Source organism: Callithrix jacchus, chromosome 13 (genome assembly GCF_049354715.1).
Source record: "Callithrix jacchus isolate 240 chromosome 13, calJac240_pri, whole genome shotgun sequence".
NCBI lineage: Eukaryota > Metazoa > Chordata > Mammalia > Primates > Cebidae > Callithrix > Callithrix jacchus.
In genome coordinates, this window is record NC_133514.1 from 106,927,847 (window position 1) to 106,999,685 (window position 71,839).

The 71,839-nt window shown below is 41.6% G+C and overlaps 2 protein-coding genes across 5 annotated transcripts; both read left to right on the forward strand.

The window, feature by feature from the left end:
• Positions 1-12,755: 12,755 nt before the first annotated feature.
• On the forward strand, positions 12,756-39,485 carry LOC103787232 (serpin B6-like). Of its 3 annotated transcripts, none has more exons than XM_054244287.2 (8): positions 12,756-12,921; positions 13,492-13,642; positions 17,746-17,920; positions 19,191-19,340; positions 28,945-29,062; positions 30,169-30,311; positions 34,804-34,959; positions 36,293-39,485. In XM_054244287.2, exons 3-8 carry the CDS (start codon positions 17,756-17,758, stop codon positions 36,707-36,709), a joined length of 1,149 nt encoding a protein of 382 aa, XP_054100262.2. In that variant the 5' UTR covers positions 12,756-12,921; positions 13,492-13,642; positions 17,746-17,755; the 3' UTR covers positions 36,710-39,485. The 3 variants fall into 3 exon arrangements, with proteins under 3 accessions (XP_054100262.2, XP_017819021.3, XP_054100261.2); XM_017963532.4 differs by having other exon boundaries at positions 12,756-12,850; XM_054244286.2 differs by lacking the exon at positions 13,492-13,642 and having other exon boundaries at positions 12,756-12,850.
• An 11,774-nt stretch (positions 39,486-51,259) lies between these two features.
• On the forward strand, positions 51,260-66,041 carry LOC100387174 (serpin B8). 2 transcript variants are annotated; one of them, XM_008979945.5, is made up of 7 exons: positions 51,260-51,807; positions 56,920-57,097; positions 58,424-58,561; positions 60,421-60,538; positions 62,266-62,408; positions 63,793-63,945; positions 65,526-66,041. In XM_008979945.5, exons 2-7 carry the CDS (start codon positions 56,930-56,932, stop codon positions 65,928-65,930), a joined length of 1,125 nt encoding a protein of 374 aa, XP_008978193.1. In that variant the 5' UTR covers positions 51,260-51,807; positions 56,920-56,929; the 3' UTR covers positions 65,931-66,041. The 2 variants fall into 2 exon arrangements, with proteins under 2 accessions (XP_008978193.1, XP_008978192.1); XM_008979944.5 differs by having other exon boundaries at positions 51,260-51,317.
• The last annotated feature ends 5,798 nt before the right edge of the window (positions 66,042-71,839 follow it).

Consider the following 71,839-nt stretch of genomic DNA (forward strand, 5'->3'; position numbering starts at 1 on the left):
GAGGGAACTGAATGTGCAAAGGCCATGTGGGGAGTTGAAGGCTGAGAAGGCCACGGAGGCTGGAATGTGGTGAGGGGAAGACCGGGTGGAGGTAAGATTGCTCCATCAGGTAGGAGCTGGCAGGCCTGGAATGCACCATGAGCGTTTTGGTTTGATAGGTGGAAGAGAGCTATAAGCAAGGCTCGGTAGGATCAGATGTGATTTCTCTGAAGCTCACTCTGTCTGCTGGGAGGAACCTGGCCTAGGGGAATGTGGGAGGCCAGTCTTGGAGGCTGCTGCAGCATGCTGTCTGCCCAGGGCAGGTTCAGGGGGGAAAGGATGCATCTCCTGAGGCCAGGCCAGCAATGGCCTCATCAGAGCTGCTGCCCCTTACCCTTGGCCTCACAAACAGGCTGAGAGGCACCAGCGTGGGCAAAACCTACCCATGTTTTGAGCAGATCAGTGCAGTTTGACCTGCCTGGATGTTAGGGCTGTAGAGGGAGATTTCAGCTCCAGTTCCCAGCTATGTAACCTCAGACAGATTCACATTTCTTCTTTCTATCCATGGGTCTTCTTTTGCTGGGTAAAAATGAAGCATCAGATGGGCAGGGGGACCAACGATTTCTGAAACCTCAGGAGGGTATGCTGGTGTACCCTTCTGGGTTGTCTTGGGCACAACTTCTTCTGCCCTGGCTGGCCCTGGGCTTGGGCAGTTTCTTTCTTTCCCCCCAGGGTGGGAGCCATAGTCCATCACCCTGGGGGTGTTTGTCTTTATCAAGGTGCCCAGCTCCATGATGACAGCCCTCTGGGGCTGTGGGAATCAACTGTGACCACAGGGGCCATGACCAAGCTGAACATCTCCAGGGGAGGGGGGATAGGAGCAGGGAACCTGAAAGTCACATCCTGAGGGGCAGTTTGGCCTGACCCTGCTGTGTTCTCCACCCTCTAGCTGTAAGAATCTAAACCTTCATTCACTTGTCCTTTTATTTAGAAGATATTTATTTATCCAAGATTGCTGTAAGCCAGGTGGCATGCCAGGGCCTGGGAAGCCAAAGTGAGTGCGGACAGGGTCAGAGAGCATGTCAGAGACGATGACTTGCATGACGAGGAGGAGCCAGCCAGATGCAGATTTGAGAGGAGAGCTTTCCAAGCAGAAGGGAAGCACATCAGAGGCCATGAGCTGGGAACGAGCTTGATGGAGGAACAGACAGGAGGCCCATCAGGCTGGAGCTAAGGGAACAGGGAGATGCAGCCAGGGAGGACACAGACCAAATCATGAAGGGCCTTTGGGCCTAGTGAGGAGTTTGGGTTTATTCCACTTTGAATAGAAGACACTGGCGGTGTTCAGCAGTGGAGCAGTGTGATCTGATTTAGAGATTTAAAGCTCTCCCTGGCTGCCGGGTAGAGGGTAGACTGCAAGAGGGGACTCAGGAGGCCAGTCAGGGAGCTCCTGGGGTGACAGATGCTGGTGCATGGATTGGGGTCTGAGCAGTGACGGGATTCTGGATGCATGTTAGAGGCAGAGCCAGCAGGATTTGCTGATGGACTGGATGCGGGGTTGTGCGAGAGTGAGGAATCAGTGTGACTCCAGCATCAGAATGAATGGTGGTGAGCTCTCCGAGGTGGCAAACCCTGGGCCGGAAGAGCAAGGGGGCACAGAGTTCCATTGTGTTCATGTTTAGTTTGAGAAGCCTGTCAGCCGTCCCAGGGACACTGTCAAGTTGGCGGTTGGTGATGCGGATCTGGAGCTCAGGGCAAGGGCCCTGATGATAGAACTCTGGGCACCGTCAATGTACTGATCACATTTAAAGCCCAGGGATGGATGAGATCACCCAGGGAATGGGAGCGATGTGTGCAGCTGGAGGGGCTTTGTGACATCCTCCTCTTGCTCTGCAGAGCTCAACCGCCCTGCCTGGCAGGGCTACCCAGCACCTGGAGTGGTTTTGCTGCAGGCATAGTCTATCCTGGTGCAGGAGTCCAGCTCCATTCCTGAGCAGAGCCGAGCCTGGGCAAGGTGTCTCTGGCCTGGCAGGATGGGAGAGGGGAGGGAGGGAGACCCTGCCTTTGGTCTTCACTTCCTTTCATGTCATGGGGGCCTCCGAAAGGAGCTTGGAGCCATTCTTCTGCTTTTTCCTTATAAGTCCCCCACCTGCCTGGGAGGCAGGAGAAATGAGGGAGAGGAAAAAGATAGGAAATAGAGGAGAGAAGAAGAGACAGATAGGGCAGAGGGAGGTGAGGCCCAAGAGGGGCTGCCCAGGGGTCAGGAGGGGCCAGAAGACAGCGGGTGAGAGCCGGGACAGGGCAGAGGTAATGAGAGAGGAAGGGGGAAAGAGAAGAATTGAGAGAGGTTTTTTTTGTTTTTTGTTTTTGAGACAGAGTCTCTCTCTGTTGTCCAGGCTGGAGTGCAATGGCGTGATCTCAGCTCACTGCAACCTCTGCCTGGGTTCAAATGATTCTCCTGCCTCAGCTTCCTGAGTAGCTGGGGTTACAGGGGCACATCACCATTCCCAGTTAGTTTCTGTATTTTTACTAGAGACGGGGATTCACCATGTTGGCCAGGCTGGTCTTGAACTCCTGACCTCATGATCTTCCCACCTTGGTCTCCCAAAGTGTTGGGATTACAGGCATGAACCACCATACCCGGCCAAGAGTTTTTTTTTTTTTTTTTTTTTTTTTTAATTTAAAAAAGATGTTCTTTTCTCTCTTCTGTGCTGCTGGTGTTGACTAGTTCCCTATGGCCCCTAATCTCCTGAATAAAATGGTCTGAAGTTTTTGACAAGGTGAGCCACCCTGTGGACACCTGCTGTATACCAGGGACTTCACGTGTACTCTCTCCACTCCATACCAACCCTGCGGGTCAGTGGCTTCACCTCCATTTCCCAGATGACAGACTGGATCCTTGGGGAGGTTTATAGTTTGCCCAGGGTCATGGGTTTTAGGGTAGTGGGAGCAGGATTCAAACCCATGCCCGCCAGATGCCGAGTCCAGGCCCCTGTGCCACCCCACTTCACTTCTGGTTTGTCTCAGCAGCTGAGCCCGGATTCCTGAAAAATGTGAACTTTTGGAAAATACAGTTTCTAATGTGGTGTGAGGGGTAGGTCGTAGAGCTTGCCCTAGTTTGACAGATGAGCCCAGCTTGCTCAGAGAGGGCAACCTGCTGTCCTGCTGTCTCCCAGCCAGGTGCAGACAGTCTGGCCACTGACGTTTGCCTGTGCTCGGTGACACCTCCTGCCCCTGTGCCCCTCCCTGGTGGGGACAGCTGTTAGTAGCTGCAGTCGCCTGCCTGGAGCTGGCAAACAGCTGGCCCTAAGTTTCTGGGACAGTTCCAATTTCAAATGTTCTCTGGTTGTCAGACAAATGTACTGCTTTTTAGTTCAGAACATTTGATTGTCAAATTGGGGCACCTTATGCATACATAGCTATAAATCCTGTCAGCTTTTGTAGGTTCTATCCCAGGAGGGAGTGTCTTTGGGAGAGGTGGCATGGTAATTTTTAAAGGCTGGCTAAGAACTGGGATTGGGGTCTGAATGGACCCTGGAGGCTCCATGTGTAGAAGAAGCTGTTCGTTCCTCTGTCCAAAACTCCACGAGGCCCCCAGGAGACATGCCAGACCTGGTGAGAAAGGTCCAGTGGGACAGGACTATTGTCCCCATTTACAGGTGAGAAAAATAAGGCTCGGAGAAGTAATGCTCAGGGTCCATGGCAAGTCAGGGATGAAGATAGAACTTGTCCCCAGGTCTCCTAACTCTTGGCTTAATATTTTCTCCACTACCCTATTTCTGTTTTTGTTTTTTTATTTTGCTGACAGAGTCTCCCTCTGTTGCCCAGGCTGGAGTGCAGTGGTGCAATCTCATCTCACTGCAACCTCTGCCTCCAGGGATCAAGCAATTTTTCTGCCTCAGCCTCCTGAGTAGCTGGGTCTACAGGTACCTGCCACCACACCTGGCTAATTTTTTGTATTTTTAGTAGAGACAGGGTTTCACTATGTTAGCCAGGATGGTCTCGATCTCCTGACCTCATGATCCACCTGCCTCGGCCTCCCAAAGTGCTGGGGTTACAGGTGTGAGCCACTGTGCCCGGCAAGTATCCTGTTCTCAAGAAGAAAGACCTGTGATGTAAATCCAGAAGGCCCCTCACTGCAGCTCTCCAGGCTGTCTGCTGCACAACTCCATTCGCACAGTGGTGATTTGAAAAGTGCCAAGTGTAACAATTCTGAGTCCAGGGCAGCCTGGCCCTTCTCTGTCCATCCATTGAACTTCCACCATCAGTCCTTCCTGCCACTAATAGAAGATGGAGGAAGGGCACACCCAGCCTCCAGAAATGGGTGTGAAGGCTCCACCTCTGGTTTAGCTTTGTTCAGGTCACACTGGCCCCCACCCCACCTGGCCCCTATAGATCCAACCACCCAGCCCCCACCTAGACAACATTTTCTCATCTGCCCACTCAACACCATTTGCTTAGGGATGGAACTGGAGGGAGGGAGGTTTGGGGGGCTTGGGTGCGAGGTCAGTTCAGAGGAAGGCTACATTTAGGGGTGCTTCTTCCTCATTCTCTCTCGCCCTCCACCCACATCTCTGGAATTAAAACAATGTCACAAGCTCTTCCTGAATATGACGCATCTGCTCCTCCTGTGTCCGCGGGGAGGATTTATAGGTGAGGCCCAGCGGACTGATCTTCACTCCGCTCTGGTGGCCAGGCTGGTGCTGATTGATGCCCCGCACAGTGCACGGCCAGGACGGATCCTTTTTATAGGCTCCGCCCACCTTCCCATAACTCAGAAGAGAGGCTGTAAATCCTCAGGGTTGGCAGAACAATCCTCTATTAGGACAGCCACCTGGAGTTTCTGGCAGGCTCCTCCAGCCAGCTCAACGTCTCATTGTCAAGGCAGCTGTGAGCTGAGGGGACATGCCTGGGACGGGGAGCCAGGACAGTTAGCCAGCTCAGAAGTTGCAGGTGGGAAAGTGGCAGAGAGAGCAATCTCTTCCTCTTTTTATAAAACCACTAATCCCATTCTGAGGGACCCACCCACTTGACTTTATTTTACCCTAATTATCTCCCAAAGGCCCTTTCTCCAAATGCCATCATATTGGGGGTTAGGGCTTTCACATAATAATTTTGTGGGGACACAATTCAGTCCATAGCCTATGTCCCCTCTAAGTTCTAAGTTCTTTCATTACTACTCACCCATCCATGAGGTAGCAATTTCTTTTTACTACCTTCTATTTCTGCTCCCATTAGAGTATTTAAAAATAAAAAAACCCTATTATTAGTTAACAATTCTTTATATAAACTCTCCCTTGTTCAAATATTGATGTAGTATCTGTTTGCAGTGTGAACCCTGGCTAGGGTAAGAGAATGTGCTTCTTACACACTATCTAAGAAAGACTGCGAGAGATGCTTGAAGCATGAAGTGCAGGTCTACCAATCCCATCCTGGCGTGAGTTAATACAGATATTAGAAAAATTAATCCATGAAAAACTGAAAATTCTGAGATTAATGCTGTGCCATATAGGACACTAGGACAATTGGTATGAACTGGCACTGTCTCAGGCAAACCATCCATGGCCACTCTGCTGCTATGCCATATTCTTAGAGGATATCAGAGGTTTTATTTCCCATTCCATTTTCCCATCTGCAGTATAACCAATCATAAATCCCTGAAAGGAAAAGATGCTTTCAAATGCAAAAGAATTCCTCCCTAATTGACATCCAATTCCTTATCCTTTAATACTTTCTGATACCAGCCTTGAAATTAATGGAGAGAACGACAATGCAGTGATGAGGCACTAATGGCAGTTACCAGGCAATGTCATATCAGGAGATGTTTTTTCTCTCATAACTTCATTACAGTACAAAACCAGGCATACTGCTGATGTAATGATCTTCAAATTTAATTCTGTTGGGTTCTCCATACCCTTGGTCAGCAGATGCTCTAATAGCACCAACGCGAGTTGCCAGGCAATGCCATATCAGGAAATGTTTATCTCTCTCGTAACTTCATTAAAATACAAAACCAGGCATACCAATTAATGCAATGCCTTTCAAATTTAATTCTACTGGGTTCTTTATACCTTTGGTTAGCAGATGCTCTACAATACTTGTTTTTCATTGCTTGCCTTTGTTTTGGTAATGATCTAGACATTTTAGCATAAACATTGTCCTAGTATGTGTGTGTTGCTGTAAAGGAATACCTGAGTGTAGGTGCTTTATAAAGAAAAAATGCTTATTTGGCCTAGAGTTCTCTAGGCTGTACAAAAAGTGTGGTGCCAGCATAAGCCTGGCTTCTGTCACCACAGAAAATCAAAAGAAGGTCAAAAGGGATGTGGACCTATGCAAAGAGAAACCAAATAGGAGGATAAATCTCATTTTATAACAACCCATTCTGGGGGAAATTAATCTGTTCTGAGACAACTAATTCTTCCTCACCAGAATGAGAACTTCCTCACTACCAGAAGAAGCACATGAAGCCTTCCTTGAGGGATCCACTCCCATAACGCAAAAACATCTCCATAGGTCCAACACCAATACAGCAGGGATTAAAGTTCAACATGAGTTCTGTTGGGGACAAGCAAACCATATCCAAACCAGAGCCAGAATATTTTGGATGACTTAGCTATCCACGTTATAACTCAGTACTCTAATTGAATTTAGTATTGTGTTGGTGCTAAGCAGTACTAATTTGACTGGGGAATGTTAATGAAAAGGGACAGAAGCAGAACCTATATAATGATTCATTAACTCAAAGGGCTGGCCAAAGAATACTCAAGAAGATTTGTAATTGGTTGACTAGAGAGAAGTGATGAGAATACGGGAAAGAGAATGTATGTGTGTAAGTAAAATGTACCCAACTGGGCACGCTGGGCTCAAAAGAATTAGCATTAATGCAGTCAGAACAAACTGCAAATTAAAAATAGGAATCTACCTTCAGCAAAACAAGGAGACTCCATTTAGTCATTTAGCCCAACTTCTCCGAGAGAGTGAAAACTCTATTCCTTACATGATATCAACAATCAGATTAACTTTGTTGACATCTGTTCACTGTAATGAAACATCTCTTCCACCACTGAATATGTGGAACACTCTTCAGTTGTATTATAACAATATTATAACATCACTGCAGAGTCTGGCAGAGAAAGCAGTGTTCTGGGAGTGCAGCCATACCATCTCTGGTCTCACTCCTTCCATGAATTCTTCATGGGACTCTGGGCAAATCACACAAACTACTTCTATTTCACCATCCTCTCTGTAAACGTAGCAGCAACAATATGATTTGTTCTAATGCTTACATTTTTCTCTGTTTCTCTAGGATTGAATTATTGGAAACAAGCGTGGTTTTTTGTTTTTACCTCCCACCTTCTCAAAACCATGAAAGCTTGCTGGAAATCTCAAGAGAAAACTGAAAGGTGCAGTAGGGCATGTAAGGAGTGGCTGTTGCTGGTGAATATGGTCAGTCACTGAGTGGAAACATTTTTAAGGCCCATGAGCCTCTTTAAGGTGGAGTATTTGTTCATTTAACAATAAGAAGCACAGAGATCTCAAACCATGCTAGGAAGTTCCAACTATGTCTTCACTCTACTTCCTTCTTGACAAGCAGAAGTCTAATTTGGAGACGCTGGTAGCTCATCCTGAGACTAGCCTAAGAGTGGGCCCTTTCTGAGAGCCACAAAGTCAGGAGCTAAGGAAGTCAGCCAAAACTAGGTCAAGGTTGAGTCGGGAGTTGAGAACCAGCAGATACTCCCCTGTACTGATTGAAGAGATGAAAAGTAGGTATAGGGCAAGAAGATAGAAGATGAAGCTGAGGACAGTTTCTGAGACACTGAATGATATAGTCTGGAACCTTCTTATCAGGTACCTGACACCTTCCTAGAGGGCCAGGTGGAAGGCTTCAGGAGTGGGGAGTCTGTTCAGGTTGTCTGAAATTAGGCTGTAGTTACCTAGAAGGATGGGCCCCTCTTTAGGGCCCAATATTTAAATTGTCCATACTCAGAAAACAAATACAATTAATCCTCATGAATATGGACTTGCAGACAGATTTCACATTTAGGAAAACAGAATGGTTTCATATTTCATTGCATTATTCCAAAAATTGGTTTCATTCTTTCTTGGATTAATCTTTGATACTTCCCACTCCCTCTTCCTTTCATGGCCCAAGAAGGGATGACTACTCTATGTCCTAGAAATTCCTCCTCTCCATTTCTCTTGCCTCTGCCTCATTTCAGCTTTCCTCATCTCTCACCCATGCTATGTCCCCCTAAAACCTCACTTCATTCAATGGTAGCATTCTACAATATCCCATGATGCAGCCAGAGAGATCTTTATAAAATACAAATATGACTATGTTTCTCGAAGCTTAAAATCTTTTAGTGATTCCTCACAGTCCACAAGGGAATGAAGAAACTCCCCCAAAAGTACAAATGGCCCTTCATGATCTGGCCCTGTAGACACAACAGAGGCTTTCCTGTGGCGCCTCATTACAACTCTCTGTGCCGTTGCAGGCATGGAATAGTCACAGTTCTCCAGCATCATCATAGTGCCATCTCCTGCCTCTCTGCACTTGCAGGCACTATTTTTCCCAGCTGAGATACTTGTGTTTACAATGAAAGTCTCAGTGACCAAATTATGTCCTTGATAAACAACTTTGGAACAACTAAGCAGTGGGAATGAGGTAAAAAGTATTTATCATATTTTAACTTGTTGAGCGAGTCAGGGAGAAAAAGGGGTGGATGGATGAATTTGGTCCCAAAGTCTAGAACTGGATCTAAACAAGAAGGAGTACTTGTTACACAACAGGGAAGAAGTGACATTGACGTTTTCCAATTGTAAGAGCAGGAAAATTTGGGCACAGTTCAAATGTGAGTCTTTAGCTACTTGAGAGAGGAGGCATTTTCAAAATCATGAAGAAAAGATGGGGGTGAATCCTCCATCAAGACTACTGAGGAGATATTCTTGGGAATAGTTACTTTTAGGATTTCACACTAAAATCACCTAGAGAGCTTTATAAATTACTGATACCTGGTTCCATTCCCTAAGATTTAATTAGTTTGAAGTGTGCAGTGGGCATGGAAATTTTTAAAAACAGAATTATCAAACTGGAGAGCTCTGGGAAAGCTTCCCTCAGTGGGATTCATCCCAGGTATGCAAGAATGGTTTGGTATACATGAGTCAACAAATGCGATGTATCTCGTTAACAGAGCCAAAACCAAAAACTATGTGATTATTTCAATAGATGCTGAAAAAATACTTAATACAATTCTATATGCCTTTGTGATAGAAACTTTCAACAAACTGGGAATAGAAGAAATATACCCCCAAAATAATAAAGGTTGCAAATGACAAACACACAATTAATATCATACTAAATGGGGAAAAATTGAAAACACTTCAATAAGATCTGCAACAAGACAAAGACATCTAATTTCACCCCCGTTATTTAACGTCTTAGTGGAAGTCCTGGCCAGAACAATTAGGCAAGAGAAAGCAATAAAGGCACCCAAATTGGAAAGGAAAAATTCAAATTAGCTTTGTTTGTAGATGACGTAATCTTGTACTTAGAAAAACCTAAAGACTCCACCAAATGTCTGTTAAAACTTATCATCAGTGAAGCAGGGAAGCTGTAGCATGCAAAATTGACTTATAAAAATCAGTAAGATTTTTATACAACAGTAAAAAATCAGAAAAAGAAATCAAGACTGGAATACCACTTAGAATAGCTAAATAAAATAAAATGGGATACACTTGGTAATTAATTTAGCTAAAGAAGTAAAAGATCTCTACAAGATAAACTATAAAATATTCATGAAAAAAATTGAAGAGGACTCGAAAAAGTAGAAAGATATTCATAGTCTTCAAAGTCACGGATTGGAAGAATTAATGTTAAAATTACAATACCACCCAAAGCAATTTACTGATTCAGTGCAATGCCTATCAAAATACCAACATCATTCTTCACAGAAATAGAAAACACAATCCTACAATTTGTGTGGGACCAGAAATGACCCCAGATAGCCAAAGCAATCCTGAGCAAAGAAAACAAAGCTGGAGGCCGGGCGCAGTGGCTCATGCCTGTAATCTCAGTCTTTGGGAGGCAGAGGCAGGAGTATCATGAGGCCAGGTGTTTGAGACAAGCATGACCAACATGTTGAAACTCCATCTCTACTAAAAATACAAAAATTAGCCGGGCGTGGTGGCGCATGTCTGTAATCTGAGCTATTCAGGAAGCTGAAGCAAGTGAATCACTAGAACCTGGGAGGTGGAAGTTGCAGTGAGCCCAGATTGCAGCACTGCACTCCAGCCTAGGTGACAGTCAAAAAAAAAAAAAAAAAAAAAAGGAAAGAAAAAAGAAAAAAAGCAAAGCAGGAGGTATCACATTACCTGATTTCAATATATACTACAAAGCTATAGTAAGCTAATCAGTATAGTCTAGCATAAAAACACATAGACCAATAGAAGGCAATAGAGAACCCAGATATAAATTTACACATGTGCAGCCAACTCATTTTTGACAAAGTTGCTAAGAACATGCAATGGGGAAAAGGCTGTCTTTTCAGTAAATGGTGCTCTGAAAACTGGATAATCACTGGCAAGAGAATGAAATGAGACTTCTCTCTCTCTCTCTCTCTCCATACACACACACATGTGCACACACACACACATATATGTGTATATATGTATATATATATATATATATAAATTCATAATGAATTAAATACTTTATGACCTGATGCTATGAAACCACTAGAAGAAAACATTGAGGAAACACTATAGGATATTGGTCTGGGCAAAGATTTTTTTTTTTTTTTGCAAGACCTCAAAAGCACAGAAAACTGAAACAAAAATAGACAAATAGGATTACAACAAGCTAAAAAGCTTCTGCACAAAATAAACAATCAAAAAAAAAAAAAGAGAGAGATAACCCACAGAATGGGAGAAAGGTTTTCCAAACTATTCATCTGACAAGGGATTAATAAACAGAAAATATAAGGACCTCAAACAATTTAGCACAGCAAAAACAAACAAACAAACCAAGTAATTTGATTTTAAAAATGGGCAAAAGATCTGAACAGAGATTTCTCAAAAGACGACATACAAATACCCAACTGGTATATGAAGAAATGCTCAACGTCACTAATCATCAGAGAAATGCAGTTTAAAACCACAGTGAACCACCATCTCATTCTAGTTAAAATGGCTTGTATAAAAATGACAGAGGGGCTGGGTGCGGTGGCTCACACCTGTAATCCAGCAGTTTGGGAAGCTGAAGCAGGTGGATTACCTGAGGTCAGGAGTTACATACCAGCCTGACCAACATGGTGAAACCCCATCTCTACTAAAAATACAAAATTAGCTGGGCATGGTGGCACATGCATGTAATCCCAGCTACTTGGGAAGCTGAGGAAGGAGAATTGCTTGAACTTGGGAGGCAGTGGTTGCAGTTGGCTGAGATCGTGCCATTGCACTCCAGCCTGGGTAACAAGAGCAAAACTCTGTCTCAAAAATAAATAAATAAATAAATAAATAAATAAATAAATAAATAAAATAGAACTGACATCTTACCATCAATTCCACTGTTGGGTGTATATCCAAAAGAAAGGATATCACTATATTGAGATATATCTGCACTCCCAGGCTTCCATGTTTACTGCAGCACTATTCACAATGGAGAAAATATGGAACCAACCTACGTGCCATCAGTGGATGGATGGATAAAGAAAATATGATATATATACACAATGGAATATCATTCAGCACAGGAAATAATGAAATGAAATTGTATCATTTGCAACCACATAGATGGAACTAGGCGTCATAAGGTTAAGTGCAATAACCCAAGTACAGAAAGACAAATACTGCATGTTCTCACTTACAGGTGGAAGCTAAAAAATGTGGATCTCATGAAGAAAGAAAGTAGACTGGAGCTTTCCAGAGGTGAGGAAGGGTAGAAGGAAGGGAGTGTTGAAGAGAGATTTCTTAATGGGTACAAATACACAGTTTCATAGAAGCTAAGACCTAGTGTCTAATAGATCAGTAGGGTGAAAATAGTTTACAATAATCTATTGTATATTTCAAAATTAGGAGAGTAATTTGAGTGTTTCTGCATAAAGACAAATATTTAAGGCGTTGGAAGCCCCAACAGCACTGATTTCATATTTACAAATTATATCAATGCATTAAATGATGTACCCTAAAACTATGTTGGCTACTATCTATTAATTAAAAAATAAAAATTAAAATCTGGCTAGCACTCTCCCCACCCCCAGTCATCCGAAATCTTTGTTTCCCATGACTGCTTTAAAATGGCAAATAAGGTTTTCACATTCATTTCTCTAATTTGTGAGTGCCCCAAAGTCTAATTCTTATCCCAAGAGGCCTACATAGATGTGTTTATACACATATATTTTTATTGTACTTTAGATTCTGGAGTACATGTGAAGATCACGCAGAATTGTTGCATAGGAACATACATGGCAATGTGGTTCTGCAATGTGCAGCTGACGTCCATGTGGCAGGAATTGGCACTTTTCTGGTCCCTGAAGTTATGATTCACAGTTCACTACAAAGACACATTAGCTTGGGGTGGGGTGCAGGGTGAAGCAGCACCTCTGGATTGAAAACGTACTGACAGTGGAGAGTAGGGGCTTTTTACTGCACCCAGAGCAGCCGCTGGCTACACACCAGGAAAGCCCCGTGGCCTACGGGACCCGCCCCGCCCTCCTGCCCGCCGCCCGCTGTGCTGGGTGGTGCCTGGCCGGGTCCCGACTCCGCCCGCCTCCCCGCCCAGTAGGATCCAACATCCCGCGCAGTCCCAATACCTCTATTCCTGCCACTCCCACCGGTCTCTCCTCGCTCCTGGGCAGCGGTGCCCACAACTGGGGTACGTGTCTAGCTTTGAGAGCTGCTCCCACAAACAGGCATCGGGTTATCCACTCCCGCGCCCAGTAAACGGTAGGAGCCCGGGAAAGCGAAACCTGCAAAGCGCCCTGAGCGCCCTTCCGGGGCTCCCTCCTTCACTTGGTCGCGGGCCAGGACCTCCCCGAGGGCAGGGGTGTGGCTGCGCCTGGCTGCGACCCCTGTGGGTCCTGGTGTAGTAGGGGCGGGTGTCGGGGACGTTGGCTTGGAGCGCCTACAGGCTCAGCTCAGCTCAGCATCCAGGAGCTGAGAAGCTGGGGTGCGGACAAGGACGCCCCTGATTCTCTCTGGTGAAGTCCTCTTGGGGGTGGGAGGGTGCCGTGACGCCTCAGAACACCAGGATCCTAGGACTCCAGGACCCTGGGAGCGCGTACCTCCAAGGGTCCGGGAGCAGATGGGCCACCATGGGATGGGGGCGTTGCAGAAAGTTCCGTGCTGTAGCTCAGGGCCCCTTGGTCATAGGTGATCCAGCAGAGAGTAGTGCGTTGGAAATTTCTCAGGGGGTTGAAGACTCTTGAGAGAGACTTAGGGGTGGGTCCGGAAGTCAGCCTGGACCCTGCGCCTCCCCCAGCGCCTTTTCCAAGAATGAGCGCTTGTGTTTCACAGCCCTCTCTGGCTTCCGGAGTTTGGCCAACAAACACCACAGTACTTTTGAGAGTGTGCAGGCCTGCAAAGATCATCGTGAGGGACATTCCACGTCTTGTTTTTATGAAATTCACTGACAGGATAAAATACTTCAAAATTCATTGTCCTTAAGGTGAGATGGTGGGGCCTTTTAATCATATCTTAATTTTGTTGTATTAGATTATATTGTCACTTGTTACTACCTTTTCTCTTTCCCCCACCCCCTTTAAAACTAGGTTTGGAAAGCAGAACTTATAGAAAAATGATATTCAGATGCTGTCAGGCATACTCAGATGCTAGGGGGAAACTGGGTCAGGTGTGGGGTGTGGGTCCTCTTGCTTCTGGGGTCTGATTGTGCCTGATGACAGGAATGTGGCCCAGAGCTGTCTCCTCCCTGTTGGGGTTTATAATACTGATGTGATAAGTAATGTTCTTATTTGGTTCCAGCCAAATGATCAATAGTATCTAACAGTAGAATAAAAATATTTTCAGATATACAATAAATAAAAATTTATGTATTCTGTCTTAGAAAACTATTGCTCCATCAAAAGAAAGGAATGAGCCCCAAAGCAGAAAAAACACTGGGGTTTAAAACAAAGGACATTGGCAAAGGGCTGTCTTAGGTGAGACATGCTAAAGAAAAGTGGGTTCAGAAAGGAATAGAGTCAGAAATGGGAATCATCGAGAGCTGTGGATGCAACACATTGGAATTATGAAAGAGACAGTAGGGCAAGTGCAGCCCAGCAGACAGTCTCTGAATGAGTGCAAGAATGTTTAGAAAAGAAAGGTGGGTAAGGTAAATACCAATGTAACTTACATCATAGCATATTTAGAAACCGAAATGGAGCATCTATCTCAGTTTTGTCACTGAGATAGGTGGTCTTAGAAGAGCAGCAGTATTTTCTGTCCAGTAGCAAAACTTGTAGGCTCTCTGAGTGTTCAGAATTGTTTTTTACATCTTTCCTCCTTTGAAAGAAAACCAGGAGAGGAGCTGATTCTGTGTTTAGGGACTGGAAAAATTCAAAATGAGGAAGATATTGTTGCCAGAAAGCAAGAATGTTTGAGATAGGGAAAAAAGAAAGTAACCAACTTAAAGAGATTCTCAGTAGAAAAGCTGTGACAATTTGAGCATTGGCCTGGGAAGGGATAGCATTAGGAGAAATATCTAATGTAGATGATGGGGTGATAGGTGCCGTAAACCACCATGGCACATGTGTACCTATGTAACAAACCTGCACGCTCTGCACACATACCCCAGAGCTTAAAGTATAATTTTAAAAAAAGAACAAAACAAACATCTGTTAACTGAAACGCATTGTTACTACAAAGCCAACAGTCTGTTAATAAATTCAGAAGAAGCAAATAAGATGAGTTTAAAAGGAAGTAGGAAATAATTTCGATATTATTTACAGGAAATGCTGTGTGATGGTCCATCTGTGGCTGCTGTGTAGAAATTCTGACTCTAAGCTCACAGGTTGACAGGCACGGTGGTTACACAAACCAACCTGAAGGCTTAAACAATAAACCAAAAGACATAGAGCCAACATCTGTGATACAACTCTCTTATGCAACCTAGATAGAGGAAAACCTCAAATGAGACCACATTTCAAGGAAAGGCATTAGGCTACAAAGAAAAAAATATAATTTAATGGTAGCCTGAGTGCTTGCCAAAGTTGCAATGAAGGGCCAAACCACAAAGCTCTTCTTAAATTTGCTTGGCTTTAAAAATATGGTTTGACTATGAAAATAAAGAGCAGCATGCCTTGATGAGTAGCCAGAGAGCTCAATCAGATTCTATGTCCCAGTCACCAGTCTGACTGCCCATCCTTTTGTTTTGTGAAAAGAAGGTGGTTTGTTATTAATTTAACCCCAGAAAATTATTAACATTATTATCAATTCAGGAAATACAGAAAAATACAGCAGATGTAAAGTGAATAAAACCCATGGCATTAACAGTGTTATGCAAGAAATAAGTTTTCTAATCACAGGGGTACTGTTTTGGGTATTTTGAAAACGTATTTGAAGGTCTCGGGATAATCTAATTTGCTAGGTTTATAAATGTGTATTTAGACTGGGTGCAGTGGCTCACACCTCTAATTGCAGCACTTTTGGAGGATGAGGCAGGTGAATCACCTGAGAGGTCAGGAGTTTGAGAGCAGCCTGGCCAACATGGTGAAATGCCATCTCTACTAAAAATACAAAATTAGCCAGGCGTGGTGGCATGCACCTGTAATCACAGCTACTCAAGAGGCTGAGACAGGAGAATCACTTGAACTTGGGAGGCGGAAGTTGCAGTGAGCCAAGATCACACCATTGCATTCCAGCCTGGGCAACAAGAGAGAAACTCCATCTCAAAAAAAAAAAAAAGGGTATTTAATCAATTTATGGTAGTTCATTTGTGTATATTAATGGTATGTTTGTTAACTTTGTTAGTTTGTTCTTAAATGTGTTTAAAACTTTAAAATATCTTATATATTAGACTTCATAATTAATGCTTAAATGTTCAAAACTATTTTATTTGCTGTTAGTAGGGTGCTTTAAAGTTTAAAGAAAAAGTTTATGTTTATCAAGTTGACAAACAATAAGTCGGCCACTAACTAAAGTATAACAGTAGGGAATGTTGTTCTCTGCTTATGAAAATTCTGCATTGGAAATGAAAATTTTACAGATTAAAGAAACCTGCACTCACCAGCAGGGTGAGAGACTGTGGGAGATGAGCAATGGGACTGACAGATTATTTATATGTGGTTGAGCATTTAAAGAAACTACTGAAAAGGTTTGACTGATTAGTGAAACACTTGGGGGGAATCTGCCATATATCCAAGGAAAGCCAAAGAAGGTGGGGTGGAAGCAATATTAACGTAAGGAAAAACAGAGTTATGTGAGGACAGGAATGGATTCCTTGTTCACTACTCGGCTTAGCTATGAATACTATTTAAATGCAATAAAGCAAACATTAGACAGAGGAGGTGAAGCATAGTGACCGCAGTTAGTGATGTAATTCCCTAAATTAGGAAGGCAATATAGATAATGTCTAAAATTGTTAGATCAAAAGCAGTAGTATACACGTATTATACCTACACATAGAGGTAAATGCCAGGAGAAAGAGCAAGCTGACTTGTGATTGTTGCTTCTAGGAAGTTGGGAGAAATGGGAAGGTGCCTGGGTTGATTTGTACAATGTCTCTCCTAGAATTATTTGACTTTACAACTAAGTGCCAGTTCATTAGCAAAATGACTATACAGCACTAGAAAGAATATATGCATATTGCAGAAAATGCAAAAATACAGAAGGACATAACTAATGTCAAAATTGCCCATTGCACAGAGATATTTGATGTTCAGTGTTTCCTTCCAGTCTGTTTATTTGTGAATTATACGTATGTGGAACTTGAATTTACACTTAATATTAATCTGCATTTACATTGAATCACAGATGTGACAGAATCTAACTGGTTCTCTGTGGTAGGCCATTTCAAGTTATCTCTGTAGCACGTGAAGTGTCTCAGTTGTCATCTTTCTGCATAACATGTAGTGTCAGTACATGTGAGTTTTACTTTCAGTGAAATTCTTTGGAATGAATTTTTTTATTCTGAATGTATAACATTTTCTTGGCATTTTCTTTTTTCAACCCTTCCCCCTTCCCTCTCTTCCTTCCTTCCTTTTAAAGACATAGTTCTAAATTACACTCTGGAAATATTGGCGTCCCAATTTACATAATCAGTTGTAGAGTACAGGAAGGAATACCTATTTTACCAGTACTGGAAATTAATAGTTTTTATACTTAGGAATTTCATGTTTTAAAAAGATAGCTTTAACTTGCTGTCTGCTTTTTCTTCTTCTCTTTTTTAAGAAGAAGAAATGACCGTGGGGAGTTGACCCATGGTGACTAAGGAGTTAGGAGGAACCCTAGAGCTACAGGGTTCCTCAGCAGCCACAGACCTGGTTGCAAATCCTGCTTTGCTGTTTGTAGCTGGGTGTTCTCAGAGGCAAGATATTAACACAGTGAAGACTCCGTTTATTTGCTTGTAAAATGCAAATATTCACTGTACCTATCACATCAAGTTGTATGGATTAAATGAAATCTTGCAACAAAAGCCCCAGTTTAGCTTTTGTGTGTGTACCTATTTGTTCACCGAGGCAAAGTATCCACTATAAGTATTAATAAATAACGTGAAAATGCAATGCATAAGAAGCCCATAGTGGTGTAACATTGTTTTTGAGTCCATTGTTTCAGGTTCACTGTCATGGATGCTCTATCAGAAGCAAATGGGACCTTCGCATTACACCTTTTGAAAAAGCTAGGGGAAAACAACTCGAACAACATATTTTTTTCACCCCTGAGCATATCATCAGCCTTGGCCATGGTCTTCATGGGGGCAAAGGGAAACACCGCAGCTCAGATGTCTCAGGTACCTAAAGCCACTTCAAGACAATAATAACTGCTATTAAGTTATCAGTAGTACTGGTCTTTCATGTTCCAAATCTCAAAGAGATTCCTCTTTTAACAGTTAACTGTGCCAGTATCACAGGGATGTGGGTGGAGAGTTAGCAGGATGGAGCATGTTACCACTGCCTGACCATTTCTGGTGACCTTAGATCACTCCTGTGGGTATTTCCACAGGGAGCTGGGCTAGAAGGTCCAAGAAGGTCTCACTTACATGTCTATGTCTTGGTGCTGCCTGGTAGCTGGGGCCTAAGTACCCTACAAGCAAGTCTTTTCATTCCTCTAGGGCCCTTCCACATGGCCTTTCCTCAGGGAAGCTTGTGCTTCCTTACACCACGGTAGCTGGGTTATAAGAAAGTCCAAGTGGAAGCTGCCAGGCTTTTAAAGGTCTAGGCTTAGAACAGAGCTACTTCTGCATTCTCCATTTAAAAGTAAGTCATAGGGCCATCGCAGGTCCTAAAAAAGGGAAGAGAGACTCCATCTTTTGATGTCAGGTCAGGAGCACCATGTAGATGCAGACAGAACACATGGTTGGCAGCTGTGTTTTTAGACAAAGTACCACAAACAGTGAGCATAAGTAACCTGAATCATTTTGCTTGGGTTTGCAAAAGGCATATCCAGTCATACCAATATTTAGATAACTTTGGTTTTCCATAGGAAGTGATTATAGGGAGGCTTAAGAAGAGCTATCGGTAGCAAGACTGGGTAGATTTTAGCACAGTTTCTATCTAATAGTCCATTCCCACACTGCTATGAAGAAATACCTGAGACTGGGTAATTTATAAAGGAAAGAGTTTTAATTGACTCACAGTGCCACATTCTTGGGAGGCCTCAGGAAAGCTACAATCATGGCAGAAGGCGAAGGAGAAGGAGGCACTTTCTTCACAGGGTAGCAGGATAGAGTGCGTGCAAGCAGGGGAAATGTGAGGCACTTGTAAAACCACCAGATCTCATGAGACCCACTCACTGTCATGAGAACAGCATGGGGGAATCTGCCTCCATGATCCAATTACCTCCACCTGGTCTCACCCTTGACATGTGGGGATTGTGGGGATTACAGTTCAAGATGAGATTTTGGGTGGAGACCGCTAAACCATTTATATATGAGATTAATCGTCTTTTATGCCGTAGAAAGGATCTGAGAATCTCTTAATGTTGAATTTAGCGTTGTGCCTATTTTTAAGTCAGGAAATATGGAATATGTGTATTTTATTGTTATTATTTTTTAATTTCAGGCACTTTCTTTTAGTAAAATTGGAGGTGAAGATGTAGATATTCACCAAGGTTTTCAGTCACTTCTTGCTGAAATTAACAGAACTGACACTCAGTATTTGCTTAGAACTGCTAACAGGCTCTTTGGAGAAAAGTCTTATGACTTCCACACAGTAAGTTGTACTTGTGTTTTATTAAAAAAATAAAAAGAGCAATGTGATGGACAGTAGTAGAAAGAATGTGGGCTATGAATTCATACAGGTGGGCCTGAATTCACAACTTCATTCGCTAACCTCACACAGCTCCTCTGATTGTTTTACTGTCTGTAAAATAAGTCTTAGAGCAAATACTGACCAGACTTTCACGAAGCTTAAATGAGTTAATCTTTATAAAAGAACTGACAGACACAGAACATAGCAAAATTGGAGATGCATCAGCCAAAACAAAGAGAGGATCAAAATGCGTATTTCTAGTGATTGCTTTGCAGATGTTGTTAACTTTTTGTGCATCCTGACACTTCTCTAACTTTTTATGTGTTTAAATATTTTGATTTGATTTTTAGATACTGCGAATCTTTTAAAACATATTTTAGCTGACTACCTTGGCTCTATTTATTGACAGGGCTTTAATGATCTTTAAAAATTTTTTAAAAACAAAGGTGCTCAAGTAATTTCTGGTTAAACAAAAATGCAAGTAATGCATATACATCAGCAATCCTCATTAACTTCTAACTCCAATACTCCCATTCTCAATGTCTGAGCTTTGATAAATTTGGAGTGTACCCTGCTTCACACACAGAAAGGCTGCTTTTTGAAGTTTCCTCCCTACCTTGTTATTATGCTATATATACTATACATATTGTTTTATACTTTGTTTCCTTTTACTTAACAATATGTCTTCAATTCTTTTCATCTCAGCATATGTGTATCTATGTCACTGTTTTTACCCATTTTCTGGTATTCCTAAGTATGACTGTGCCAAGATATAGAAAACCTTTCCCTTACTGATGAGAATTTAGGCTGTATTTAATCTGGGCCATCACAAAAAATAATACCCTTGTACAAGATTTTGTGTTCATGTTCACTAGTTACTATCTAAAATGGATGTGCAGAAAGGAGCAAGGGAATGAGACTTTGAAGCTTTAATAAATATTGCCAAATCACTATTACTAGTGTTGTAGCCATTTACACTTCCCAAAGGATATGTGTGTGGTGCTGATTTCCACCTACTATCAACAGCACTGCATACTGTAAACCTATAAACTTTGGGAAGGGCGGGGACAAGATATCCGACCAGAAGCAGCTCATGTGTACCACATGAGAAGAAATAGAAAAGCTAATGAACATTGACCCTGTACACTGATCAATCATCTGAGCAATTACATCGGGTTCCATCAAGGCAGAAGGGGTGCACAGAGAGTAGAGAGGAAGGAATCAAGGAACTAGTCCGATTAAGCTTACTGTTGAGCCAGGAGATTCTCTTCAACACAGGAAAGGACGAATGAGTGAGAGCCCCCAGGGGGATTCATGCTGTCTACCAGGACCTGTGCATGATTGAGAGGGGAAAATCCCCGACCCCCAGTACCCCACCACCACACTTCTAGACTGAGGCAGAGAGCCACCTGGACGTATTGTGGGGGCAACTTTCAAATCCAAGAAGACCGCTACAAGCCTTGGACCCTGAAGCAGACCATCACTGGTGCCATATCACCAACAGAAGCCACAGTTGCAGTGCCTGGGAGCAGTAAGTTTGCTCCACCCCTTCTTTTTTTTTTTTTTTTTGGAGACGGAGTTTCGCTCTTGTTACCCAGGCTGGAGTGCAATGGCAGCTCACCGCAGCCTCTGCCTCTTGGGTTCAAGCAATTCTCCTGCTTCAGCCTCCCGAGTAGCTGGGACTACAGGCGCATGCCACCATGCCCAGCTAATTTTTGTATTTTTAGTAGAGACGGGGTTTCACCTTGTTGACCAGGATGGTCTTGATCTCTTGACCTCATGATCCACCCGCCTCAGGCTCCCAAAGTGCTGGGATTATAGATAGGCTTGAGCCACCACGCCTGGCCCTCTTCTTACTAGACAGGGCTTGGTGCCAGCTTCTGCCCAGTGGTCCTGCTTTTGTGTGAACTGACCTGGAGAGCACAGCCTCATGTTTTCCCAGGAAACACCCAGATGACAAGGTGCATGATCCCACCAACCACTTATACCTAGGAGGGCAATGCTTGGCAGAGCTTCTGACCCAGTGGTCCCACTTCTGTGTGAACTCAACTGAAGGGTGTACTTTTATCTTGTCCCTAGAAACACCTGAGTGGCAAAGATATTCAGGACCTGAACTCAACACTTGATCAATGGACCAAATAGATCTCTGCAGACCCCTCCACCCCAGAACAATAGAATATACATTCTTCTAATCTGTACATGGCATATGCTGTAAAACTGACCACACAATTGGGCATAAAACAATACCTAGAAATTCTGAAAAATGAAATCATACCAACCTCATTCTTGGACCACAATACAATAAAAATAGAAATCAATGTGAAGAAAATTGCCCAAAACCACACAATTTTATAGAAATTGAACAACCTGCTCCTGAATGATTTCTGGGTAAATAATGAAATTAAGACAGAAATCCACAAATTCATTAAAGCTAATGTGAACAGACAAACACCGTAACAGAGTATCTGGGACACACCCAAAGCAATGTTAAGAGGGAGGTTTAGAGCTCTAAATACCCACATCAGAAAGTTAGAAAGACTCCAAATTAACAATGTAACATTGCAATTGAAGGAACTAGAGAAACAAACCCGCCCCAAAGCTAGCGGAAGACAAGAAAACCAAAACCAGAGCTGAACTAAAGGCAATTGAGATGTGCAAAATCATACAAAAATCAGTGAATCCAGAATCTTTGATTTGTATAGCTAGTGGTCTACCTATATGATTAATTTGAAAGAATTAATGTTTCAGATTTGTGTCAGAGATGACACAAACAGATGGAAAAATATTTAATGCTCAGATTAGTTCCTATTCAACAAGTGTTGCTGGAATAACTGTCTAGCCATATGCAGAATTTTGAAAGTGGAATTCTTCCTTATACCATGTACAAAAATCAACTCAAAATGGGTTAAAGACTTAAATGTAAAACCTAAAACTATAAAATCCCTGGAGGATAATCTAGGAAATACCATCCTGGACATAGGAACTAGCAAATATTTTATAATGAAGACACCAAAAGCAACTGCAACAAAAACAAAATTTGACAAATCATTTGAAAGAATTAATCATATAGACAGACAACTAGTTATACAAATAAGGAAAAAAAGAGAGATCATCGGAATCAGAAATGACAAAGGGGCATGCCCACTGACCCTGCAAAAATACAGAAAGCACTCAGAAACTATTATGCAAACTTAGAAATAAGTAAATAAATTAGGTAGAAAACCTAGAATAAATAAATAAATTCTGGCAAACATGCAACCTCCCAAGATTGAATCAGGAAAAATTTGAATCTAATCTTCATTGAACAGACCAATAACAACTTTTGAAATTTAATCAGTAATAAAAAGCTTACCAACCAGAAAAATACCAGGACCAGATGGACTGACAATTGAATTCTACCAGATGTCTAAGGAAGAACTAGTACTATTTCTACTGAAACTATTAAAAAACAAAACAAAACAAAACAAAACAAAAAAACTGAGGAGAAGGGACTCCTATGAGGCTAGCATCATCCTGACACCAAAACCCAACAAAGACAGAATGAAAAAAAAAAAAAAAGAAAGAAGAGGCCAGGTGCGGTGGCTCACGCCTGTAATCCCAGCACTTTGGGAGGCCAAGGCGGGTGGATCACGAGGTTGAGACCATCCTGGTCAACATGGTGAAACCCCGTCTCTACTAAAAATACAAAAAATTAGCTGGACATGGTGGCGTGTGCCTGTAATCCCAGCTACTCAGGAGGCCGAGGCAGGAGAATTGCCTGAACCCAGGAGGCAGAGGTTGTGGTGAGCTGAGATCATGCCACCAGCCTGGGTAACAAGAGCGAAACTCCGTCTCAAAAAAAAAAAAAAAAAAAAAAAAAAAGAAAGACAGAAAGAAAGATAGAAGAAAGTATCATGCCAATATCCTTGATGAACATAGATGCAAAAATACTCAGCAGAATATTAGCAAACCAAATCCAGCAGCACTTCAAAAAGTTGGTCCAAAATTATCAATTGGCTTTATCCCCTTGGATGCAAGATTTACTTAATTTAAACAAATCAAAAAATAAACGGGACACAAAAAACTGCATGATCATCTCAATAGATGCAGAAAACCTTTCTATAAAATTCAGCATCCTTTCATGTTAAAAACCCTCAACAAAACAGTCACTGAAGGAATATACCTCAAAATATTAAGAGTCATCTGTGAAAAACCCACAGCCAACATCTGAATGGGCAAAAGAAGTAAGCATTCTCCTTGAAAACTGGAACCAAACAAGAATGCCCTCTCTCACTAATCCTATTCAAGTGGAAGTCCTAGCCTAAAAAATTAGACAAGAGAAAGAAATGAAAGGCATCTAAACAGAAAGAGAGGAAGTCAAACTATCCTCTTTTGCAAATGACATGGTTCTATACCCAGCAAACCCCATAGTTCTGCTCAAAACCTCCTTGATCTGATAGATAACAACTTCAGCAATGTTTCAGAACACAAAATCAATGTAAAAAAGTCAGTACCATTTTTATATGCCAATGACATCCAAGCTGAGAGTCAAATCAATAACATAATCTCATTGTAAGTAGCCAAAAAAAAGAAAAAAGAAAAAGCAATACCTAAGAATACAGCTAACCAAGGAAGTGAAAGACCTCACAATAAAAATTACCAAGCAGTGCTCAAAGAATCAGAGATGACCCAAACAAATGCAAAAACATTTCATGCTCATAAATAGAAAGAATCAATATTGTTAATGTGGCCACACCATCCAAAGCAACTTATAGATTCAACGCTATTTGTATAAAACTACAATTGCATTCTTCACAGAATTAGGAAAAAAAAAATATTTTAAAACTTACATGGAACCAAAAAGAGAGCCCACATAGCCAAGGCAATCCTGAGCAAAAAGAACGAAACTGGAGGCATCATATACCTGGCTTCAAACTATATTTGAAGGTTACAGTAACCAGAACAGCATGGTACTGGTATAAGAACAGACACAATAACCAATGGAACCGAATTCAGAGCGTACACACCTATATGTGACAAATAATGCTACACACCTATATGTGACAAAAACAACCCACGGAGAAAGGACTCCTATTCAACAAATGTTGGTGGGATAATTGACTAGCCATATGCAGAATTTTGAAAGTGGACTTCTTTCTTATACCATGTACAAAAATCAACTCAAAACGGATTAAAGACTTAAATGTAAAACGTAAAATTATAAAATCCCTGGAAGATAATCTAGGAAATATTATCATGGACATAGGAACTAGCAAATATTTCATAATGAAGACACCAAATGCAACTACTACAAAAACAAAAATTGACAAATGGGATCCACTTAGACTTAAGAACTTCTGCACAGCACAGACACACAAAAACTATAAAGACAGTAAGCAGACAACCTACAAAATGGGAGAAAATATTTGCAAAGTACACATTCAGTAAAGGTCTAATACCCAGAATCTATAAAGGATTTAATTTTACAAGCAAAAAACAAATTACTCCATTAAAAAGTTGGCAAAGGACATAAACAGACACTTTTCAAAAGAAGACATATATGTTGCCAAAAACATATGAAAAAATGCTCAATATCCCTAATCATGAGATAAATGCCAGTCAAAACCACAATAAGATACCATCACACAGCAGTCAGGATGGCTATTATTAAAATGTCAAAAAATAAAATGCTGATGAGGCTGCAGAGAAAAATAAACAGTTAGTGAGAATGTAAAATAGTTCAGTCACTGTGGAAAGCACCTTGGAGATTTTCAAAGAACTTGAAACAGAATTTCCATTTGACCCAGCAAGCCTATTATTGGATATGTACCCAAAGGAATATAAATTCTTCCATCATAAAGACACATGCACAGGTATGTTCATTCCAGCACTACTCACAAGAGCAAAGACATAGCATTGACCTAAATGTCCATCAATGGTAGACTAGATTTTTTAAAACATGGTACATATACACATTGGAATACCATGAAGCTATAAAAATGAATGAGATCAAATCTTTTTCAGCAACATGGATGGAGCTGGAGGACCATTATCCCAAGAACTAACCCTGCAACAGAGAACCAAACACTGCATTTTCACACTTATAGTTGTCAGCTAAACTTTGAGTGCACATGGACACAAAGAAAAGAGCAACAGATACTGGGGCCAGCTTGAGGGTGCAGGGTGGAGGAGGGTGAGGATCAAAAACTACCTAACAGGTGCTATGCTTATTAGCGATAGATGACAAAGTAATCTGTACCCCAGTCCCCCACAACATGCAATTTACCTATAAACAAACATGCACATGTATCCCTGAACCTAAAATAGCAGTTTAAAAAAGATAGCCTGAGATAAAAAGATGACAACATATATGATAGACAAGTGCTAATACACATAAAGCAAGAAAGCACCAAAAATACCATTTTGATTATTAATGGAATTGAATAGATTTTCCTTTTTTTTCTAATCAAACTGTTTAATCAGCTGTTTATATTACAGAACAGAATGTAAAACTTAAGTTCATTTAAAAAATTTTTTACTTTAAGTTCCCCAGATACAAGTGCAGAATGTGTAGATTTGTTAAATAAGTAGACATGTGCCATGGTGGTTTGCTGCACCTATCAATCCATCATCTAGGTTTTAAGCCCCAGATGCATTGGCTCTTTGTCCTAATGCTCTCCCTCCCCTCACCGCCCAACCCCTGATTGGCCCTGGTGTGTGTTGTTCCGCTTCCTGTGTCCATGTGTTCTTATTGTTGAACAGCTTTTCTATGTGAATTGGACATTTCTAACTTTTCTGTGAATCACCTGTTTAATTTCCTTTGCAGATTTTCTGTGAGGCTGGATGTCTTTTTCTTAGTGAGTTACAAGAATTCTCTATGTTTGGGATATCACTCTTACTGTGTTATATGATTTTTTTCATTATTTTTAAAACTTGTTTCAGAATGTAAATTAATTGTTTCAAAACCAACTGGTATACAAGTAAGGTTGTGAAGCATAAAGTTCAATCTTTATAAGATTTGTACATTATAGTGTGATTTTATGATGTATTTCACTTATTTTTATAGTCTTAGCTATTATTTAGGTTATTACCACCTTTTATTAGCCCTCTATATAAAGAAAAACAAAACTCCAACATACAAATATACACTGTTGTAGACATTTTAAGAAAATAATTGATGTTTAAGATGTCATTTTGATATTGTAACACAAAAAAAAATAAGAAATACTTGTCAACTATTTCTCCTTAATTTCTTATTCATTTATTTATTCTTATTTCCAAAATCCAAGACCAATAGCAGTAAATAATTAGATGTTCTTTTAGTTTTATTCTTCATGGCTTCTAAAATAGTAAGTTAATTTAGCTGACAATTATTTTAAAATGTTTAAAAGTTGAAAAGATCACCTAGGGCAGCAGCAAGTCGCCAACATGTGATTTATCAGTTTTATTTCTGATTGTTTTCTTAGTTTGAGAAATTCCAAATTGGCAAAGCCTGAACTGTGGGAGGACTAAATAAAATGACGTACATAGATCAGTTATGCAGTGCAATGTCATGAAAATTCAAAAATGTTACAAGAAAAAGTAAAAATAATTCATCAGGTATTCACAGTGATCTTGTGAGGTGTAGGTATTACTGCTTCCCTCTTCTACCAGACAGAACATGGAGGCATAAAGAGAGTAATAAATTTTTTGAAGATCCCACAGCTAGTAAGTTGCAGAACTTATGTTCATAACCACTGTTTATTTCCTCTCCAATGCTGTACTGAAAAGGAAGTATAAAATTCCGAAATAAAAACCAAAACCTGAATAGCGGAATTAAATATTTACCAGTGAGCAATAGGAGAGAAAGACTAGGAAACAATTTCATAGTGCATGGACAACAAATTAATTATTCAATCCATTTAATTTCCTCCACAGATTCTGCTTTTATATAGCATAATGTAGGTCTTCATGAATATCCTATAATTTCATAGAGTAACTGATTACAATTTGGACTCTTTAGCAAAGTTTATCATACTTGAAAACATCCAGAATCACAGCCACTGTCTACATGTGGTTATGAACATTTCAATGTAATTAATTAAAGTAAATGTTTATCTCCTCAGTCCCATTAGCCATATTTTTAGCACTCAATAGCTCTATGTGGGACCACTCTGGACACCAGATCTACAACCTGCCCAGCACTGCAGCAAGTTCTGATAGAAACTGCTGGTGTAGTAGTATATACTCTACTCACACAATTTATGGACCAACAGACCCAGTTTTATACTCTGTTATTCTAAAATGTAGATGTAGACATAGCACTTGCTGTATTAATCCTTACTCAACAAATCTAATGGTTTACAAAACCACAGATTCTATAGTCAAAGAATCTTGAAGTTTTTTTTAAAGATATTATTTTTAAAAGCAGTTTTAGGCTCACAGAAAAATTGAGCCTCTCCCATTATTAACTAACTCTCCCATAATGAACTCTCCCATCATCAATATGCTATATACGTGCATAACCTCTCCTATTAATTAACATCCCCACCAGAGTGGTGGGCGACATCTTAGTTGCTTCCACCTTGGGCAACTAGGAATAAAGCTGCTATGAATATTTGTGTGCCAGTTTTTCTCAACACCAAGTTCGGTAAATGCCAGGGGTAATGACTGCTGAGTCATATTGCTGCACCATATTTTTAGGTTTATAAGAAACTGCCAGACTGTCTTCCAAAGTGACTGTACAATATTGCATTCCCATCAGCAATGAATGAGCTTTCTTCAGCATTTAGTGTTGTCAGTGTGTTTTCACTTTCATTTAGTTCAAAATGTTTTTAGTGTCTTTTGAGATTTTTGTTTTGATTCATGTGTTATTTAAAAGTGTGCTGTTTAATCTCCAAGTACTTTTGAATTTTTCAGCGATCTTTCTCTTACTGATTTCTAGATTAATTCCTTTGTAGTCTGAAAGCAGACATGACATGATGCTTATTATTTTGAATAAGATAAGTTGTGTTTTATGGCCCGGAATATGGTCTGTTTTGGTGAATGCTGCATGTAAGCTTGGGAAGAATGTGTAATCTGCTCTTGTTGGATAAAGTAGTCAAGGACAATTATCTCTACTTATTTGGTGGTTGTTGTTGAGTTCAACTATGTTCTTACTCATTTTCTGCTTTCTGGATCTTTCCATTACCGATGGAGGCATTTGAAGTCTCCACTTACCATAGTGGATTCATCTATTTCTCCTTTCAGTTCTGTTTTTGCCTTTTGTATCTTGATGCTCCGCTATTTGGTGCTTGCATGTTAAGGATTGTTATGTCTTCTTGGAGACTTCTCAGCGCCTTTGATTATCTCACTGATGCACTGCCACTCTCTTGAAAGATCCAGGAGCTGATGAAATTTATTTGTTATGTAGATCATTATATTATTTAGTTTACAAGCTAAGATTAAGAATAGTTGAAAGAATTTGGACTTTAGGTTAATTTCTCACTTTTGCAATTTGTATATGGTAAATCATAAAGTTATTGATTTTCTGATGTGTCACAATGAAGAAGTAAGTTGTTGGTGTTATTTCATTAGCTGTGAAATTATGCAGCTCAATTTTTCCTAGTCTTTTACAGATTCCTGTGGCAAATTCTACCAGGCAAAGATAAAACAGCTTGATTTTCTGAATGATACAGAGATGTCCAGAACACACATCAACACCTGGATTGCTGAAAAAACCGAAGGTAAAAACATATTGCTATTTTATTTCAATAACATTTTAAACAGTCATACAGTCAGTTTCTTTATAAAACTGTCACATATGACAAGGAGTGCTGTTTTCTCTAAATAACTATGCAAACTTTAAGCGCTTGCTTCTGAAATACTGCTGGAGTGCAGAGCTTCTCTCTAGCTTTATCCCTGCTCTGATCATCTGTCTGTGATATCCCTCAGTATGCAGTGCATCTCTTCCAGAAGAACCTACACATTTTTACTGTTAATATTAGGTGGGGTTTCTATTAACACATAGCATTAACTTTGGAATTTAAAAGCCTCCCTCTCTGGTATTGCCTATGCTCTGTGGTTTATCTATGCAATGTGGCAGGATGCTTGGCCATGCCCGTTTTTTGTTGTTGTTGTTTTGTTTTTTTGTGAGACAGAGTCTCACTCTGTTGCCCAGGCTAGAGTGCAATGGCACGATCTCAGCTCACTGCAAACTCCACCCCCCAGCTTCAAGCAATTCTTCTGTCTCAGCCTCCCAAGTAGCTGGGATAGCTGGGACTACAGGCACCTGCCACCATGCCTAGCTATTTTTTGTATTTTTAGTAGAGGCAGGATTTCACCTTCTTGGCCAGGCTGGTCTCAAACTCCTGACCTCAAATGATTCATCCATCTCGGCCTCTCAAAGTGCTGGAATTACAGGTGTGAGCCACCATACCCAGCCAGTCATGCCTTTTAAAATCCTTAGTTCTTAAAATGTTCTTATACTTGCTACAACTACTCACGTATTTGCCAATCTTTTATGTGTCTTTCTTTAAGCCTCAGGCATCAATCATTCCCTGCTATATATTATCAGATCATCCTCTTCTCATTACTATCTACTTGTTTGTTTTATGCATCTGTTCACATTGTGATATGTTTATTACAAGAGCTCTAGTTCAAGTTTCTGTTCCAGTGTTGTTACTATGGTTGTGAGGATAAGCATCCCTTCACACGATTTTATTTTGGGACACCATGAACTACCTTCATGCATACTTGATTTCTCAAACAGAAGAAATCATCTGGATATCCCTCCTGATACAATCATCTGGGAATACTTTTAGCTAAATGGTTTTTAAATTCTTCTTTACAGGTAGAATTACAGAGATGCTCTCTCCAGATTCAGTTGATTCATGGACTAAGATGATTCTTGTGAATGCCATCTACTTCAAAGGAAACTGGGAGAGTCAGTTTGTGAAAGACGGGACCAGGAAAATGCCTTTTAAAATTAGCAAGGTAATTATCTTGCAATTTCAAAGGTGATTCTTGGGAACACTCTCTGTCTTCATATTGGCTTTAAAGCTTGACTCTTGGTAGATTTGACCATGACCCTTTGGTCATCCAGCAGCAGGACTCCCCTACAAACCTATGGGCCTTTCCTCTACCTTTCATTTCCTTTTTGTGTCTTATCAACAGTGGCTACATACTCCCAGGCTTCTGGTCCAGCTTCTGTCTCATCTGTATTGTGGTCTTTCTATATTACACAACTGAGTGTATAGTCCTTGGCTTCCCAAAACTTGTGAGATAAACTCAAATGAATGGTATGATGTGTGAGGCTCTTCGTAACCTGGATCTCACATATTTCTCTACTTCATTTCTCATCAGTACCTACATGCTCCTTTCTTTCATTCACTGTTCCTCTGGAAAGCCTTTGACAATGCACCTCCCCAAGCTGTCTCTTTGTCCAAGCTGTCACAGCGATTCCTTCCACTCTGTGGTGGCATTGCAGTGGTTGAATCAGGTGTCCCTTTTCCCACTTTGCTTGTTGCTGTTTGAGTGAGAGACTGTTACCAGTGCTTAGCTCACACTTGTGGTCAACAAGTACTGAGCCAATAAATTATGTTCAGTCTTCTGTCAATAATAAAGATGAATAAGCACAAAATTTTACCTAAAAAACAGGTGAGCAAAAACACATACACAGGCCAGACATGGAGTTTAGCTACCTCCAACTTAGAATACATTATTTGCAAAAGGCCCTTTGTCTTTCTCTAAATCTGGTTTATTCTTTCTTTTTTGTTTAACTCTAGAATTTTCTGGATATATTCAAAAGTAGTAGAATAGATTAAGTTAATTGTTAATCACTGGTTAAATCTTCCATGCCCACTTGCGCCTGATTGAGTCTTCGGTTTCTCAAGGAATGTATTTTCTTTCTAGCTTTATTTTGAAATGAACTGTTCCATTTTCCCCTGGAAAACTATATCTTTCCTTAAGTTTTTTAAAACAAGATGTATGCTAGGATTTCATTGAACCTCAATTGACAGAAAATTCAACACACAAGGTTTAAACTCTTGGTATTCTTCTTCCACAATAGGAATTCTGGAGGTGGGCAGAGGCCAAGCCTGATGTGGCTTTAGGAGAAAGTTTCAGGGACTCACTCTCTCTTCTGCTCTGTCGTCTTTACTTCCCTGACTTACTTCCTCATGCTCACAAGCTGATTCAGACATTAAACACACGATGCAGGCAAGAGAAAGCAGGATTGACAGAGGGGGAAGAGTAAATCTTCTCTTTCTGAGGTTCTGGCATTTTTCTCATGAAGGAAAGCTTTTTCTTTCTCACTGGCCACAATTATTTTATGCTATAAACAGGTGAAGAATTCCGTTTTGCTTTCTAGTCTTTACACACAAAAAACCCAAGTTGCAATTAGTGGTAAGTGTACCAACCTATGTACTTTCTCAAAGGGCACAGAGTTTGAGATGTTAGAAATTTTCATTTTAATTCTTTAATTACAAAATGAAGTAAAACTTATGTATATAATTGCATATTTAGTGAATCATTCAGTTACTACAAATGACCAAGTGTGGATCCTTTTATATTGCAAGACTAGAGGTTTTGGAAACTGAAAGTGGGGAGAGGAATTTCCTAGACCAGTAGTTGGCAAACTATGCCCAATGGTCAGATCCAGTCCATCGTTTATTTTCATAAATAAAGTTTTATTGAAACACAGCTATGTTCATATGCTAAAATGCTGTCTATACGTGCTTTCATTTTAAACAGCAAAGTTAAGTTCCATTGAGTGTCCCTAACTTGAAAATTCAAAATCTGAAATGCTCAAAAGATCTGAAACTTTTCTACCACCAACATGATGCTCAAATAAAATGGTCAATGAAGCATCGTGCATTTCAGATTTTAAGATTAGGGATGCTCAACCAGCAGGTATAATGCAAATATTTGAAAATCTGAAAAAAATCCAAAATCTGAAATGCTTCTGGCTCCAAGCATTTCAGATAAGAGATACTCAATCTGTAGATGCAACAGACACTGTACAGACACCAAGCTAAAAATGCCTACTATTGGGCCATTTCCAGAAACAAGTTTGCTGAAACCTCACTAAAAGTGACAGAACTAAAGAAGAGGAGGATATTGATGGCTGAGTATTAGTTTGTGTGAGCAACAATGTGAAGATAAAAGCTGAAACACAAATATTTTGGGGTTCATTTATTTAATATAGAATTATATATCTGAGAACTGGGGCTATAAAGTATTTTTGACTGTTACTCTAATATTCAATAAATTCACAGTAGCTGCTACTATTAACTTACAAAGGACTCAGGAATTGAGCAGAATTGTTGTGCAGAACATAATCATGGTCCTCGGATCTTTCCTACTGTCTGCCGATGCATTAGAAACAAATGTGGTATTCTCCTAGTAAGTTGTGTTAATTTTTCTTTCACTATTTTTGTTGTTAAGTTTGTCTATTCATTTATTTAATGAATAATGTTTGAGTACTCACTATGTGTCATGGATTGTGTTAGGTACTATTCTGGACATGTTCAAAATCTGCAAAGCATCCCTCTCCTCATGAAGCTTACATGTTCTTGGAGGCTTCCAAGACAGTAAATATATATTTAAAAGCAGTGGTATGGAGACAGGTACAAAAAAAAGGTAATAGAAAGTTGAGGTGGGGCTGGGTGCCATGGCTCACACTTGTAATCCCAGCACTTTGGAAGGCTGAGGCGGTCAGATTACCTGAGATCAGGAGTTCGAGACCAGCCTGACCAACATGGAGAAACCTCATCTCTACCAAAAATACAAAATTAGCTGGGAGGGGTGGAGCATGCCTGTAATCCCAGCTACTAGGGAGTCTGAGGCAGGAGAATCACCTGAACCTGGGAGGCAGAGGTTGTGGTGAGCCAAGATCATGCCATTGCAGCCTGGGCAACAGGAGTGAAACTCTGTCTCAAAAAAAAAAAAAAAAACAAAGTTGAGGTTGGGCAGCACAACCTGAGGTAAGGGTCAGCAAGGAAGCCCTCACTGAAGGAGATGGTATTTGAGACAACAACAGAAAGAAGTAAGGTCATATGTGTTACAGGTTCTGGGGGAATGAGTTCAGTGGGCAGAGTTGAGATAGTTCGTCCATGGATCCGTGAAGCAGCCACTGTGATAGTAGCAGACAAGCAAAGGGAGTGCAATAAGAGATGAGATCAGAGAGGAAGTGGAGGACAAAGTCCTGGCACAATTTGCTAGTTATTTCAAAGACTTCAGCTTTTGCTCTGAGTCAGGAGGATGTTCAATTGAGGAGTGATATGACTTATGTTTTAACGGGGTCCTTCGGGCTCCTGTGCTGAGAATAATCACAAGGAAGCTACGGACAGAAACAAGGGAATTACTCAGGAGCTTACTGCGCCATCCCAGACTAGGATGATAGCAGTGGAGGTAGGATGCACAGGTTAGATTTTGGTTACATTGTAAAAATGGGGCTGATATAATTTGCTAATGTGTCAGATATGTGGTTTGAGACAAAGATGGGAGTCAAGGTTAATTTCAGGGTATCTGACAGCTGGAAAGATGGTGTCCTCATCAACTGAGATGGGACAGAAAACAGCCGATTTGGAAGGGATTGTGAAGAGCCCATTGTTACAAGTTAGGCTGGAGGTTTGTTTTGTATGTTCAGATGCTGATGTCGAGTAGGTAGCAAAATGGATGAGACTGGACTGAGAAGGTGAGATCCAGGCCAGAGGTGCAGACTTGGGTTTTATATTTAAATTCCTGAGATTAAATGAAATTATAGGGGAGAAAAGAAATCTTTTTCCTCTATATTCTCAGGTTCTTTGGCTGGGTCACTGTAGAGTGACAAAAAAGAATTAACAAGAGTGAAACAAACAGAAAATTATTAACTTGTGCGTCACACATGTACATGGGAAAACTCAATGATGAGTAACTTAGAGGTCATTAGAATTTATGGTGTTTTTACCCAACATAGTAGGAAAAAGGGAAGGGAATAAAGGGCACTTGGGAAAAACAAATGCCTTTTGTGAAAACATACATGGGTCCTTTTGGAGCAGAATCAATGGCAGAGGTAATAGTCCTGTGACAATGATGGGTGTGTGCAGACTTTTCATCTCTAAGAAAATTAGGATTGTTACTGAGGAAGAGAATAATGACAATTGAGTTCTTTTGGGAGGTTCTGCTTTTAGGCAGATGGATATTTCAGGAACTCTGATGCCTTCAGTTCAAAATATTCTTAAACCAAAGTGGTATATTTCAGAGTGGCATATCCTGATCTCCTTCAAGCTCACCAACAGAAAGCAACGTAAGGATTGAGCCCTGGGCACCCTGGTGTGTGGAGACTGAAGTAATGACCATGAGCCAGTAAAGGAAGTGTCTAATTCGGGGTTCTAGAGACCAAAGAAAGCAAGCGTTTGTATCAGCAGAAAGTGGCAACTCTGTTGATTATGTCCAATACTTGACTCTTGTGCTTCAACTTAATGTATATCTGTTTTCTTTCTAGAACAAAGAAAAACCTGTGCAAATGATGTTTAAGGAATCCGCTTTTAAAATGACCTATGTAAGGAAAATATCCAGCCAAATTCTAGTGCTTCCCTATGTTGAACAGGAGTTGAATATGATCATCATACTTCCCAGTGAAAACGCTGATTTGAAAATGGTAAGGAGTGTTTAAAGAATGCATTTCATCATAGTAAAGGTTCTCACAAGCTTTTAAGGAAAAGAGAAACCTTGAAAATTTGTATTTACCAGTGTTTCCCTGAATTATTGGGCTATATGCCTTTTTCTCTTTTTGTGATTACATCCAGTGGGATGGTGTTCTAAGTGTTGAACACAATTTAGAAAATACTCTTATGCTAGAACAGGCTCAGGTTGGAGCCAAACCAGGTCAGAGTTCAATGTCCTGCTTTACAAGTTAGAAATTTGTACTCTCTCAGGCTTATTCCTATGGAAGGTGGTGGCAGTACCTCCCTATGAGGAATGTGGCAGAATGCAAGGCATGGTGTATGAAATGCATTTGTTTCAATGCTCAGAGTATGCCATTGACTAATATTAGTAGTCTTCTCCACAACCTTGCCCCATTGTTGTGAGTCTGCTCTTTAGAAAGCAGTCATGTGGGGAGCAGCTGCTGTGACTCAGCATATTACCTAAGGATCTTGTTAGAAAGAAGATTCTGATTTTGTAGGACTGGAGTGGAGGAGTCTGAGAATCTGCATTTCCACCAAGTTCCTAGGAGATGCTGAGGCTGCTGGCCCCTGGACCACACTGAATAGCAAGGTTGTAGAGAGTCAATGAAAAATGTTACTTGGACAGTAATTTGAATTTTTAGCAAACGAATCCTTATGCTTGCAATGGATGAGTTGGAAGTGTCAAGAATGGAGACAGGTCAGAAAGGAGGTTGCTATGCTTTTCAGACAAAACATGACAAGGGAGGCAGAGATGGAGTAAGGGCCAGATGAGAGAGAGATATGGGATTTTAAATTAACAGAAAATGATGAGGGATTTGTTGGAAGAAAGTTTGGATGGAGGAAAAGGCAAGTCTGAGAGGTCCTACCTCAACATGCTTCTGTTCAGGTACAACACCAAACTTTGTGAGAAGAGCCGTTCTCATGCAAATGTAGTCAAATTATAAAATTCTGCCTCAGGGAAATGGTCTGACTTAGTTTCTGGAAATGAAGAGGCAAGTGCAGAAATATAAGATCAATTCATACGTGAATGGTTCAGCATTACTGTGCTGTCTTCCAGACATATGCAGTCCGATATGGCAGCCACTGGCCACCTGTAACTATTTACATTTACATTAGTTAAAATTAAATACAATTTTAAAAATAAAGACTTCCTTTATACTACACACACTTCTAGTGCTCCGTAGCCATTTCGGCTCATGGCTATCACAGTTGGCACCGTGGCCACACATCATCAGCATCATAGCAGAAAATCGTACTGGGGCAACACTGATTTAGACCCTAAAACATCCAACACTCTTCTTCCAGGTTGAGAAAAAACTTTCTTATGAGAGATTCATAGAATGGACAAAGCCAGAAAAGATGGAAGCACGAGAGATGGAAGTTTTATTTCCTAGATTTAAACTGGAGGAATCTTACAACATGGCGGATGTCCTTCGCAGTATGGGCATGGTCGACGCCTTTGAACAGGACAGGGCAGACTTCTCAGGAATGTCGTCTAAGAAGGATCTGTACTTGTCCAGGGTCATGCACAAGTCCTTTGTGGAGGTCAATGAGGAAGGTACAGAAGCGGCAGCAGCTGCGGAAGACGAAATGGTTTACTGTTGCGCCAGTTACCGCCCCAGGTTCTGTGCAGACCATCCCTTCCTCTTCTTTATCCAGCACGTCAAAACCAATAGTATTCTCTTCTGTGGCCGATTTGCCTCTCCAGAAGACCATAGGTAGTCATTGGATATAGCCCTTCTCTTTCCTCTCAGTGATCTACATTTCCTTTACTCTTTCAAGTGTGCCTGTGACCCAAAGTGACTTTATTATTGCAGCAGTCAAAAATGAGATATTAGGAAGCTAATTTGGAAATTCCTCGTTGAGAACTCTTGTGTGTGTTTGCATGTTGAATGTTTTCTAGGGTCTTTATTTGATAGTCTCTGAGAATTTTGTGGTCACTTTGCAGGTAGTATCTACAACCACTCAGTCAAACCCCTCTGTTTGAAATGAGGTATTACCCACCTCCACTCCTCCACCAACACATTCCAACTGTCAGAGCTATTTGCCGTCCCCTCATTTTGTGTATGGTGACACCCTCACAGTCTGCTATGCTTCTGTTTTCTTAAGTACAAGAAGATATATGTTGTTTTCTGTCTTCTCTGTTCAATAGTATTGACATATATGGACCCATTTTTAATGAAACGGTAGAAAACGAAATGGAGAGTGTGGAGGAAGTATAGTGAGCAGGACTCAGAATTATCAGAAGCAGTCCAGCATGGTGGCTCACACCTGTAACCAACACTTTGGGAGGCTGAGGTGGGCAAATCACTTGAGGCCAGGAGTTTGAGACTAGCTTGGCCAAACATGGTGAAAGCCCATCTCTACTAAAAATACAAAAAGTAGCTGGGCATGGTGGCGTATGCTTGTAGTCCTAGCAACCTGGGAGGCTAAGAAGGCAGGAGAATTGCTTGAAGCTGGGAGGCGGAGGCTCCAGTGAGCCGAGATCATGCCACTGCACTCTAGCCTGAGTGACAGAACATTCTGTCTCAAAAAAAAAAAAAAAAAAAGAGATGTTCAGAATCGACTTCTATTCCAGAATTTTACCAGCTCTTCAGAAGCTGGCACAGAGGGTGAGAGAGGAGTTAACTGAGACCAGTGAAAATTCAGCCCTATTTCCCAGGTGTTTCTTACACCCCTCTCTCTCTCTCTTTCTCTCTCCCTCCCTCCCTCCCTCCCTCCCTCTCTCTCTCTCTCTCTCTCTCTCTTTCTTTCTTCTTTCTTTTTGAGATGGAGTTTCACTCCTGTTGCCCAGGCTGGAGTGCAATGGCACAATCTTGGCTCACCGCAAACTTCGCCTCCCAGATTCAAGCGATTCTCCTGCCTCTCCTCCCGAGTAGTTGGGATCATAGGCATAGGCCACCATGCTGGGCTAATTTTGTATTTTTAGTAGAGACAGAATTTCTCCATTTTGGTTAGGCTGGTCTTAAACTCCTGACCTCAGGTGATCTGCCTGCCTCAGTCTCTCAAAGTGCTGGGATTACAGGCATGAGCCACCCCACCCGGCTTTCTGTTTTATTCATAGTTTGCATTCACAGGGATCAGTGGGTCACAAGCCTATTCAAATGTATAACCATCCACTTCCTCTGAAAATTTACACTTGCTACCAGGAGGCAGAGATGATTAGATATGTTCTATTCATGGTAATGTAGTTTGAGACAGCTTCATGGGTACACATCACATGGCTTTCTATATTATTTAAAATATGTTTTGAAAAGCAAGCTAAGCTTTTTGTGGTCATTTGCGTTACAGGCTTAAAATGCAACTGTTGTGATGAGTGATAAGGGAACACACTGATGAGTTAGATTGAAGAGGGAGAGTTACATTGTTTTCTAGGGCACAGCTAAAAAGATTTATTCCATCAACCCCCTTGCAGCCAGAAAGACCCTGAGCCCTCAGAACTTCACAACCCATATTTTCATTCCATAACTGGCCCACTTTCCCCTCTGTACCCAAGCCAGCTACTTAGCTTCAGGGAGAGAACGGAACTGGGGATTACAAGGAAGCATCCACGTTGTATGTGTGCTGAGAGTGGAAAGAGAGAGTCTCAGAGGTTGCTGTTACTCTCATTTCTCTTCCTCCTCTGCCCAACACTTGGACTTGAAAAGAAAACAGGAAGGTGGGGAGTAAACAGTCCATGTGATTCTTCCACTGCAGGGAGAGCCTCTGAGTGTTACAGACAGGGGCAGCTGGGTGGCGCCCTGTTCCTCAGGGAAAGACACGCCTCTTGGCACTGCCTTGAGGATAGTCCAGTCAAGTGGAGTAAGAGTTGGGAATGGGGACTATAAATGGAGAAGCCTCTAACTATCCAAGCAGGAGGGTGTTTCTTTTTCCTCTTTCCTGGAATGAGGATAATCAAATCATATTAATAGTGAATTACAAAATGAATGATAATGGTTTTATCTGTAATAGAAATATAATGTAATCAGACTTTAGCCATGTAAATCATAAATCATAGAGAAAAACAATATGCATATTGTTCCTAGAGGAATGAATATGAATGTTTGTCTGTTGTATCTGAAGGGTTATCACTCAATATTTTAATTCTATCTTGTAAGGCCTGAAATCCCTGTGCCGCTTGACATCTGTGGGCTTCTCAGTTTCTCAGAGGCCTGGCCATGTGGTCCCCTACTCTTGTTAGATATGTGTACTCTATTCACCCACTGAGCAGGAAGGCTCCTCACCCTTCTTAGCTCCCGGATCAGCCAGTCAGCTGTACCCCATCTGGGTCTCAACCTGGCTCATTCCCTACCAGCCTAGAAAATTATTCAAACAAGCCTGTCACACCTGGAGGAGCCTGGGTTCATCTCTTCCTCTTGTAGTACAAAGCCTGCCTCCCACAGCCCCTGCTGGTTCACTCTGTTCCCAAATGCAGCTCTCCTGTGTCCCTGTAGGGCATGTGGTGTCCTCCCTCCCTGGATTGTGAGCAGATAGGCCTAATAAACTGCTGGCAATTTCATTGTCCTTGTCTCATGCTGTGTATCTGGTTATCTCCCACTACTTAGTGGGGGAGATCCGTCCTTCACCAACAAGGTGAATATGAGATGATCAAAATAACTACCCTTCCGTGAAAGGTCCAGCCTCCCAAATAATGATTCCGTGTCTTTTGTGAAATTGCACTAAGACATTTCCATTACACTATGTAGTGTTTCTTGTAAGTATCCACAAAATGAATTCCATTTAGAATTGAGTTCTAGGAAAAAGTTGATCTCATCTCTTCAGAGATGTTTACTCCATTGAACATTTTACATAGATTATTTATCCTCAGGGATAATAAACTCGTGAGGAATCTGAGACTCAGAAGTTAAGTAACTTTAACAAGTTCTTGTAGCTAGCAATGAGGTAGAACATGGATCCAATGTCTGGTAATGCGAAAAACTGGAAAGTTACTCAAACAAGCCTGGTACATCCGGGAGAGCCACAGGTAATCTCTTCCTCTTGTTATTGTGAAACTTGCCTGTATCAGCACCTACCAGAAGGGCAGCTGTCACCACAGTGCAGGAGGAGTATGGACCAGAAACCTGACTCCCTTTAATATGAAGTCAGATTTCTGTGGCTGTTCTCCCATTGGAAAAGCGGGAGTCAGAAACTTCCAAAAGCACATCATCCTGGACCCAGGGATGAGCACCTGGAATATGGACCTCAGGTCAGGTGCATCTGGGCTCTATGAACTCAGCAAGTGTTTCTACCTTCTCCAGGAGTTCTGGATGGAGGCCCCGAGAGCCTTTTCTCCTTCTGTGCATCAACAAACAGGAACTCTAAGGCTCTTGCATTCCTCTTTTCAAAGAGGGATGCAGGGCCACAGTTGTGAAGGAAGGGTCCAAAGCAGGGGATGGTTTGGAGGCTGAGAAGATGGGGGCTGTGCCTGCATGAAGTCCCCTCCAGAAGCTGATGTGGCTCTGCATGTGAAAGGTGGCCTTTCCTTTCCTGACTTGAAGCTTCTGTGTTGAAGGAGATGGAGGGGGCAGGGGACTGGAGGGAGGTTTCCAGTCCTCTGGGCTTTCTGCACAAGCTGATGTTGACCTGATATTCGCAGGCCATAGCATGGAACAGGCACATCTAGTGGCTGTTGGGGAATGCAGCACAAAATTCCTCTCCCTCCAATACTAGTGTTGATTTCAGAAGTAGTCTTCTCCCTCCCTCCTTCCCTCCCTCCCTCCCTCTGTCCCTCCATCCCTCTGTCCCTCCCTCCCTCCCTCCCACCCTCTCTCTTTCTCGACACAGAGTATTGCTCTGTCACCCAGGCTAGAGCACAGTGGTGTGATTTCAGCTCACTGCAACCTCCAGTTCCCATGTTCAAGCAGTTCTCCTGCCTCAGCCTCCCAAGTAGCTGAGACTACAGGTACACACCACCACATCCAGCTAATTTTGTATTTTTATTAGAGATGGGGTTTCACCATATTGACCAGGATGGTCTTGATCTCTTGACCTCTTGATCCACCCGCCTGGGCCTCCCAAAGTGCTGGAATTACAGGCGTGAGCTACTGCGCCTGGCCAGAAGTAGTTTGCTTTCTCTAGCTGCTTGTGACCAAGCATACAATGTTTTATCAGTGAATTTCTTACATGCTGTCCTTGAAATGAAGGATTCAATCTGGAGAGGATCAGGAAACGAGGGACAGATTCATTAACATCCATATTTAATGACAGGTTTGCCTGAGAACTCTATTCTTTGCTGTTCCGGGTATCAATTTATTGTCGATCAGCTCTAAATCTACCTTTGTGGACTTTGTGATAGTAAACCTGGATCCTGTGACAAGAACTTCACTGGTTGGCCCAGTGTTCGGCTCTGCCAATAGAGGGAGCGAGAGAGAGACACTGTAAGGAGATAGGAGAAATGCACTTTGTAGACTCTGATCTTCCTAGGATTATTCAGTGTAGGCACCCAGCAGCCCACTTGGTCATCTGTAGCCACATCCTCAGGCCATGCTTTCTTCACACAATGGCCATTTCCGCATTTGGTCAAGATGCAAACGCTGGCAACTATGTCTCTACAGGCATTTGCCCGCCCACATCCTCCAGCAAGGGCAGATGGCTTCTGCGAACCAGCTCTGTCCCTCTGGCAAGTTTCATAGCCACTGCAGACTGCATGCATTGTGGCAGCCACAGCTCCAAAGAGCTTTGAATCTCAGCCTTGGGACATTCAGTTCTATTAGCTTGCTCAGGTGGGTATAATAAAATATCATAGGCTGAGTGTGGTGGCTCACACCTGTAATCCCAGCACTTTGGGAGGCTTAGGTGGGCAGATTACCTGAGGTCAGGAGTTCGAGATCATCCTGGCCAACATGGTGAAACCCTATCTCTACTAAAAATACAAACAAAAACAAAAACAAAAAAACCCTAAAAAATTAACTGGGCATGGTGGCACCTGCCTGTAGTTCCAGCTACTCAGGAGGCTGAGCCAGGAGAATTGCTTCAACCCAGGAGGTGGAGGTTGCAGTGAACCGAGATCATGCCACTACACTCCAGCCTGGGCAACAGAGTGAGACTCTGTCTCAGAAAATAAAAATAAAATACCATAGACAAGAGATTTTAAATAACTGGCATTTCCTAGCATTTTGGAGGCTGGGAAGTCCAAGATCAGGGTACCAGGAGATTTGGTTTCTGATGAGGGCGCTATTCCTGGCTTGTAGAAGGCCACCTTCTAGGTAAGCCTCACATGACAGAGATAGCAATTTCTCTCTTCTTCTTTTAATGCCACCAATTCCTTCAAGAGGGCCTAAGGCTCCTGACTTTATTTTACCCCAATCAACTCCCAAATGCCCTATCTCCAAATGCCATCATCTTAGGGGATAGAGATTTTACAAAAAAATTTTGTGAGGACATAATACAGTCCATAGCCTATATCTTTTCCTAAGTCCTTAGTTCTTTTTCTCTTACCCCAAGACATGAAGTGGCAGTTTCTTTTCTGTACCTTCTACATCTGCTCCCATTACAGTGTTTTTTAAATCTATTACTTAATAATTCTCAATATTCTCCTCTCTTCAAATCTCTGATGTAGTTTTTGTTTGCAGAGTGAACAATGCCTGATATAACTGAATAAGCATCTCTCACACTATTATGAAAGAGAGGGGCAGAAGTTTGAAGTCCACAGTGCGGGTCTACCAAACCCATCCTGGCTTGAGGGAATGCAGATATTAGAATAACAACTCCATTAAAAACTGATAATTCTGAGATTAATGCTGAATTAGGCAGGACACTAGAACAACTGATATGAACTCACACTGTTTCAACAATCCATGGTAACTCTGTTGATAAACAAAAATCTGAGAAGATATCAGAGATCTACCATTTGACTTTCCTATCTGCAACACGTTCAATCAAAGCACAGAAAGAACATTTAGAACCCAGAGACCTTTCCAATTGCCTTCAATCTATTTGTCACTTAATACCTTCCTTTAACATCCTTGAAATTAATGGACAGACTGACAATTCACTAATAAGGGATTAATGGCAGTTTCCAGGCAATGTCGTATCAGACCTTTTTCTTTTATAAGTTCTTGGGAATACAATACCAGGCATATTAATGTAACGCTTTTCACATTAAGGTCCACTGGGTTCTCCATATCCTTGGTCAGCAGACGCTCTACAACATTTATGTTTCATTGCTTACATTTGTCTTGGTAATAATCAAGACATTTTAATATAAGCATTCTCTTAGTCTGTGTTGTGTTGCTATACAGGAATAGCTGAGGCTGGGTAGTTTACAAAGAAAGGAGGCTTTTTTGGCTCATGTTCTGCAGACTACACGAGAGGTATGGCACTGGCATCCCCAGGTTTCTGGAGAGGGCTTCTGTGCCATGTCAGAACACAATGGAGAAGGTCAAAGGGGATGCAGGCACATGAGAAGAGGGACCAAACATGGGAGGAAACTTACTGTATAACATCCCACTCTTGACGGAACTAATGCATTCCTTGCGAACCAGTTCTAACTCCCTACCAGGAGAACCGAGGCTTTCACAAGGAATCCACCTATATGACGCAGACACCTGTAAGTACACACTGGCATGCCAGGGACTAAATCGCAATGTAAGTTTTGGTGGAGACAAAAATCCATACCCAAGCAACAGCCAGTATATTTTGGATGATCTGGATATCTACTTTATAACTCAGTAGTCTGTTTGAATTTATGATTGTGCTGTTAGTAAGCAGTACTCATTTGTCTGGGGAATGTTAATGAAAAATGACAGAACTAGATCCTATAAAATGATTCATTAACTCAAAGGAGTAACCAAACAATATTCAAGAAGGTTTTAATTGTTTGAATAGAGAGAAGTGGTGGGAAAACTGAAAAGAGAATGCATTTGTGAACATTGAATGTACCCGATAGGATAGGCACACTGGAATCAAAAGAATCGGCACTAATGCAGGCAGAACACATTTCAACTTAAAAATAGGAATTTCCCTACAGCAACACAGCACCACAGATCACAGACAGGGACACTCCATTTCATCATTTAGCCCAGCTTCTCCTAGAGAGTGAACATGACATTCCTTAAGTGTTATCACAATCGGATTAATTTTGCTGACATTTATTCATTACAATTAAACTCTTTTCCATCACTGAATATGTGAAACACTGTCCCAATTGTTTTGGGGCAATATTATTACTGCAGGGTGTGGCAGAAAAAGTAGTTCTCTGAGAATGTGGCCATATCTGACTGTAGTGTCAATTCTCCCATGAATTCTTCATGGGACTCTGGGCAAATCACACAAACTATCTCTCTTCCACCATCCTCTCCTACAAAATATAAGGAACAGCATCGACAATATGATGCTTTCAAATGCCTTCATTTTACCATGCTACCTCTGTTTCTCTAGCATTAATTAGCAGAAGCAGGTGTGTTTTGTTTTTGTTGTTTTTTTACCTAACACTTTCTGAAAACTCGGGAAGCTTGCTGGGAATCTCATGGGAGACTGAGAGGTGTGGCCGGGCATGTATGAAGTAAGTAACTGTGGCTGGAGAATATGGTCAGTCACAGAGGGACGTTTTGGAAGTCTTGTGAGACTCTTTTTTGGGGGGGGTGGGGGGGACAGAGTCTTGCTCTGTTGCCCAGCTGGAGTGCAGTGGTGAGATCTCAGCTCACTGCAACTTCTAGGAAGTTCCAACTATGTCTGCACTTTACTTCCTTCTTGACAAGCAGAAGTCTAATTTGGAGACACTGGTAGCTCAAATTGAGACTAGCCTCCCTAGGTTCAAGCAGCTCTCCTGCTTCAGCCCCACCTAGCATCTGGGATTACAGGCACCCACCACCATGCCCGACTCATTTTTGTATTTTAGTAGAGACGGGGTTTCACCATGTTGGCCAGGCTGGTCTGGAACTCCTGACCTCAGGTGATCTGCCTGCCTCAGCCTCCCAAAGTGCTGAGATTACAGGCATGAGCCACTGTGCTCCACTCCATAAGCCTCTTTAAGGTGGAGTATTTGTTCATTTAACAATAAGAAGCACAGAGATCTCAAAACATGCTAGGAAGTTCCAACTATGTCTGCACTCTACTTCCTTCTTGACAAGCGGAAGTCTAATTTGGAGACACTGGTAGCTCAACCTGAGACTAACCTAACTTTCTGAGGGCCACAAAGTTAGGAGCCAAGGAAGTCAGCCAAAACTAGGTCAAGGTTGCGCCGGGAGTTGAGAACCAGCAGATACTCCCCAGTACTGATTGAAGAGATGAAAAGTAGGTATAGGGCAAGAAGACAGAAGATGAAGCTGAGGACAGTTTCTGAGACACTGAATGGTATAGACTGGAACCTTCTTATCAGGTACCTGTCACCTTCCTAGTGGGCCAGGGGGAAGGCTTCAGGAGTGGGGAGCTTGTTCAGGCTCACTCTGAAATTGGGCTGTGGTCACTCTGATGGGTTGCCCTTTAGGACCCATCATTTAAACTGTCCACACTCAGAAAATAAGTCCAACTGATCCTCATGAATATAGACTTGCAGACAAATTCCTTACCTAGGAAAACAGACCAGTTCCAAATTTCATTGCATTATTTCAAAAATCAGATTTGTTCATTCTTGGATTCATCTTTGATTCTTCCTGCTTCCTCTTCCTTTCATGGCCCAAGAAGTGATACCAAATTTGTGTCATGAAATTCCTCAAGGCCGTGTCCTCCTTTCCATTTCCCCTGCCTTCACTCCATTGATGTAGGCCTGAGGGCCCCACAGGGTCGTGGGGTGTCCCTTATGCTGTGCTAAGGCACAGGATCTGAGAAATAAAGAGACAGGACACAGAAGTACAAGGAAAACACTGGGCTCAGGAGGGTCACGCCACCTATAAGTGGAGTCAGGAAAGGCCCTGAATGCCCAGAAGCATGTGTATTTATTGCGTATAGGTTAGGGGGCAGGGCAGTAAGTGAAATCATTTTTAAGGATAATGATAGGGTCGTGAGCAATAAAACAAGGGGTCCACCCCCGTTAGGTCACCTAGGCTAGGAGGTGGACGGTGCACAGCAAGGGATCCATTCCCATTAGGTTATCGAGGCAAGGGCCATGTGCAGTAAGGGGTTCACCCCTACTAGGTCACCGAGGCATGGAGGTGGGCTGTGGGCAGTGAAGAGGGTGCAGTGTGCAATATCTCTATCTATGGGCAAGCTACTTCTAAGATGTATAGGAGGATGCTGTAAGTCACACAGCAATGACAGAGCAGTCAGCGTTACTGCCACCTGCTGGCAGCTCCAATGAGTTCTATGGGAAGATGCTTTTGAGCAGCACCGTAACAAGAGCTGATAAAGTTCACAGTCACCAAGGTGCGATTACCAGTCTGAGGGCAGCCTTCCACAAGAACTGGAGCAAGGTCCTACAACTTTATCAGGAGGAGTGGCTCTCGCCCCAAGTCTGCCATACAGCGGGTATCTTTACGATACTGAACGCTGCCGCCTGGGCCATGGGTTCTTGTCCTGGTATAACTGTTTTTCCTTAAATCATGCTCTGCACTGTGTCTGCTCCAGACATTTCTCTGACTATAAGCTGCTTATTCCTTAATTCATGCTCTGTACTGTGTCTACTCTAGGCATTCCTCCAATTATGAACTAAGATATATATATGGAAATGAGTGGTAAGATTTTCTTTAGGCACTCATTCTATGAACTAACATGACTATATATAAGATTATATAAAGGGAAATAACTAAGTAGTAACAATATAAACTGAGATATTCTCCAAGCCCTAATTCTATAAATTAGTATATGATTATATAAAGAATTATATAGAAGGAAACAACTGAGTAGTAACACAATAAACTGAGATAATTCTTCAGGCCTAAATTGTGCCAGGAATCTGCTGAGCTCTCCTTCCTAGGTACCTATATGGGGGGTTATCCACACATTTCAGCTTTCTTCATCTCTCAACCATGCTGTGTCCCTAACACCTCACTGCAGGCAATGGTAGCCTCCTGCCATATACTCCATGATGCAGCCAGAGGGACCTTTTAAATACAAATATGACTATGTTTCTCCCCAGCTTAAAATCCTTGTGTTTCCCCATAGTCTACAAGGTAACAAACCCCACCAACACAGTCGACATGGCCCTTCATGACGTCGCTCTGTGGACATATCAGACGCTCTCCTGCAGTGCCTCATTCCCACTATCTGTACCACTGCAAGATATGTCATGGTTTTCCAAATCATAGTGCCATCTTGTGCCTCTCTGCAGCTGCATGCACTGTTTCCTATAACGGATACTCATGTTTACAACCAAACTCTCAGTGACCATATTATGTCCTTCGTAAAGGACTTCAAACCAACAAGCATTTGCTGGAAGTTTCATGGAGAAAAAAAAACATTTTTCATCTTTTAATCTGTTTTGCTGGTCAAAGAGGAAAAGGAGTGGATGGACCACGTGTGGCCCAAAGTCTGAGTCTAATACTAACCAACAAAGAGAAATTGATGCACAATGGAAAAGTGACCTTGGCATTTTCAACTGGCAGAGCAGGTAAGTTTGGACACAGTTCAAATGCTAGTCTGTAGCCACTAGAGAGGGTTTCAAAGCCATGGAGAAAAGACGGGGGTGAATCCTGTAGCAAGGCTTATTGAGGAGAGTTCTTGGGAACAGTTACTGTTAGGATTCCACAGGGAAATCACTGAGTGAGCTTTACAAATACTGCTGCCTGGTTCCCTCCCCCAAGATATCTTTACTTAACTGGTTTGGGGTGCAGAGTGGGAATGTGGGTCTTTAAAAGCAGAATTCCAAAACTGGAGAGCTCTGTGAAAGCATCCTGCAGGAGACATTATTTGAACTGAATTTTGAAAGACAAGCTTGCATGCCAGGAATCCCATGTATATGAGTAGAGGATATGAAGGAATGTAAATACTTTATTATGGCGCTAAAGAAAAGAGAGAAATCGAGACTTTAAGAGGCTTAAGTCCTTGCTCGATAGTTTATAATTTAGTTTTTTGGATAAGAGGTTATAAAGGATTTTAAACTGAGGTATAAAATAATTAGAATTGGAACGTTTACTCAAACTTCAGAGTAGACAATGGGTTGGCATGGATCAGAACTGAAGGCAGGAAAATTGTTTAGGAGAGACATGAGACATGATGGAGGTGAGACAGAGAGTATGGATGGGAGAGAATATGGACAGAAATAACAGGACTTTTGATCATTTAGTTAAGAGAACTGGGGAGGGACACAGCCAGGTTTCTGAGAGATGTCCAGTAGTACACAGGTAATATCTACGGCTCAAGACACAGGTTAGAGATTTTGAAGAAATAAGTAAACAGCTGAAACATGAACCTATGGATATCGGGGAGGTAATACAAGAAGATCATATTATAGTGAAAAGAAGAGGATTTAGAATGGGAGGAAAGAAATCTGGATACCAAGCAAAGGATTCAGGAAAGAAGGGACGGGTGCTCTGGACAGCCTGCAAAGGTCAAAGAGGAAAGGGCTAAAGGTCGCCAACAAACAAAATGAAATAAGACCTGGGACATATCTTCTGGCCAAGACAATTAGAAGACAATTAGTGTCCTCACCAGCAGCACTTTCGGAGAATGCTTGGATGGATGTCTAATTGCAATGGAGTCAAAAGTGAATCAATGGTGATAAAAGGACAACAGTCTATGAGTACACTTTGTAAGGGAAAGTTTAATGTATTTTTGGCTACTTAATGATAACAAAACTTTTTAAAATAATTCAAAACTTCTTTTTGTAGATGTGAACATTTTTTAAAAATTGTACTTTTAAGTTCTGGCACGCATGTGCAGATCTTGCAGGACTGTTGCATAGGTACACACATGCCATGGTTGTTTGCTGTCTCCACCTCCCCATCACCTACATCAGGCATTCCTCCACAACTTCCCCACCCACCACTGTCCCTCCCCTAGCCTCCTGTCCCCCAACATACCCCAGTGTGTGTACACTTTTTATTTTAAAAAATGGGCCAGGGTGCAGTGGCTCAGGCTTGTAATCCCAGCACTTTGGGAGGCCAAGGTGGGCAGATCACGAGGTCAAGAGATCGAGACCATCCTGGTCAACATGATGAAACCCTGTCTCTACTAAAAATACAAAAATTAGCTGGGTGTGATGGTGGGCACCTGTAGTCCCAGCTACTCAGGAAGCTGAGGCAGGAGAACTGCTTGAGCTCAGGAGGTGGAGGTTGCAGTGAGCCGAGATTGCACCATGGCACTCCAGCCTGGCAACAGAGCCTCTGTCTCAAAAAAAGAAAAAAGACTGTGAATAGAAAAATGAAAAAGCAGGGTGGTAGTTACAAGGCATAAATAGTAAAGAAAGCATATTTGTTTTTAATGTGTGAGATATTGAGCATATTTGCACCTTAAGACTTTGCAAAACAGTGAAGAGATTAAGGATGCAGGAGTGAAGGTAACTCATGTACTTACGTCCTGGGAAGGAGGAGGTCTACTTCCTTGCTTAAAACAGAGGGTTAGCAGGAGGTGGAGGTTGCAGTGAGCTGAGATTGCACCACTGCACTCCAGCCTAGCGACAGAGCAAGACTCCGTCTCAATAAAACAACAATAACAACAACAACAAAAACCAGATGGTTAGGATAAGCTAGGCCTAGTCAAGTGGACAGCTGGCCACTCCTGCATAGTGGGAGTAGAGTGAAAACCCTGGAGATATGGATATTGCAGATTAAGACCTTCCCTTCACCACCACTTGCCTTGAGATCCTGAGAATGAATCCGTGTACTCCTTATCCCAATCATGTTCAGTCGAAGACATGTTAGGGCTGAGATTTTTGAAAGACTTTCTAGAGTAAGAACCCTTTAAATAGTAGGGGTCTAATAAAACCTGAAGAGCCAAGGATTACTTTTCAAAATTGTTCTGTGAGGCTCTAAACTTGAGTGTCCATGTTTATCACTGACTCCTGTTAAGCCTGTCCAGTTCCTCTCTGGAAGCAGAGCAGCACAGACTTTGGGATCTGGGATAACCGAGTTTGAATCGAAACCTGGCTCTTTGAACCTCTACACAGACACTGAGAAGAATGTTTCATACAATATAGGGTTGAGAGAAGCATTCTTGTGCCTTTGCTTTCAGCGAGATATTGCAAGGAATGCTTGTGACCAGATGGTATCACTGCAGTTTAAAAAAACAAAAACCTAGGATGTTAAATAGCAGAACTTTCATAGTATTTTATAATAAGCAGGAAAGCAGCCATCGGTCTTTTAAAAAATGCTGACTTGCTTGTTATCTCATATAAGTGTACTTTAAAAAAAGAATTCATTACATGTTTGCATTTTTTTTCTTTTGTAAAGGCTACTCTTCCCTCCTGTGCTGACCTTTTCTGTGATGATAAGCTGTTGTCAGTAATGGAACACCTAGCAAATGTTTTTGAAAAAAATACAATTGAATGCCCTTCCGGTAAATGTCCACTTTTTCCAAGAAGGGGAAATGAACTGTTTTTTAAAAGTGTCTATGGTCATCATTTTGGGAACCCCTCTTGGGATATTCTTCCATAATTGTATGACTTTGTTATTAAAAAATGTTAACATTCTCATATAAGAACACTTTAAAAACTTAGAAATGTAGGTTTCTAACCTTCATAAAAATCTTCCAAAAAGAATAGATTAGGTGGGCTTCGAACTGTTGAAATGATAAAAATTAAATCATTTTTAAAAAACTGATTTCGAGAGGATAGATTTTTACTAATTAGATTCCAATCAAATATCTTTGAGTGATTCTTATATAGACTGAAAATCAAATGTCAAGGTTTAATAAGTAGAACCAATGCTGTCTTTACTCCATGTAAATCAGTCCGTTTTCCTCCTGAGACCTTTTCCCCATGATCGCTACCAATCCAAATTTAAATTTGTTTAGATGCTTTACAGCATTTAGAATACATTAGTATTGAGCACATTATTACGTATAAATTCATAAAGATCCATTGGGATGAGTGTCAAAACTTGTGTTGATGGGTGTCACGCCAAAACAGCTTGGAAACTGCTGACTAGCAACTTTAACCCTCTGGTTTTGCCCTTAGTTAATTTTCAAAGTTAAGTCCTCACTTTGCGAGTGCTCTTGCATACACACACCCGAAACACGAATACTGAACATAGTAACCCAGGAAAACAAACCAATATCCTATTGAGCAAAGCCTTCCACAACCACCCTCCGAGGTCCAGGCACAGAGAGGCCCTCTCTCCGGTGCCCACAGACATCCACACAGGCCAGCGGACTCAGCCTCAGATTCGGAGTCAGGGATTGCACAGGCCAGCACAGCGACGGGTGAGTCACCCGCCGGAAGCCTTGCCCTCAACCAAGGCGGACGTGAAGCATCTACAAAGCAGGAATAGTCGAAGCGGCGGCGGCGGCAGCAGCAGCAGGAATTAGGGGCCTCTCTCAGGTACCGGGCGGGGCAGGCACGCAGGTGCCCAGGTTCCCATGGGGGTCCCCTCTTCCCTGGACCGTAGGAGAGAGAGGGGCGGGAGGAAGGCCAGGGGCAGGAGCCAGAGCAAGGTAAAGGCGGGCAGGAACTAGGAAAATGACTGCGTGGGGCGGCCGGGAAAGAAAGTTGCGAGGCTGTAGGGGTCGCCAGGGCACCAGCCGGGGTCCTGAGCCCCACTGCGAGACCCGACCAAGGCCGAGGGCCCCGAGATCCGGAGCTTGCAGACCCGCCCGGACTCAAGCTGCGCGGGGAGAGGGGGCGTCTGTTGCTCGGACTGCGATTTGCTGCGCTGTGATTTGCTGCCGGGCGGGCGCGGCGGGTGACGTGGACCGTGGGTTTGGAAGCGCCGGAAGCTCGGGCGGGAGTGGGAGGAGCCGCGGCTGCGGAAGAGGCTCCGGGAGCGCTGGAGGCCCGGCCTGGAATTTCTGTGGCGCGCGGGGCGGGGCGGGTAGGCGCTGCATCCCTGCTCCCCAGGCACCCACGCCTGCCCCTGTGCTTACAGCCTATCGGCTGCACCTTCTCCTCCCTGCCTGTCCCCCTCCCTCCGTTCTTAACACTCCTCCCTTCGCCTAGCTGCATCTTTCATATTCTCTTCTTCAGAGGACGGGCGTGCGCGTCCTCCGAGTTCTCCCAGTACACCCAGATGGCTGGGTCGCAGTCTCTCTCCCTCTTTCCCTCGTCCTCCTGTCTTTTCTCCTTTTACTACCACCAGATATTGGAAATTCCCGAGAAAGAGGTGGATTTCTTCCCTGGTGCCCCCACTAGATGTTCTGCGTTGTTTCATCCATTTTCATGGAATCTTGGAATCGGGATGCTGGTGGCTCCTGGTCTTTGGCTCTAGACCGTCTACTCATCCCCAGTCCCTGTTTACAAGCATCCTTGACTGTTTTTGTTACAGGCTCACCTGGTATGGTGTGTTCCACGCATCTCAAATGGAACGCGTCATATTCCCATTCCGGCCTGACTCCTCATAAAATTCCAGTGGTTCATGACCCACCCTGAGTATGAATGTATAACAGCTAGGCGCCTTGGGACTTGGCCCCCCTGTGCTGTATCCCTGTGTGAGCAGTCAGTCTGCCAGGCAATCCCAGCCCCCACTTCTCTATTGCAGACAATACCTCTGCCGTTAGCAGTCCCTGGCCCATGGTGGTGGCCTCCCTGCCAGTTTCCCAGCCTCTTTTCGGACCATCTTTCTAAAGCTGCTTTCTAAAGCATCTTTCTAATGCACTCACATGAGATGTTCGTTTAAAAAACCATGCATGGCTTTCCAGACCGTAATCTCAAGTTCAGACTCCTAAATGTGGCATAAAGGGTCCATCCTGTCTCATTACCACGTGGCTCACAGGAAACCCTGGAGACCCACCCCATGGGCCCCACAAAAACCATGCCCTTTGTCTTCCTGCCACACTCTTGGCACCTGCTAATTTCTCAGCCTAAAATTTGCACCCCCCTTTCACCACCAACAGAATGCCTGCCCAGCTTTTAAAGCCAGCTTCTCTGGAAAGTCTTCCCAGGCTTCTATAGAGTTTTTTGTTTGTTTTTGCTTTTCTGAGGGCTTCCTTAGCACTTGGAAAATTATCCTGTTACAGAGCACCTGACTGGCTTGAACTCGCATTTCTATATGTGTCTTCTCCAGGGTGTAAGCTTCTGGTCAGAGATTATTCTTCATTTTCTCCTCCCCAAACAGGTAGTGAACGTTCTACACAAATGCTCTTTGAGTAAACTCACTTTTGGATGTTGTATGGGGAACGGGGAGTGGAGGAGGGAGTTCACAGATATTTGGGGCTCCCAGGAGGAGAATGATACCACAGACTTAGAAAGAGAAGGCTTGCTTTTGAGGCTGACTTTCACTTTTTCTGTGAGTCCTGTGGACAGTATTTAATTGCCTCTGTCTTTGTTTGTTCCCCTGTAAAGGAAAAACTAGTTTAATGCCAGTTTATTTGGTTGGTTGGAAATAAAAACTGATTCGTGTGTTTTTATAACACAATCTAATTGTGGCAATGGCACCTAAAGTATTTTTTTTGTATTATATTAAAATCAATTACTTTTTTGATATGTTGGATAAAGTCCATTTTGTTTGAAATTCCAACCCTTTCAAAAGCTATGATGTCCAAATGAGATTGGAGCACTAGGAAGACAGGGAGGAAGAGTCATTCTGTTACCTGGTTTTGTCCCCCTGCCTGTTGACCTGAGCAGAGGCCATCAGGGTGCACTTGTGTGTAAGTGTGTACATATGTATTGTGGCTGCAGGGTAGATATTAATGGGAAATACTACATACTGACCTGAGTGTTGAAAAGGAATGGAAGTGGAGAAATGAGATAAAGGAAGAGGAAAGATGGAAGAAATCAGAAGTAGCAGTTTGCAATTAACAGCAGTTACAATGTAAAGATGAGATTGATGCAATAATTCAGATCATTCAGAACTTTTAAAATTATTGATTCAGTAGCTCAGACAGGATGATGAAACCCACCTACAGACACAGACACACACAGACACACACACACATACACACACACACACACACACCCATCCCAACCTAGGTTCATGCTTGCCTCACCCTGAGTCCAAAGCTCTTGGGTTGGATCAAATCCAAATTTATTTGTGTCTTTGTCTGACCCAGTTTACCTAATTCTCTCCATCTTTGAATTTCTTTGGTGCCACCTTCTGGTGGGCCCACTTCTATGAAGTTTGAATATTCCTTCCTGCCTCCCAGTCTCTGAAATATCCTCAAGTGTGAGATGAGGTTGTGGAGGGCCTGGGACTCGCCTCCGCAGCCTCCTCTGCCTTCTAACATCTGCAGGCCCTCGGATAAGCTCTGGAGAGGCCTTATGAGGTGAGGATAGTGAGGAACTGGAACATTTTATTCGATAATAAACAGCCTATTTAGAGTACTGTGGTGCACACTATGCCATGATTGTTTTTTCTTGATTGACATTTATTTTACTTATTTTTTTTTGAAGCCTAACCCTAACCCTACTTTTTTTTTTCTCTGAACTGCACTAACATTTATTTTAAAGAATGTGTGCTGCTTTAGGCTGTTGTTCTATATTTAGAATTTTGCTTTTACACTTTTAAAAACTATAAGCTCACTCTTTTGCTTAAGTAATAATAGACACTCCCATCTTTAAAAATATCTTAGGAGGAAGCCTTAAGCAAGACACCCAACAGTGAAGATGCTTTAATATAATTGTTCCCTCTTCCCTGTCTCAGCTACTCAATTCCCCTTTCCTCTCTTGCCCTAAGAGACCCAGAAGACCTGTCCAAGACCCCCACTAAGGGGATACAGTTTCAAAGCTGCTGCACCAGACACTTTGTAGGCCACTGGGAAACTGGATGGTGCTCCATCAGGTTATAGAAACGAACACATGCACGATGATTTATATCTCTAGGTAGTGTTTCCAGGACTTTCCTTTTGCTCATTTTCTAATTTTCCAAACTAGAGCATATTTTTCTTGTTTTACTTTACATTTTTTCAGTTAAAATTATACGTTTATGAAAAAAAGGATAATATAATAGAAAAAATAGCTTGTAGGATCATGACATTATGGATGATGGTTTGTCCTTTTATTTTCTCAAATGCTCTCAATTGTAAGAGCAAAAAGGCTCAGGGAAATTGAGATGAGTTGTTGAACTTTAATAGTTTATGAAATAATAGCCTAGGTTTTTATAAGGTTTAATAGAAATAAACAATTAATGTAGAATTTATAAAAATGTACTAATATTATAATAATTAATTGTAAGCTGTAATAACTTTTTAGCACTTTAAGCAAGGTGCTGGCCTAGGTTAGGCTCCTGCCTTCCACAGAACTGGTTGATAGGGATACTGTCTTTCTTGATTACATTTCAAAGGGAGGGCTTCCAGGATGTAAACTATCAAGAAGCTTTTAAAAAGATTTACATCTCAAAGGGGCTGATAAAGAATTTACCATGACAATTTATCTAAATAAAATGCTTTAAGGAAAAGGAAGAAAGGCCTAAGAGGCAGGAGGAAGACTGTTTAGTTTGTTTATTTAGTCAAGTTTAACTTGTCTAAAGTTTATTCAAGCTACGGGGAGTGTTAAGACCCTCTTAGCCAGGTTGGATCCAAAAATCAATGCATCTAATTAAAAGTGCTCACCCAGTGACAAGACTAGGGCTTCGTATTTTATATCCATGCCTGTGTGCTTTCTTTGCAACTCCGTAACCCAGTTTCAGCAACTCTTGGGGAAAATGGGGCATCTTTTAGGAGTCACCTTGAAAAGTAATTTATTTTTTGTCTTTCCAGTAGCCCCACATTTTAGGTCTGCCTATCTCAAACAAACCCTCCAAATTTGGTAAAATGTATCTAGATGTTTTCATGGGACATGATGACAGAAATACCATTTTTATTTATAAAGAATTGCATTTATAAGTTTTAGAACATTCTTTATAGATTATATTGAAGATATTAAACTGAAAGATAATTAGGAGCAATAGGAGGATTTTGTGTCATGATTAAGAATTCAGGCTCTGGAGTGGGTTCCAGGTGTTTATGGCTACCTGAGGGGTCTGGAATGAGTTACTAAATCTCACTCAGTCTTCTCATCTCTAAAGTGGGGGAGTAACTGTGTATTACTGACCTCAATGTGTTATTGGGTGATGGAAAGTGCTGAAAACAGTGCCTGGCACCAGTATCTTTTTTTTTTTTTCTTTTTTCTTTTTTGAGATGGAGTCTCACTCTGTTGCCCAGACTGAAGTGCAGTGGTGCCATCTTGGCTCTCTGCAGCTTCCACCTCCTAGGGCTGAAGTGATTCTCCTACCTCAGACTCCCAAGGAACTGCGATTACAGGTGCCTGCCACTATGCCTGGATACATTTTGTATATTTAGTAGAGATGGAATTTCACCATGTCGGCCAGGCTGGTCTCGAACTGCTGACCTCAAGCCCACCTTGGCCTTCCAAAGTTGCATGTGTGAGCCACTGCGTCTGACTACACCAAGTTGCTGCTACACCAAGGGAGGAAGTAAGCAGGTCTGGCAGGGTGTCTGTGCTCCTGTTGCTAAAAGGGGTACCTACCAGTCATGGGCCCTGAGATTGGTTATTGTGTGAATAAATCAGTGCTTTGTTTCCTATTGGTGCAGTAACACTTTACCACAAATGCAGTAGCTGAACCCAACCCACATTTATTATCTTACAGTTCTGGAAGTCCTAAGTCCAAAATGGTACAGCAAAGCAATGTTATTTTTTGGAGTCCTCAGGAGATAATCTGTTTCTTTGCTTTTTCTGGCTTCTGGAGCAGGTCGCATTCCTTCGTTGGTGGCTCCCACCCTCTGACCTCTGCTTCCATCCTCACGTCTCTGTCTCCGACTGCCTCTCTCTTATAAAGGACCCTTGGGATTCCATTAAGTCCACTGGGATAACTCAGGATAATCTCACATCTCAAAATACTTAATCGAGTACCATTTGCAAAGTCCTTATTGCCAGGGAAGATCATGTAGTCACAGGATTTGGGAATTAGGAGTGAAAGCCTCTGGCGGAAGAATGACCACATGGCTACAGGAGGGCTTGGCTGATGTGCTTCTGTGCTGTGCCTTTGATGCAGACCTTCCCTGATGGATGATCTCTGTGAAGCAAATGGCACTTTTGCCATCAACTTATTTAAAATACTGGGGGAAGAAGACAGCTCAAGAAATATATTCCTCTCTCCCATGAGCATCTCCTCTGCCTTGGCCATGGTCTTCATGGGGGCAAAGGGAAGCACTGCAGTCCAGATGTCCCAGGTATGTGTGCTTGTTGCAAAGGAAGGAGAATGGCATGTTTCCCTTGTTCTTCCATAGAGCTGTCTCTCTGTACTTTTGCTCCAGCTGATGAAAGCCTGTGGAACTGGAGGTGGAAGGAGAAGCAGCTTGGCAATGGAGAAGAGCAGAAATGGGTAGAAAGGTGAAATGTGTTGGGAAGGTCACCTCCTCTGATGTTTATGGGAGAAATCAAGTCATAGTTATTTTATCTAGATCAAATCATTAATACAGTCTGGCAAATTCAGATTTTTGATAAGTAAGATAAACTATAATTCTGTCCCACAAAAAGGCAAAATATTCCAACCCTGTTACATTTTAAACTTTTGCTAACATTCTATTTTAGATAGACATGCAGCTGCGTAGATAAACTTTTTGTTAAGTGGGTTGTTTTTAGTGCACGATTATGCATGCCGGAAAAGGAATGTAACACAAATGTGGACTTACACCTTCTGGAGTGATTTAGAGGATGTATAATCTGTTTGGTCCAAAATGGTGATGTATCACCTCATCTCCAAACAAGGAAGGGGATAATACTTCAGGAGCAGTTCTCTGACCATTGGTGAAAATGGCCCAGAAAATTGCTAAATGGATACCACTTTGCCACCAGTATCAGGGGTATATGGATAATCTCCTAAAATGCACTCAGGGACCCCGGTTGACATCCGCTTGTGGTTGTTTCTTTCAATGGATTGGAAAAGTGAGGCTTTGGACTGGGGGTGATCGGGAGATACAGGAACAACCTTAATCTCACTCTGACTTGACATTTAATTTATAATATGGGCCGGAGAACTTCTCTAAAATTGCAGATGAAGCATTTTTGGTTTTATTTCTGCTCTTGTTTGTATTCCCCGAATCATAATTCATCCCAGTTACTTACTTTTTTCTGTTCTGCCTTTCCCCTGAAGTATCGCACACTGCCTTGTTGGCATGAAAAAATTTGCTAGACTGGTGGTTCACACCTAGGGGGTGGGAAGTGGGGGTCGGTGGGTGAATTTTTCCTTCCTGGGGACCCTCGCCAAGACCTGGAGTTTGAGATCCCATAACTGAGGGGTGCTACTGGCATCTAGTGGATAGAAGCCAGAAATGCTGCAAAACTCCTGCAATGCTTTTATGAGATGAGGAAGTGTCCCGGCCCCAAATGTGAATGCTGCATTGCCCACGTTGAGAAACCCTGTGCTAGATAATTAGGCCGAACCTTTTTAAAATAAGATCCTGTGTGATTTTTTTAGTACAGAGATTTGTTTGAAGATAGGTCTTTGGGAGAGTATAATGGCAGTATTACAAGTCAGTGTTGGTTTCTATTCCCAGGCACTTTGTTTATACAAAGACGGAGATATTCACCAAGGTTTTCAGTCACTTCTCCGTGAAGTTAACAGAACCGGCACTCAGTACTTGCTTAGAACTGCGAACAGACTCTTTGGAGAAAAGACATGTGATTTCCTTCCAGTAAGTAGTACTCATACATTGATGAAAAAGAAACAGAAAATAAGTTAGACTACAGAGGAGCAGAGAATAAAGTACAACCATGCTGACTTAAAATATGCTTGGAATGGCTGTGTGTGGTCACTCATGCCTGTAATCCCAGCACTTTGGGAGGCCAAGGCAGGCGGATCACCTGAGGTCAGGAGTTCGAGACCAGCCTGGCCAACATGGTGAAACCCCATCTCTACTAAAAGCACTCCAGCCTGGGTGAAAAGAGCGAGGCTCCATTTCCAGAAAAAAAAAAGTGCTTGGAATTACACTTCTACAATTATAATTTTAGATTATTATTTTTTTTTTGAGATGGAGTCTAGCTCTGTTGCACAGATTGGAGTGCAGTGTCACCATCTCAGCTTACTGCAACCTCTGCCTCCCAGATTCAAGAGATTCTCCTGCCTCAGCCTCCCAAGTAGCTGCAATTAAAGGTGCCTGCCACCATGCCCGGCTAATTTTCGTATTTCCAGTAGAGATAGGGTTTCACTGTGTTGGCCAGGCTGGTCTCGAACTCCTGACCTCATGATCTGCCCACTTGGCCCTCCAAAGTGTTGGAATTACAGACATGAGCCACCGTGCCCAGCCTATAATTTTAGATTTTAAGATGGCTTCTGACTTATGTCCTTTGTAAATTGTTTTTGTTACACCTGTCCCTGTTATCAATGCCAATATGTCCATTCTTCTACACCTATCCCTGCTTCTTCCCCTTAACTACCTATCCCTGAGTGACAGCATCATTCCACACGCTGGACAGAGCCCCATGTCTGGCTATTGGGTTGCTTCCTGCTGAGATACCCTTTCAAATTCTCTTAAAGTTGCCCTCCTCTTCTGAATTGCATCTGCAACTAACACAATCATCTTTCTAAAATGAAAATCTGTTCATAAAACTGAGGTTTTAAATCTAAGTAGTTTCTATTTACTTTGGCATATGATTCCAAGGTTCCTAGTCCAGCCTGTCATAACATAATCAGTGAGGTCCCAAAATTATGCCACATAATATTCAGGGTGATGGTGTCATGTGAGGTGAATTATCTGGGTTTTAATATATTGGGTACAAGCCTTTTCTGATTGGACCTCAACTTACATTTCAAGGCTCTTCCCCTGCCACTGTTTTCCTGAATTTTCTCCCTGATATGCATAAGCACACATACACGTGTGCACACATGCACACAAACATACATGCAATTCACATACATGCATGTGCACAAGCACTCAGATGTGCACATGTGCACCCATGCATGCACATGTATGAACCCAGTTGCACACACACTATGATCCAGGCCTATCACGCTCCACTCCCATGGGGCCTTCCTTGCTCTGTATTCTCCCAACCAACCATATGACCCAGATCTAAAATGCTGTTTCCTTCTTTGAAGTTCAACATGATTTCTTAACAATATGGTTTCCTTATAAAGCCTCTCATTCAGCCAAAATCACAGTGCTGTAGTTAGTTGGTGCTGGTGATGCAAAATGAGTAAAAGCATGTTAGATTGCCTAATGAAGGAAACAGTATTGAAGTCAGTGCAGGGTGTTTGACAGGGATGCTCTTGGGCTGCTCTGTGGATAGTGCCTGCTCATGATGTCCTCTAAGTGTCTGGGTGTCTCATCTGCCTCTCATCAGGCTGTGGACCTCCTCAAGCCAAGCACCTTGCCCAGTACCAGGGAGGAACAGGTGACCCATACATTTTTGTTAATTGCATGCATGCACCTTAAAGTGCAGTGGGACCTGTCCAAACATTTATGGTAGAAACATAGTAAGAGAAAACAAAATGCTTTTGCATTTGTGGGAAACTTTACCAAATGAGACCAAACTCAGTGTTTTGTGTTTGTAGGACTTTAAGGAATCCTGTCAGAAGTTTTATCAGGCAGAGCTGGAAGAGCTGTCCTTTGCTGAAGACACTGAAGAGTGCAGGAAACATATAAATGACTGGGTGGCAGAAAGGACTGAAGGTGAGAGAGTTTCATTTCTGTGGATTTTGAATTGCTATGCAACGAGGCTGAGAGTGGCTGGGACGGGACCTCCACAGTGTCACCACTGTGACCTGCTTATCTCAGGCCTGTCTGTGTGTGTTGGCTGAGTTTGCAGGCCAACAGTGCAATTCTGTCATTTCTTACCAGATCACGAATTACTGATTTCTAAACTAATATTGACTGTCAGACCTCCTCCCCCATGGACCATGCTGGAAAATCCCTGGAAAATGGTTCCTCCTTTGTTGGAATCTTCTGTCTGAGAGGACTTTCTATGCTTGGAGGTGGAATGGCATTCAGTTAGGTTGCAGTCTAGAGAGGGCGGCATTTCATAGTATCATGTTGCCTCCCCGTGGCAATAGGGACAGCTCAGTAGTTTGATCTGCAGCCTTCTCCCTCCTTTTTAACTACATTTGCTCTCAGAGTGTGGCCTTTTCTGAATTTGCTCCCAATTCTAGAGGTGCAGCTAACACAGAGCCTGCAGTGTTCCCTGCCCAGACCACACTCCATCCCACCAGATATATTTCTGCCAGTTCTTGACTTCAGTAAGAAAAGGGAGGGGGGGACACATACTTTAAATCATCCTAAATACCTAACAAGTAATTTCAATACTTATAAACAGTGGAGGAATTAAGTCACTTATTTAAAGTGCCAACCTAGCAGTTATTACTGCATCCATTACATCTCTATTGTTCAACCACTGTGTGTAGCAGAAGTAATACCCATGATTCTACTGAAAGCCAATGAAATAATTACCATGGGAAAGGAAGAACCTTTGGTGTTTTCACACATCATCTGTCCAGTGTTCTCTCCAGTTGTTACAGCAGTACTGACACCCGAGGAACCTAGAAGCTTCTCCACACTTTCCCCTCCCTTCCATGTACCTGTCACATCTCTTTCAGGGCTGCTTATGCCCTTCCTTCCCTTAGGCTGACTGCCCACATTTCCCCAAGAATATTAGAGCTTCAGGGGACCTTGGAGATGACCTTTTTACCCTTTCATTGGACAACTCAACTTGGGCCCCGCTATTCCATGCCCCTAATTCCTTTGCCCCATTCACTCCTTTCAGAGGCTGCCTTTTTCCATTGGCAGGTCTGTGTTCTCTCATCCTTTGGAAGCCTTTCCTTGTCTGATGAAGGTTGAATATATGCATAGAGCAATGATCCTCAACCAGAAGTGGTTTTGCCCTCCGGGTGCCATTGGATAATGGCTGAAGACAGTCTTGGCTGTCAAATTGGAAGAAATGGTGCTGGCTGAACATCCCACAATACACAAGACAGGTCCCATAACAAAGAATTATCTGGTTTAAAATGACAATAGTGGTGAGGCTTAGACATGACAGTGCCAAGGTTGACTGTCCCATAGTCAGAATCAAGACTCTGGGTGATGTTCTCAGTTCAGCCACTTGTTACCTGTGTGTACTAGGCAAAAAGTCTGGCAAATGCTCTGATCCTGAATTTCTACATCCATAAACTGAAAGCAAAAGCATAGTTGCCCTATCTACTTCAAGATTTTTTTCTTAAGCATAAACAATTCACTGTGTACGCCACACTGCTAAACACCATCACCCAATTCATCAGGTGGCAAGAAAGACAGAACTCCAGCCTGACTCTCAACCAAGCCTCTGCCTTATGTATCGAAGAGATTGTTGTAAAATAATGTTTATTTCTCGCCCCACCAATTGCAATAACCTCTCATATTCTTTATAGGTAAGATTTCAGATGTGCTGGATGTTGGGACAGTTGGTCCCCTAACAAAGCTGGTCCTTGTGAATGCCATCTATTTCAAAGGAAAGTGGAACAAACAATTTGACAGAAAGTACACAAGGGGGATGCTCTTTAAAACCAATGAGGTAGGGAAAGAGTTTTGGCTATACTGCCACTTTCCTAAAGTAGTATTGCAGGAAATACTCTCTCAAAAAGTGAATAATTTATCTGAAATAATCTTAATTTTGAATATATTCTATTCTATTCTATTATTTTATTTTATTTGAGACAGAGTCTCGTTTGGGCACCTAGGCTGGAGTGCAGTGATGAAATCTCAGCTCACCGCACCCTCAACCTCCCAGGCTCAAGTGATCCCCCAACCTTAGCCTCCCAAGTACCTGGGACTATAGGTGCGCACCACCAGGCCTGGCTAATTTTTGTATTTTTCGTAGAGACAAGGTTTTGTCATATTGCCCAGGTTGGTCTCCAACTCCTGGTCTCAAATGATACACCGACCTCATCTTCCCAAAGTCCTGGGATTACAGGCGTGAGCCACTATGCCTGGCTTTTTTTTCTGAACAGAATTTAATGCCTCTTGTATATCCTTAATGGCAGAAGGAGGAAAGAGACAGCAATAATTTTTGTATTGATAGTTTTGTTTTTCCATCTTTGTTCAAATCTACTTTACATCTCTGGTCATATGATTTAGATTGGAGGAAAATTTCTAAGCCTTAGAGTTATGTTTGCATGATGCTATTTACTGACTGTAAGATACCTTTTTGTAATATCAGTGACAACTATGACTATTTATTGCCTTAAAATTCAAGGTTATACTATCTTGAACACAAAAAAATGATGTTAGCAGATGTAAAGCCTGACTTTAAAAGCATCTGTCTGCATTCCCTTTTGAATATGCAAATGGCTGGTATCACTAGTTCTTAGCTTGGGCTTTGACATCCATCAACCTGATAATTGCATTTTGCACAAATATATGAAAGTTAAGAATATATTTGATGCATGCTTTAAAAACAGCAGACTTTACACATCTTATCAAGGTCCCCTTCCCAAGAAAACCAAGGCCATAGAACAAGTTCTACAACTGGGCAACTTTTCCGAGTTTGGACTATACATCTTTTCTAACCAGATCCTTCAGCCCAAGGGCCTGAACACTACTTAATGCCCCTTGTAACTTAGATAAAGCAGTTTTAGTTAGAAACTTCCATGGGAAAGCTTCTCTATGAGTGTTCTCTAAAAAAGCAAACCCAACGTCTACTAAGAATAATGTAGATTTTTATGTCCTTCTCCATTTACGAAACTATTTCTTTCTCACCTGGTAATATTTGATCTGCTGGAACAACAGCTTGTTCTATATTCAACACTAAGATGTACTAATCAATTACATCCATCAGCATAAATGTGCAGAAACAGTAATTATGCATACCTAGAGTTTCTGTGAGTTAGATATATCCTATTTTTAGTAAATTATGCCCATTTTTCAGTAATCTAATTTTAATTGCATGTTTCTGTTAGGAAAAAAAGACAGTGCAGATGATGTTTAAGGAAGCTAAATTTAAAATGGGGTATGTGGATGAGGTGCACACCCAGGTCCTGGAGCTTCCCTACATGGAAAAGGAGCTGAGCATGGTCATTCTGCTTCCCGATGACAACATAGACCTCGCCATGGTAAGCTCTGGGCAATGAGTCTGAGTTTCTATGGAATCCAGCTGAGCTCATTTCTTTACATCCATCTACAACTGGCATTTGAGGAGTTTCCAGTTGGAGTTATTACAAGCAGTGCTGCTTGAACATAATTGCATGTCTTTGGTTGAACATGTTCATGCATTTCTGTTGAGTGTATGCATATATGAGTGGACAAGTTTTGATGAAGCTAAGAAGAGAGAGTTCCAAATATATTATTATTTGGAACATTATGCTTTATTGTGCATGGAAGGTCTATTTGAAGGCCCAGTGATTATCACACAAAAGTCCTAGTAGAAGAGTAGGGATCAATCTGGGCAGTGATTCTCAAACATTAATGCACCTATGATTCTAGTGATCTTGTTAAAGTGCAGATTTTGATTCAATAGAGTGTGGCATGAGATCTTGCATTTATAACAAGATTACAAGTGATGCAGAGGCTTAGAACCGCACCATGAATAGCGAAGGTCTAAAGCACAGGTGGGAAATTTACCTTATACAAGAGGAGAGAAAAGTCTTACTATGACAGAAAAGGAACAGAGTCCAGGAAGGGGAAAAGTAAACTTGCAAGGTAGGAGGTGCAAGACCAATAGTTCACTAGTAAACCAGGTAGGAAAAGCCTCCATTTGCAAAGTTTGCTGATTCTCATGATGTGGTAAATACTCCCACCATGGCTGACTTTAGGCTACCAAGGGTTTAACAATTGATACAAGCCAGCTCTGGCACACCAGTGCACAGGATGTCGAGGATAGGCTGCTTGATTTCTCTGGCTTCTTTTTGGAATCGGAAAGCTACTGCCCTAAGTCAGGGATGACATCTCATCCCTTATGAGAAAATTAGGAGAGTCAAAATCAAAACAATGCTCACTGGAGAGAGGCACTCACCTGGGCTCCAGCTGGTAAAGGGAAGGGAAGAGGCAAGTGGAAGGCCCTTCTCCGTTTTTTCTTTCTACTTGATAAATAGAATGAGTGATGGATTTTGAAGACTTTGAAATTAACTCCAGGACAGGCAGAGGACGCCAGATGAAGTCTTGTTAATTCCCCATTTCTCCCCTCCTGCTGCTTCCTTCTCATGCCTCCCTTCATCTTCAGATGAAACCCGATTCCCTGTCTTTTACTCTGAATGAGTTGCCCTCTGATTTAACCCTGAATAGACCCCCTTAGACTCAGAAGCAGAGTTCTAAGCCAAGCTTTTTGTCTTTTGTCAGTCTCTCCCACTCATAGTAATGTGTATTGGCTGAAAATTAGTGTAATGATTTGGTTAGAATGTTCTAAAGTGTTAAAAAATATTTTTTTAACTTTTGAAAAAAATACAAATTGTTTTTATTAAAAATTTCTGCCTGTCTCAGGTGTTTATCAGCTCTTTTACCTTTGTCTCCGTAAGACTCAGAAAATATGAGAGTTTGGGAGAAAATCTTGGTGTGTTTATAAAAGAAAATATCTGTAGATTTTCTTGGAGCAGAACCTACCATCTAGTTGCATGTCATTGGGGGAGGGTAATAAATGAATGTGTGGGTACCAGGCTATTGTCATCTAAATTTAAGGTTTGACTCTTTCTTATTCTAGGTGGAAAAAACACTTACATATGAGAAATTCAAAGCTTGGACAAATCCAGAAAAGTTGACAAAAAGTCAGGTTCAAGTTTTCCTTCCCAGATTAAAGCTGGAGGAGAGTTATGACTTGGAGCCTTTCCTTCGAAGGTTAGGTATGATCGATGCTTTTGATGAAGCCAAGGCAGACTTTTCTGGAATGTCAACTAAGAAAAATGTGCCTGTGTCCAAGGTTGCCCACAAGTGCTTTGTGGAGGTCAACGAGGAAGGCACAGAGGCTGCCGCAGCCACAGCTGTGGTCAGGAATTCCAGGTGCAGCAGAATAGAGCCGAGATTCTGTGCAGACCACCCTTTCCTTTTCTTCATCAAGCACCACAAAACCAACTGCATCTTGTTCTGTGGCAGGTTCTCTTCTCCTTAAAGAGGAGCAATCGCTGTACAATTGCCTTCTGCCTACCTTGCCTTAATTAACATTCCATGTGACCCCGTTGGTGCAGTGACTTCAATGTCAAAATAAAGCATGTGTACCTGGCTAGTGTGTGAATGTCTTTGCTGAAGGTTCCAGGGCCACTGAGAATAACTGAGGCCTCATATGCATGACATTTGGGGCTGTAAAGGCTGTGCTGGTTGTGGAGTGTTTGGGGTGTCTGCCATTGCCTCTGCCTTCACCTAAGTCTGTGCCCATTGCTTCAGGTGATCTTAAGGAGCATCTCAAGGCTCCAAGAGTCAGCCCTCTTTGTGTGCTTCCATCTGCCCAGCTCTGCCCACCACCACTGCCAGGCTTGATGGGGGATGCCAGTGCCCAGGTGACACTGCACACAATGCCAAGGGCAAACCCTACAGAGTGAAGCTGCAGTCTCCCTGTGTCTCATGCGCAGCTGAGATAGTGGTCTCTTTCTATCACTGTCCACAGACAGCCCTGTGGACAGTGTCCTCTGTCATGTCCTCTGTCTCACACAATCCCTAATGAAAACAGCTCCATCTCATCAGAAGCCTCAGATACAAGTTCAGGGACTCAGCATTGTGTTTCAGGACTGAGCTAGGAGACAAATATCTGAAACCTGCTGTGCTATCTTTTCCATTCCTTTTCCCTCTTAATCACACAAAATACCAAAGGAACTTACACACCACACCACTGAGTCCTCTAACCAATCATATATACTCATACACAGCTCAGGCCTTTATTTAGAAAAGAATATCCATACATTAACTTTTTCCTGACTAAAAATAAAATGGTGTTGTGGCAGCAATTTGAAAACTACAGCAGTGTCCAAAAAAATTTAAGTCACCCACAGTTCCAACACACAGCAATCACTGCTGTTACTAGCAATATACATCATTCCCTATTATGTGTATGCAAATCAAAATTTATAAGCATTTTAGTACAAGTTAATCATATCCTTCAGCAGCTTATTTCTCCCCTTACTTACGAAAAACCTCCCTTAAGATCTTTCCAGGTCATCAATTTGATGTGCATAGTATTCCACTGTATGGCTGGATTTCTAGAATTGAATCTAATTTTAGACTCAATTTTGAGTAATGAAATTATTTCTATTAATAAATAATGGATTATTTATTACCATTTATAATAAATAATAATAGGTTATTAAATAAATATAGGCCAGGTGCAGTGGTTCACATCTGTAATCCCAGCACGTTGGGAGGCTGAGGTGGGTGGATTACAAGGTCAGGAGATTGAGACCATCCTGGCCAATATGGTGAAACCCCATCTCTACTAAAATACAAAACATTAGCTGGGTGTGGTGATGCATGCCTGTAATTCCAGCTACTCAGGAGGCTGAAGCAGGGGAATCACTTGATCCTGGGAGGCGGAGATTGCAGTGAGCTGAGATCCTGCCACTGCACTCCAGCCTGGTGACAGAGCGAGATTCCCTCTAAAAATAATAATAAAAAATATATATTACACTATTTTGGATATACTAAATATTTGGTCACATCCTAAATATATTTTTTAAAATTCCTAAGAATAACATTGTCAAGATAAAAGTTGAGCACATTTTGAGACTTCTTCCAAATTGGTCCCTAGAAAGTTACCCTGATTTATACTCTCACTTGTGTCACCATTTGTACCACCACTAACTGCTGCCTGCCTTATTATTTTTTAATGAGTTGGACTAAACCGTGGTTACTCCTGACTCTGGTTTTGATTGACAGTTAACAGTTACATGAACCATTCATTTTTACAGCTCTTACTTAAAGCTAGAATATACTGTGTTAGGCCACATTCATTCCAGGGATCATGTTTTCCAAAGCAGGTTTGGGCAAAAATTAATCCACAGGACTGAAAGGTAAACATCTATAAGTTTCATTCCCACTTCCACCTCTAATTTGTAAAATACTTCATACTTTTATTGCCATACACAATCGACACAGAGTACATTTCACATGTTTAACCTACACCATAAGTTCTGACACATTTTCCAATAAACAAACCATCACTACATTCAAGATAATGAACGCATCTGTCATACTCTTAAATTCCTTCTTGAATCTTTGTAATTTCCCTCTCTTCCTTCTCCCTCTCTCTGTCCTATCCCAACCACTAACCTGCTCAGGCAACTACCAATCTTCTTTCTGTCACTATAATTTGCATTTTAAAAGAAATTTACATACACAGAACCCCAAATAATCTATGCTTTGTAGTACAACTCCTAACACTCAGTACAATTATTTTGAGATTTGTTTATGTTGTTATGTATATCAATAGTTCATTCCTGTTATTGGTAAGTACCATTTCTTTGTATAGGTAAACCATGATTTGTTTATCCATTTACCTGTTGATGAACATTTAGGTTGTTACCAAAATTTGGGCTATTGAAAATAAAGTTTTTTGAACATTTATGTATACATCTTTGTATGGACATATGTCTTCATTTGTTTTATATGTAGATATATAGAAGTAGAATGGCTGGGTCATATGGAAAGTGTAAGTTTAACTTTTTAAGGATCTGCCAAATTGCCTTCCCAAAGTGGTTGTATTATTTCTCACTCCCAGTAGGGCCTAGGAAAGTTCTAGTTGTTCTGCCTTCTCACCAATATTTGGTGCTCCCAGTGTTGTTATTTTTAGTGTGCCCTGGCATTTCCCTAATGCCTAATTATGTTCAGCATTTAAAAAAGTGTGCTTATTTGCCATTCATATATTTTCTTTGATGAAATGATGAAATGTCTCATTGATATTTTATTGCTTCTTGCTTTCTTTTCTTTTCTTTTTCTTTCTCTTTTTTTTTTTGAGACGGAGTTTCGCTCCTCTGTCACCCAGGCTGGAGTGCAGTGGCACAATTTTGGCTCACTGCAACCTCTGCCTCTTGGGTTCAAGCAATTCTCATGCTTCAGCCTCCCAAGTAGCTGGGATTACAGGCACCTGCCACCACGCCCAGTTAATTTTTGTGTTTTTAGTAGAGACAGGGTTTCACCATGTTGGCCAGGCTGGTTTTGAACTCCTGACCTCAGGTGATCTGCCTGCCTCAGCCTCCCAAAGTGCTAGGATTACAGGCATGAGCCACCACACCTGGCCTTTGGTTTTCTAACTGTATTTTGAGAAATCTCATGTTATGATTTCCAAATCTTTTATCATATATGCGATTTGCAAACATTTTTCTCCCAGCTCATGGCTTCAGTTTTCATTTTTATAACAGTACCTTTAAAAAGCAGAAGTTCTTAATTTTGATGAAGTCCAGTTTATCATTTTGTTTCTTTGTTTATGCTTAATACGTTTGCTGTCATATTGAAGGAATGCTTTGCCTAACCTGAGGTCACAAGGATTTCCTATGTATCTTCTAGAAGTGTTACAGGATTTGGTTTTCCTTTTTGGCCTATGATCAATTTTGAGTACAGGTTTTGCATATGATGAAAATTCTAGCCATCTTTCACTGAATTGCCTTTGCATCTTTGTCAAAAATCAGTTGATCATGAAGGTATGGTTCTATTTATGGATTCTGTTGGTTTCCATTGATCTGTCTATCTTGATGTCAGTTCCACATTGTCTGAATTACTGTGGCTTAACAATAAGTTTTGAAATCAGTTAAGTGACATAAGTCTTCCAACTTTATTTTTCAAAGTTGTTTTATTTGCTTTCAGTCCTCTATCTTTCTCTGTGAATTTTATAGTTTGCTTGTTCACTTGTACAAAAGTCTACTGCAATTTTAATTAGAATTGTGTGAATTCTAGACACCAGTTTAGAGAGAATAGACAGATTGAGTCTTCCAACCCATGAACAAGGCATGTTTCTCAATTTTGGGGGCTTTTATTAATTTATCTCAGCATCATTTTTGTAGTTTTTAGTATACAAGTCTGACACAATTTTGTCAGATTTATCCCTAAGTTATCCTATTTTGTGCTATTTTAAATGGTATTTCTTTTTAATTTCAATTTCTGATTATTTGTTCCTCGCATATGGAAATATAATACAGGGTGTTTTTGTTTGTATCTCAGCCTCGTATCTTGCAAACTTGCTAAAATAACTTAGTACTAATATCTGTGTTTCTAGTTCCATGTCTGCTAATAAAGACACATTTTCTTCTTTCTTTCCCACTTAGATAATTCTTTTTTTCTGTGCCTTATTGTACTGACTTGCTTAGAAGTAGTGAAAACAGACATCCTTGTCCTGTTCTTGATCTTAGAGGAAAGCATGAAGGCTCCCATCACAAAACGTGATATTAGCTATAGGCTTTTCATAGGTGTCCTTTAACAGGTGAAGAAGGTTTCTTTTATTCCTAGTTCGTTGTGTTTATAACAGTAATAGATGTTGGATTCTGTCAAATGCTTTTTTTGTATCTTTTAGATGATCATATGTTTTTAATATTGAGATTAATTTTTGAATGCTGAAACGATGTTGCATTACTTGGTGATGATGTAGTTCACATTTTGTCTAGTATGGAATGCAATTTGTTAAAATATTTTTAAAATTGCTCATCTCTGTTCATGAGAGCCATTAGTTTGTACTCTTCTTATTTTGTAATAGCTGTGCCGCATTTTGGTTTTAGATTATTCTGGTCTCAAAGAATGAGCTGAGAAACATACCCGCCTTTGCAATTTTCTGGAACGGATATTGTATAATTGGTGTTATTTCATCCTTTAATGTTTGGGGAAGCCATCTGACACTGGAGTGGCTTTATACTGAAACACTAATTTCACGAATAGATAGTGGACTATTCAAATTACATATTTCTTCTTGCGTTAGCTTTGAGAGCTGGTGATTTACAAGGAATTTGTTCATTTTCTAGTCATAAAATTGAGCGGTGTAAAATGGTTTATAGTTTCTTATTTTTCTTTGAACAGCTATGAAATCTGTCGTGACACCATCTCTCTCAGTCCTGATGTTAGTGGCCTGTGCCTTGTTTCCTTTTACGATTGGTATGACTAGACGTTGATACATTTATTGCTCCTTCTCGGAACCAGCTTTTGGTTTCATTGATTTTCACTATTGTTTTTCTGTCTACAACATTGATTTCTCTTCCAATCTTTATTATTTCCTTTCTCTGATTACTTTACATTTAATATTTTCACCTTTTGAGGTTTTTAAAGTATTTTTTAAGATGAAAACTGAGGTCATTGACTTAACACTTTTCTTGGTTTTTAATACAGGTATTTGCCACCATAAAATTTTCTCTAAGTATTGATTTATAAATCAGGAAATTTTGATATCCTTTGCATTTTTTGTTCAGTTCAAAGTGCATTCTGATTTTCCTTTTGATTTCTTTTTTTGAATCATGAATTATTTGAAAGTGTAATTTTTAGTTTCCAATTTTGACGACTTCCAAAGATCTTAATGTTATTGACTTCTAACTGAATCTCACCAGTCAGATAACATATTTTTAATGACTTGTATTCTTTTAAAATACTGAGATTAATTTTATGCCCCTAAATACAGTCTACCTCAGGAAATGTTTCACGATCCCTTGTGAAGAATGTGTACTCTGCTGTTTTGGGGTGTAGTGTTCTGTAAATGTCAGTTCCGTGAAGTTGGTTGATGGTGGTGTTTGGGTCTTCTATATAATTACTGATGTTGTGTCTACTTGTTTTAGAAGTTGTTGAGACATGAGTGTTGACATGTTTTACTATAACTGTTGAGAGGTCCAGTTGTAGGTCAAAAATCCCAAGTGTGATCCCACAGGCCGGACTACAGGCAACTACAAGGCAGGCTGTGTGGGGGAGGCAGGGGAAGCTGCCCTCCCCACAGATTTGGTGCACAGCCAGGCATTGCAGTTTCTGGTGGGAGCCGCAGTCAAGGACTCAGGCACCTGAGTCAGGCCATGCTTTTATGCATCTCTACATTCTGAGCTCAGACAGCTCCATTCAGAGCCCTCCTTA

Excerpts from the sequence above, each read along its gene's own strand:
- LOC103787232 (XM_054244287.2), top strand. The coding sequence starts at position 17,756 with ATGGATGCTCTATCAGAAGCAAATGGGACCTTCGCATTACACCTTTTG. Across the intron at positions 19,341-28,944 it reads AGTCTTATGACTTCCACACA|TCTTTTACAGATTCCTGTGG; the intron begins GTAAGTTGTACT and ends AATTTTTCCTAG. Across the intron at positions 29,063-30,168 it reads GATTGCTGAAAAAACCGAAG|GTAGAATTACAGAGATGCTC; the intron begins GTAAAAACATAT and ends TCTTCTTTACAG.
- LOC100387174 (XM_008979945.5), top strand. The coding sequence starts at position 56,930 with ATGGATGATCTCTGTGAAGCAAATGGCACTTTTGCCATCAACTTATTT. Across the intron at positions 57,098-58,423 it reads CTGCAGTCCAGATGTCCCAG|GCACTTTGTTTATACAAAGA; the intron begins GTATGTGTGCTT and ends TTCTATTCCCAG. Across the intron at positions 60,539-62,265 it reads GGTGGCAGAAAGGACTGAAG|GTAAGATTTCAGATGTGCTG; the intron begins GTGAGAGAGTTT and ends TATTCTTTATAG.